The following is a 72,089-nucleotide window of genomic DNA, read 5'->3' on the forward strand; positions in this document are numbered from 1 at the left end:
GTTAACCAGAGACATTGCTTATCTCAAGGACAGGTTTTTGTTCTGGATAAGGTTATGAATGAACTTAAAGTGAGCTGTTTGGTCGACTTATCCTTCAAACTTTGGGCATGTTTTCTGTACAGAAGAGTGAATCATATTACCCAATGTAATTTTCATTTTACAACTCAAATAGTTAATTGAATGTGTGATCAAATAGCTTACATCCCATACACATAATAGGATATGCTGGATGTGCTGGATCAGGTGCTATTTTATATCTGTGATGAATAATAAGGATGGAAGCCATGTTGTTAATTTATACTAAATTTGCAGTAATTACTGTGATCATTACTCATACTATTCATGCAGCAATATACTGCCAGTATATTAGGCTGATATTTTATGTTACATTGTAGTATATTTGATTTAATATATCTAATATAATTTTTAAAAAATCTGTATTGCTTCTTCAGTCCAGATTTTTTAGGGGGCTTACTGCAAGTGCTCAAGAAAAATCGGGCTACATAAGATATGTGAACTACACATAGGTAATTTGGATAATCTGAATGGGGCACCCAGAAAATCAACTTAAGTAGCTGCATAAACCAACTCTGAATATGATTAACTTTCTCAGTGTAAATAATGACATAATTTAGTTTTGGACTAAAGTCGCAACTCTAACATGTAGTTCACATCATGGTAAGTCTAGACTTCTTGGAGACATTGAAAATCACCTGAATGACAAAAACCTTCGAAAATAGATTTTATAATAAAATCTAGAGAGCAGTGGTGTCAGCTCAATCCAGTCAGTGGACTCCACTTCCCACCTGCACCGTGGCCTACAAACATGGCCATCACGGACTCCATGTCCCAGTACACACACACACACACACACACACACACACACACACACACACACACACACACACACACACACACACACACACACACACACACACACACACACACACACACACACACACACACACACACACACACACACCATCCTTCTGATCATGCACACTTGGACTCAATCATCTCATTAACTCACTAACAGAAGTTAAGGACATTCAAAACAATAACTCACCGTCAAGTATATGCACCATTCCTTAGTGTTTGTGATGATACCAAGCCTTCAATCTCTGCCTGATTACCCTGTGTTTAGATTTGGTGCCTATTTCGCTTGTTGTCTCACCTCTGATATTTTGTTTGCTGTTTGCTTGACCTCTGCCTGTTCCTGAGTCGTGTTCTGTGTTTTTTTGGATTTTACTGCCCTTTTCTTCAGTAATCACTGGTTTACTGCAATTGCATCTGTTGGAGGCTTCTTTACATGACAAGTGGCCTTCATACCACATGAGAGAGACAGGATGACAAAGACCTGAGATTGAATGTGGATAAAGGTTTTTTGTCTGGTCACCCAAGACATCATTGTGAGCCTCTGGATCGATTTCATGAGAAGGACACATGTAATGAGGGTAGAAAAGACCATCAAACCTCAAAAATGGCCAATATATAGTATGGCATTCTGTCTCCCAGATGCACTAAGGCATGTCTTTCTCGTCACACACACGTAAGCATATCAGCAGGGAAACACTTAAAGGATGAAAAGATAGACTGTGTATTGTGTATAAATGTTTGTCATCAACTTTAGCTTTTAATTCAGTAAAATGAAAATGGCTACTTTTGCTCTTATATGGTACCTAAGTAGCAAACCTACGTATGTAGCTGCAAATTGTAAGCCACTTTTACTGCCTGAAGAGCTAGCTAACATTACCATGGTCATGAATTAAGTGAACTGGTACTATTCCTTACACAATAGTAGACAATTATTATACCTGTTGAGTCACCTAAATCAGTTATCCTTGTTGACAATAAGCACACAGGACAGTTAATACACAAGACAATAAACACATCGGACAATAGATACACAGAACATGGAGTTCAATTGTAAACATGGACTGTAGTTATTTTGTAATATAGCAGCATACGTATAACAGCAATACTGGCATCAAAAACAAGTTCCATAGTATAAAGTGACTGATGTGGCTACTGTATGTAAAGTGCAGTGTCCAGTAGTACTGAGTCATTCTGGGTTAGTGTGTGTGCAGTGGTATGAGTCTTACTGGGTTAGATGTTTGACTAAGCCCAGGTGAGCGTTGCGAGGTAGCAAGGTGTTGAGTAATCTGACTGCCTCAAGGAAGAAACTGTTGCGGAGTCTGCTGGTGGTGGCACGGATGCTCCTGTACCTTCTGCCAGATGAAAAGGGTAAGGGGGTCATCTGCTATACTGATGGCTTTGCAGATGCAGCAGTTGTTGAATGAAGTGTCGATGGAGGGTAGAGAGATCCCAATGATCTTTTTCGCTGTTCTCATCATCCGCTGTAGGGTCTTGCTGGCAGAGGCTGTGCAGTTCCCGTACCACACAGTGAGACAGCTGGTCAGGGCACTCTCTATCATCCCTCTGTAGAAGATGATACTAGTAGTGTAACGCCAACTCTGAGGAAGCTGCTGCGATAGGTAAAGTTAATTAACACTTGCTGAGGTACTGTTTTCCAGTGAATACATTTTTGGGAACTCCCTGCCTAAATATCACAAACTCAGCCAGGCATTTTCAGCAGCATTAACGCTAAACAGTGATGAACACTAACTTATTGTTGGTCACTTGGTTTCCTCGCCTCAGGACTCCAACTGTGCTGTCCCAGTCAAAAGCTCAAAGCAACAGCCATTCACTTTGAGGTGAGTTCAGAGGTGGATGATGATGTTGGCAGCACAGTCCGCAAAGTGATTGGACAATAATTTAACACATTGTGTTGGTCACTTGTGTGAATTTTTTTCTTTTTCATTTTTTAGCACATTTATTGGATAATTTAACAAAACATGTGTTGAAATAGTCCATCCATCCATCCATCCATTTTCTGTACTGCTTATCCTTACTGGGTCATAGGGAATCTGGAGCCTATCCCAGGGGGTATGGGGCACAAGGTAAGGGACACCCTGGACGGGGTGCCAATCCATTGCAGGTCACAGTCACACACATTTACACACTATGGACACTTTTGGATGTGCCAATCAGCCTATAATGCATGTATTTGGACTGGGGGAGGAAACTGAAGTACCCAGAGGAAACACCCGAAGCACGGGAAGAACATGCAAACTCCGCACACACAGGGCCATGGCCACTGTGCCCCCTGTGTTGAAAAAGTAATAACACTAAAGTATGTAGGATCCTTTCTGAGAGTGTACATGGTAAAAAATTAACATGTGAAAATAAAACTATCATGTGACATACAGAAAAATTAAAATCTTGTGAAATGTCAACATGTCAAACATATGGAGTGACTAAAAACTACATGTAAATGTGAATTATGTAATTATTCATATGGAAGTTCATATGTCTTCCCACTAAGTGGCTGCAACACTGACCAAGATAAAGAGGTTGCTATGAATGAAATAATGAATGAAACCAAAAAAAAATCAGTGCCTTGAAATAAACTCAAATCTTTATCTCAGTGACTTTTTCAGTGCCAATATCCACTGCTCAGTAGCACCAAAAATCCTTTCTCGTGGATGATTGCACAGACTATAAACCGGAGGTCTAGAACTTTAGTGGTGGGAGCCGAAACAATTTATGTGGGTTATACTGAGGCCCACGTTTGAAAGTCTCTCACAGACAAACTACATATTGATTGAATGTTCAGAACAAAGTGAAAGATAGGGTCATGTAGGACCAAAACACTTCACAAAATAAATTACTAGCCTATATTTTCACTTTCTGAAATGAAACAATTTATTTAGCTGGTACCTATCTGAAGCTTGTTGTGGTCACAGATTTTTTTTTTTTTTTTTTAGGAATTCTATAATTAGCTAGTGTATTCATACTTCAGTTTTAGAAAACAGAGGAAAACAGCAGATGTAGGTAATCTTTAAAAGGCCTAAGCACATTGATTTCAATTTAACAGATGGAGGTTTCCTTATGGAAGGCTTTTCCCGACAGTGACTCACATACCAATGTAATGCCAACCTCTCTGTGTGCCAAATTGTTATGGCTAGACGACTAGGTCAGAGCATCTCCAAAATGGTAGGTCTTGTGGGGTGTTCCAGCAATTTCTAAAATACTCAAACCAGACCGTCCAGTAGCAACAACCACGCCACAGTCAGAATCACTAAGATCACATTTTCCCTTAATATGCAATAGAGACTATTCTCATGTCTTCTTTAATATAGATAGATACCTCCAGAATAAGCCAATTAACTCTTCAATGAGCATCATGCAGACTTGATCAATCAAATTGTCCTTTGTATTTCCAAACGCCAGAACAATTTTTTATTCTGACAGACCTGTGAATGTTATAATAGATAAATAAGAAGCACTCATTGTTAGATCTAGAAAAGTATATCCAAGCTGCCTGGGAAAAAAAATACACCATATAGCCAAAAGTATGTGAACACTTGACCATCACACTCATATGTGCTTCTTCCCCAAACTCTTACTACAAAGTTGGAAGCAAACAGTTGTATAGAATGTCTTTGGATGCTTAGAATTACAATTTCCTTTAGTCGAACTACAGGGCCCAAACTTGTTCCAGCATGACAATGCCCCTGTGCACAAATTGAGCTCCATGAGGACATGGTTTGCCAAGGTTGGAGTGGAAGAACTCGAGTGGCCTGCACAGAGTCCTGAACTCAACTCCATTGAAAACCTTTGGGGCACTGACTGTGCCCCAGACCTTCTCACCTAACATCAGTGCCTGACCTCACTAATACTCTTGTGGCTGAATGAACACAAATCCCCACAGCCATGCTCCAAACTCTAGTGGAAAGCCTTCCCAGAAGAGTGGAGGTTATTATAACAGCAAAGGGATTTAAAGACACATAAGGGTGTGATGGTCAGGTCAAACATTTGGCCATATTGTGTATATAGCATACGTATATGCTATACCTCTGGTGCATGGTGTGTGTAAATTCCACTTTTTCTCTGATGTAAATACAACATAGTGTGCGTTTCTCCAGAGGTGGTATAAAAAACTTTACACATTTGGCAGCGTGCTGACTGAGGGAGGTTTGAAGCAGAGCAGGCATTGGAAATGAGACCCTGCTGCTTGTACACCCTACCAAACATCACACACACTGACAAAGAATAACTTTATGATTTGACAGCAATTACATAATCATGCAACATCTTTTGCCTTCTCATATAACAAAAATGTGTATTGCACATGCACATAGTTTACTCTATTCATGATTTACCCAAGAAACTATTATTATGGAAATGTAGCCTTTTATGTTTTCCTTCTGAATGTCAGAGACTTGTAAAGTAATAGTCATCCATGCTTTCAACTGCACAGAGATCAACAAAAGCAAGCTGTCAGCAGCTTATTCACACACATCTATGCTGTCATTAGTTGTAGTACCGTAGCAATCGCTGCATTGTATATTTAAGATCTCATGTCTCTGGTGTTATTTTCTCATGTGTCCATTTGGACATGTTGTATTGCGTTTGAGTGCATTCAGTCTTTCTCTGCAGCCATGAGTGATTAGTAATGGGTAAACGTCCACCGGTTTGAGCATGCACAATGAAAGTTAAAACCTCACAACGGCATTTGCTAGAGTTTCCATGGCTACCGGATCAAGATGAATGAGAAACGAGCCCAGATGAGAAAATAAATCTAGTGAAAATCAGTGATTTTCTATAGAATGATAAGTGGACTCCTCTATGTATGATGTAAATATCCAATTACATGCATACATATTATGGTGCATAGTGTTTACATTAATGGCACTAAAGTCCTTCAAGACTATTTCTCCCCTTCATAGAGTTTTTCTGTTTGTTAGCTGAAATTGTTCAAATAAATATTATATTAACACAGTAAGCATGCTTAGTCGCCTGGTATTACCAATACCAGTAGCAATAACATAAAACCCTGAAACCCTCTCTAGTGAATTCTTGAACACATCTTGCCAGTGCTCTCAGCTTTTATGCTCTGATATTCTTCTGTCTTTGCAGCTGTCATTATTTTGAGTGTGTCCACAGAGCCTGAGCCTTTATAGCTCTTTGAGATTTTGCTAGAGAAAAGGAGAACTTTTGGGAAATAAGATGGCCTTGAAACTCTTCTATTCTGCTGATGCTGTTTGGTAAATAAATAGACATCTCCATCAACATTCACCTCCAAGATAGATACCATGCCCACTCTCTATCTTTCAAAGCATCCTCCTTGTCTTTCCTTCTGTAAATGCATATTTACACAAGAGAACACCGTAGACCCCATTTTGAGAGGACCATTCTACATCCAATATTGATATTTATGCTTAGTAATTTATGACAATGAATGCATATTTTTGCAATGTGCAGTGAGAGGCAGGATGCAAGAGCAGAAATTCTCTATGATCTTTATAGAAGAAAACACTTCACAACAATAGAAAAAAAAACAGCAAGACCAAAAAAAATAAAAAATCAGGGAGTAACACAGAACAGATGAAAACAATCAGGTAACATACCAATGACAGGGTGGAGGGGGTGGGGGTGTTCACCGGGAAACTGTGATAATGATGCCCTCAAGGGTCTATAGTGCAGCCATTGTTGATCACTGCTTATTTTGAGGCATTTTGGCTTTAGTGTTTTCTTGAATGAGATAATTAAAGGGGATAGGTTTCTGAGTGAATGATTGGAAGATCCTACATATGCCACTGTTCACTAAGCAAGAAATTTCAGACTCAATTTCCTAGCTCAGTTGTAATTTGCTTTAAATAAAAGTGTCTGCTGAATGAATAAATGTACAGTAAATGAAAAATCACATAATTGGTATACTAGAAATCTTCAGGTGCTGTCCTTGGTGAAGGCAGTTGTAGTTAGAATCAAGATGCTCACATTGTCAGTTACATCCATGCATCCATTTTCTATACCACTTATCCTATAGGGTTGCGGGGAACCTGGAGCCTAACCCAGGGAGCACAGGGCAAAAGGCGGGGTACAAATCCATCACAGGGCTCAATCACATACACATTCACATACCCATTCATACACTACGGACACTTTTTACATGCCAATCAGCATACCATGCATGTCTCCCCCACAGCACGGGAAGAACCCCAAACCCGGTGGTGTGAAGCGAGCATGCTATTACATGAAGAAACCCACAAGACATTGATGTGTTATTACTGTTTGACAAATTGGTCAAAAGCTGCATATTAAGATTAAAGATGCTAATAGTGAAACAAGAAAATTATATTTCTGCATGTGATATTTCTGCATGTGACAAAAAAAACCCTGATATATATTGAAAAAAATGTTTTTGTTTTAAATTTGTGTGTATCTCTGGCAGATTTTCCCTCCAATTCGCCAGTGTATTTTCCCTCACCTTGTGTCCTGAGTTCTCTGGAATCCAGGGTCCCCTGCGATCCTGTGTAGAATAAGTGGTATGGAAAATGGATGGATGGATAATACACAGGAAATACAGTTCATTTAGATGGCTTGAAAGGGCTTTGCAAGTGGTCTTACAGTGATCATATCAGATGTAAGTCATTGCTATTTATCTTTAAGAGTCTTTTGTATTCACATCATTGCTATTCAACTTTAAGAGCTCTTGTAGACATCAACTATGAAATACCACTTTTGTGAGTGTAGTGCAAGAACCAGAAATTTGGCAGTATACTTTTAGTGTTCAGTTTCAGTGCTCAGTCCATTTTTGAAATTTTAACAATTTATCATATTAACTTTTTTTTACTCTTTGACATCTTTTTATACCAGTGCTCTTTATTTTGCATTTTAGGTCTTATAAAAGCTGTTTTCTTGACCAACTTGACAGTTGACTTCTTAACGAAAATGGTTTCAACTTGTTATTCCTTAAAACAGTCAACTCATACTTTTGTAAGTCAAGCATTCAAATGAAAACAACAAAATCATCAATGAGTTTACTGATGAAGATAACTGCTGATATCATTTCCACTTAATTTTTACACTTTAAATTACGCTTGCTGTAATATGCAGGTTTTTAAAATAAACGCACCAATTAATATACTTAACATAATTAGTTTATTAATTAGTACCATTTCTTTTCCCACAGGAATCAAGGGGGTGCAAACTTTTGCGCTTTTTGAATTTGAATGTGTTCACTGGGGAGCAGCACCAAGGCAAATTCCTATATATTTCTGATAAATTAAAATGAATTTAGACACACAGTAAATATCTGTTGCCACTTTCTTAATCTCTCAGAACTCACCGTACACCCACATGTGCTTATGAAACAGCAGATACTCTGTGTAGGTATATTCATTCTTCATTCTTCACACCCATTAATCCTAAAATTTCAGGGAAGAAATAGCATAATCCTACAGAAAATTACATTTCACTGTCAACAACTCAACCTCTGTACGAAACAGAAACTGAGCCATAAATATGGATGGAGGCTTTTAGTATGTATTATGCATTGACATTGCATTAATGTAAGCTGTGTAAAATCCCTCACTGTGCCCTCTCAGGGTAAGAAGGTGTCAAGTTTTGAGGTGGATTTGATTGGTGGATTTTTCTTCCCTCACTTTAAAATTTAAAATGGTCCTCTTTTCCTGCCTTTTGCTTTATGGGCAACACGATCAATTAGACATGTTGATTTATAACAAATTAGTTAACATTTTGCATTTAATTAACTAGAATTATAATGTGTAAGGATTTAAAGTTCCTTAAAAGTTTGTGTATTTTCTATATCTTTGAAATAATTTTCTATATTTCTGCATAAACATGACCTAAAACATCATCAGATTTTCACTCAAGTCCTAAAAGTTGATGTAAATGAGACAAAAATATTATACTTGGTCAATCATTTATTGAGGAACATGATCCAATATTACATATCTGTGAGTGGCAAAAGTATGTGAACCTTTGCTTTCAGTATCTGGTGTGACCCCCTTTGGTGTGACCCCCTTGTACTCTTGAAGTGATCTTTGTTGATCAACCATTCCTGGGGAGGGTAATAGTGGTCTTGAATTTCTTCCATTTGTACACAATCTGTCTGACTGTGGATTCGTGGAGTCCAAACTCTTTAGAGATGGTTTTCTAACATTTTCCAGCCTGATGAGCATCAATAACTCTTTTTCTGAGGTCCTCAAAAATCTCCATTGTTAATGCCATGATACACATCCACAAGCATGTGTTGTGAAGATCAGACTCTGCTAAATCCCTGTTCTTTAAATAAAACAGGGTGCTCACTCACACTGATTGAATGGGATTGTCATCCCATTGATTGAAAATACCTAACTCTAATTTCACCTTCAAATTAAACTGCTAATAATAGAGGTTCACATACTTTTGCCACTCATAGATATGTAATATTTGATCAAGTAAATGACCAAATATAATACTTTTGTCTTATTTGTTTAATTAGGTTCTCGTTGTCTACTCGTCAACTTGTGTGAAAATCTGATGATGTTTTAGGTTGTATTTATGCAGGTATATAGAATTCTATATATTTCTATATTTATATATATATAAATTCTAACTTTCAAGCACCACTGTAGATGTTGGTTTAGATACAGTTTATGAATGTGTAATATTGTGTGTGAAAATTAGTCAAGCTGAAGTTTATTAAAGTAAATTAAGTCCAGTGGGGTTTTCTTTCCTGGGTATAAACAGACTGTGTTATTTCCTGTTGACACAATAAATCAGTCAGAATATATGCACTATAACCAGCTCTGAACCTTACCAATGGAGTGGCCTTGATATTCCAGGCTCAAAAGAAGAGAGCACATTAAGCCAATGAGTAAAAAATACCACAGGCTCTGTCCATCAACAGAGACACAAATTGGCACATCTTACTCCACTGACTGCATCACTTTTTCCATGGAACAGTATTGAACATTGACTCCTGTCTAGATATTTCTCTTTCTTTGTTCTCTCTCTGTTTTCTTTATACAAATGCTTTCCAATTTCCTCGGTTTCTTTTCAGTTCTAATGGCTAATGTAAGGGTTGTGATATGAAAATAAGGATGTGGGAGGATGTTCAACTCTCCTTGTGTATATACTGTCCATTATCCATTAGACTCTAAAATCGTGAATCACATAGAACACCTACACACATTAATTGAAGAAATAATTAATCAGTAACACAAAGATGCCATTTTATCTGCTTCCTCTGGCTATGGCTCTAGCCTAATATTCTTATAACTGTTGTCTAAACCTGTGAAATTTAGTTTGAGTTTATTAGGAAACATATAGCTCTCTCTCTCTCTCTCTCTCTCTCTCTCTCTCTCTCTCTCTCGTTTCTGGACCTTAGTGCCTGTCATGTGAATGTAATCCCCTCATTACACAAACCCTTTTTATTTAATCATTCTTCCTGCTACAGACAGACTTCTGGGTTCACAAAGGGGTTAATTATCTATTAGAATGAAGACTGGCTTAGGATGTTATCCATTTGTGCCTCCGATTATGTGGATAAAAACCCTATTTAACAATAATAGTAATAGTAAGTAAGACAATAAATTCAAATAATCTCATTTTTTTGGCATTTCACTAGTATCTTGAAGTCAAGACCAAAGCAGATAATAATCCATCCTTGTACTGTAAGTCAACAACAGTTTAATTATGCAGCTGCCTACAACATTGTCTGCTGCACACAGCCCTGCATTTAGGTAATATGAAAATAGACAACCAGAGCAAAAAATTGTGTGCAGCTATTAAAATTTCCCAAGAGACAAGAGTGAAGGTCACTCATTCCGATTTAGATCTTGTCAGTCCCAGTTTCCTGAATATCATTGGAATCTCATGCACAATGATGAATCTGTGTCAGATGACTGTATTGCAACACGGTATGAACATAAACTGTGCACTCTTACACTTTTCCATGTGCTATTTCAGCTTCTGCCCATAAGGAAGCCTGTAAAAATAAGTGATATTATTTTAGGACAAGGTCTTAGGGACATGCATTATTCAAAGGTGATATATATATATATATATATATATATATATATATATATATATATATATATATATATATATATATATATATATATATATATATATAGTAATATTCACAGGTCTCTTACACCTCAACTTAAGGTGCCAGGACGGTCAGTTGCAGCTAGAAATTGACAAGAATCTGAAAACGAAAGTACATTTATTAGGTGCACAATTATTTGAGACTGTGAAAGTAGGCAAAACCAGCCCACTTAAAAATATGTTTAATGCTGCAGTGTTGTGCCAACAAAATTCCCTATAGTAAAGAAGCTTTCAAAGTAGTAAAATTAAATGTTTCTAAATATACATAGTGAGAGCTACAGTATATAGAGCAGTAAACAGTAAAAAAAAAAAAATAGAAAAAAAACAACAACTGCTAAATCAAATCAATATTTGATGTGAACGCCCTTTGCTCTTAAAACTACATCAATTCCCTAAAGTTCACAGAGTTTTATAAGGAAATCAGCTGGTAGGTTGTTCTATATATCTTCCAGAACAGCCTCAATGTTGGTTTCATCTGAAACATTGTCAATTATTCTTTGCTCTTGTCTAATGACATTCAATTGCAGACGATATAAAATTAAAAACGAAGAAGAAAATGTGGTGCCTAAGACTTAAGCCCAGTCTTGCCCCTAAGTGAGTGTGTGTGTGCGTGTGCATGCGTGCGTGTGTGTGTGTCCCATGATGCACTGGTGTCCCATCCAGGGTGTAATGGAACCTCTCACCCAGTGTTTCTATGATAGTATCTAGATTCACTGTCACCTTGCCATGATGAATCAATTAATAAATAAAGGACACAAATTTAATCCATAAAAATATGGTAACTATTCCCAAACCTCATTAAGAACTGTAGATATTGCCTTGTTTTCCTTGTATAAGTAATCTGAAATAAATGCTGCTTCTGAATTAATTGGACTCCAGTATGAACGCCTTTTTCCATTTCAGATACATTGCTAATCTTTGAAATAGAATGTCATTACATGATGAAGAAAAGCTAGTTCATACTTTTGTTACCTCTAAGTTGGACTATTGTAATACCTTGCTTTCTGGATGTTCCACTAGGTGCACAAACAAGCTCCAGTTAGTCCAGAATTCAGCAGCCAGAGTCTTTATTAGAACCAGAAAAATTTATTACATTATCTTATCCACACTGCATTTTCTCCCAGTAAAATTTCTCATTATTTTAAGGCACTTAATGGTCTTGACCCACAAATTTTGGTCTGTTATGATTTGCCATGCATGCAGACTCTTTATTAATACCTAGAGTAATGAAGAATACATAATTGAGTAAAGTTTTTCCTACAAACGCACTTCCAAAAATCAAGTCCCAAAAGCAGTTATGCCAAAGTCTCAAACTTGATGATTACCACCTACAATAATACCTGATAATTCCACCCGCACACTGTAGACTTGTGCCTTCTAATAGCTGCTGCTGTAATCATAAAGACTGTTCTCATACCAGAATTCCTAGTGAAAATTTTTTTCAACACACTTAGTACTGTGTGCTGTTACTCTTCGTCAGCTGTGATTTATTATCCCACTGTCTGGTGTCACCCAGAAGAGGATAGGTTCCCTTTTGAGGCTGGTTCCTCTCAAGATTTCTTCTTCATGTTCTCTGAGGGAATTTTCCTTGCCACTGTTGCATCTTGCTTTCTCATTACCGATCTAAATCTATATCCAAATTTCTGTAAAACTACTTTGTGACCATGTTTATTGTTCAGATAATATATAAACAAAATGGAATTTAATTAAATTAATACCATAATTGTCCCATCTGACTTCAACTCTTCTACATCATTAGCTGAAATGCACCCAGACCATGACAGAGCTGTCACTGTGCTTCGCAATAAACTTGCATATGTGCAGTCTTATACTTCTCACCAACTCTTCTGACATACTGGTGCCTTTGTGAACCAGAAATCTCAAATCCAGACTTATCTCTGTATAAAACTTTCTGCTACTGCTTGTTAGTGAAATAATTCTGCCTTGCCTTTCTGGAAATTAATGGTTTTATAGTCACAACCAGTTTTCATGATTATTTCTTGAAGATGTCTGCTTGCCCTGGACATATTTCTTTCTGTCCCTTACTCTTAAGACCTGTTGGTGGGTCTAGACTTACATAACTTACTCTTGTAACTACATATCCTTCCTAATAAGTTTATTGTAGTTACTCAGTGGTGGGTATTTCAATGCACCTATCTTCAATTTATCCAGTTTCTTTGAATTTCCTTAATAGTATGAAAATCACACTGTGAACAGTGCATTTATATCTGTTAAAGTGTTTTCAAGACTCTCCCCATGGCAGTCCAGTATCTGTAATTACCTTCTAAAATTGTATTAACTAAAAAGATAAATAGATAAACTGGATTAATACATGTGCAATGCCCTCCACTAATATTGCCACCCTTGGTAAATATGAGCAAAGAAGGCTGTGAAAAATTGTGTTTATTGTTTAACCTTCTGATATTTTGTTTAAAAAAATTCACAAAATCCCCTGCTCTCATGGATATCACACAATTGCAAACAAAACACAGGTTTATAAAAATAAAAAAAAAATCTTTTTAAATATAGGTGTGCAGTAGTTATTGGCACCAGGGGTATACATATGAGGTAACACATAGGCCAAATTCCCTTAGTCATTCATAACAATGGGTAAGACCAAGGAATATATCTGTGATGTGTGGCAAAAGGTTGTTCAGCTTCACTAAAAGGGAGGTGGCTATAAGAAAATAGGACAAGCAATGGAAATGCCTATTTCCACCATCAGGGCAATAATTAAGAAGTTCCAGTCAACTGTAAATGTTATGAATCAACCTGGAATTGGATGTGTCTATATTGTCTCAATGCACTGTGAAGAGGATGGTTCGAGTGGCCAAAAAAACTCCAAGGATGGAGAAAATCTCAAAGCTAGAAAATTGCAGAAGTTGGTTGTGTCTTGGGGTCAGAAAGTCTCCCAAACTATAATCTGAAGTCACCTACATCACTACAGGTTGTTTGGAAGGGTTTCAAGAAAAAAGCCTCTTCTTTCATCCAAAAACAAACTCAAGCATCTTCAGTTTGCCAGACACTACTGGAACTTCAAATGGGATCAGGTTCTATGGTCAGATGTAACCAAAATAGAGTTTTTTGACAATAAACACCAGAGGTGCTTTTGGTGCACACAGAGAAGTAGCCATATGGAAAGGTACCTCATGCCCACGGTTAAATATGGTCAACACAACACAAAAATGGTTTACTGACAACAAAATCAAGGTCCTGCCATGGCCATCCCAGTCCCCTGACTTGAACCCCATAGAAAACCTTTGGGATGAACTGAAGAGGAGAGTCCACCAGCCTGGATCTCAAAATTTTAAGGATCTGGAGAGATTCTGTAAGGAAGAATGATCTCAGATCCCTTGCCATGTATTCTCCAACCTCATCAAGCATTATAGGAGAAGACTCAGAGCTGTTATCTTGGCAAAAGGAGGTAGCTCATTGACCAAAAGGGTGGCAATAATTGTTGCACACTTATATATATATATATGTATGTATTTTTGTGTTGTTGTGTTTTTTTTTTAATCAAAAGATCAAAAGGTTAAACAATACAGACGAATTTTCACAGCCTTCTTTGCTCATATTTACCAATGGTGTTAATATTAGTTGAGGGCACTGTATATATTTTATTGATTTATATATTTTGTTTATTTAAACATGCAGGGTTGTGGGTGCATGGCGCCTTACAACTGCATCATTTCAACAGGCTGAGCTTTCCATTATTCATCTTGTAGGGTATGTATGATTAATAGATTATCAAAAACACTACAAACCATTTCACACAAAGATCTGTTAGCAGCTATGAACCTTGACTCAAGTTCAGATAACGAAAGGTTTATCTTAATGTGTTATTTCTAACACTTTATCGATTCTACAGTAACCGCTCATTCACAGAGACTTTTATGACGAACACTCCACATAATCTAAGACTAATAATAAACACAAGTTTCGTGTACAAAGATAGTTAAATGGATGTTCTTTTGTTATTGTTGTTGTTTTTGAATTAAAATCTTGGATGTTGGGCTGACATTTTGTTTGATTTTCAGTCTCTTCTCATAAGTATGAGCATGACTCATGAACAGTTCAATATTACAGTGATGTATCTGATCATTTAATTCACCAAAATTCCAGCAAGATTGATGAATAATGTAGACATGCAATTTAATGAAATTTTAGTGAAAGACAAGCTTTCTGTGCAATCTTCACAAGCATGCACCTGTGGTTTATGTCTCACCCTTTCTTCAGTACATAATCTCATCTGTATGCTATAGGCTTGTACCTAAGAATGTCTGCAGTAATCATAAAAACGTCTGAGTTACGCATGTAACCCTGATCCCTGAGAAGGGAACGAAACATTGCATGAGCTTAACGCTGTGAGAAGAGCCTTTGCGCGTGACCGGTATCTGAAGTCTCTGTAAAATCATGCCTATTTTAAAGGCCTGCCGTTGTGAGGTGATGTGGCATTTTGTGCGTCGAGTGAATATAAAAGAGCACCTGTATACCACGTCATAAGCTTATTTTTATCTGAAGCAAAGACACAATTTACAGGCATACCCCAGTATGACGAAGCTAGGCAATGTCTCGTTCCCTTCTCAGGGAACAAGGTTACATGCATAACAGACATTTCCTTTCAAAGGGAACTCAACAATGTCTGAGCTTCACATTGTGGGAACAAGTATACCTGTATACACATCTGAGCCTGAGGGTCACTACAAGACCCTCAAGCCTAGGTAAGAATCCATGTGCAAATTGTAATACCAAATGAATGTATGCAGCATAGACCACCCCGTCTACCAGGACAGAGCAGCATTTGGAGGATGCAGGTATTGATCCCGCTACCTCCCGCATGGTAAGCGAGCACTCTACCATCTGAGATAATCCCCCTTCCTTACCAATAAACTCTCCGCATTACCAGACAGGGTGTAAGATGAATGCCTGAGTAGATAAATGGATGAACCTTTACAGGCATCCCTACAAAGGTACTGAGGGATAGTTTCTGAAACTGAAAACAGAGCAGCATTTGGAGGATGCAGGCATCAATCCCGCTACCTCTCGCATGCTAAGCAAGCGCTCTACCTTCTGAGCTAATCCCCCTTCTTTAAAGCTGAGATCGCCGCATTACCAGACAGGGTGTAAAATGATTGGATGAGTTGATTAATATATGAACCTTTATAGGCATTCCTACAAAGGGATAGTTTCTGAAACTGAAAACAGAGCAGCATTTGGAGGATGCGGGCATCGATCCCGCTACCTCTCACATGCTAAGCGAGCGCTCTACCATCTGAGCTAATCCCCCTTCATTAAAAGCTAGATCTCCACATTACCAGACAGGGTGTAAAATGATTGGGTGAGTAGATTAATATATGAACCTTTACAGGCATCACTACAAAGGTACATGGGAATAGTTTCTGAAACTGAAAACAGAGCAGCATTTGGAGGATGCGGGCATCAATCCCGCTACCTCTCGCATGCTAAGCGAGCGCTCTACCATCTGAGCTAATCCCCCTTCATTAAATGCTAAATCTCCACATTACCAGACAGGGTGTAAAATGATTGGATGAGTTGATTAATATATGAACCTTTACAGGCATTCCTACAAAGGGATAGTTTCTGAAACTGAAAACAGAGCAGCATTTGGAGGATGCGGGCATCGATCCCGCTACCTCTCGCATGCTAAGCGAGCGCTCTACCATCTGAGCTAATCCCCCTTCATTAAAAGCTAGATCTCCACATTACCAGACAGGGTGTAAAATGATTGGATGAGTTGATTAATATATGAACCTTTACAGGCATTCCTACAAAGGGATAGTTTCTGAAACTGAAAACAGAGCAGCATTTGGAGGATGCGGGCATCAATCCCGCTACCTCTCACATGCTAAGCGAGCGCTCTACCATCTGAGCTAATCCCCCTTCATTAAAAGCTAGATCTCCACATTACCAGACAGGGTGTAAAATGATTGGGTGAGTAGATTAATATATGAACCTTTACAGGCATCACTACAAAGGTACATGGGAATAGTTTCTGAAACTGAAAACAGAGCAGCATTTGGAGGATGCGGGCATCGATCCCGCTACCTCTCGCATGCTAAGCGAGCGCTCTACCATCTGAGCTAATCCCCCTCCTTTTCACACTAAAATTTTTCACACTAACAACAGAGCAGAAATTGGATGATGGGGGCATTGATCCCACTATATCTCACATGCTTAGCAAGCAGTCTACCATCCAAGCTAATCCCACTGCACAAAAGCGAGGACCTCCTTATTACTAGACAGGGTGTAAGATTGGCTGTGTAGATAAATGTATGAATGTGTACAGCTGTTCCTAATAAGGAACTCAGGGACAGTTTTTGACTCTGCCAAGTTTTTTTGAGCCGGCCAGTAAGGTGCTACCAGCAGCAGACATAGACAATCTTGGTGAACTCTCGCTATAACTTGTGGGAGCAGAGTGATCAGGGACTCTTGACAACGTGTGTACCTTGGTGTCCAGCCCTAATGGTGCGGGAGGAATGAGGGCAATCCACAGCGGGCAGTGTGTTGTTTACTCAGAGGCGAAGACATCCACTTCCGCTTGGCCGAACCTCCATCATATGTACTCTCCCATTTATGGATGGAGCCCTCCAATCCCCGGGCCTCAGCCCCTGCCTCAGCAGGATGTCTGCACCCACATACTGGTTGCCCGGAATGCACATTGCACTTACTGACAAAAACTTTCCCTCTGCCCAGAGAAGAATTAGTTGCCCCTGCCTAAACAGGGGGCGCAAACGTAACCCTCCCTGGTAATCGATATATGAGACCACTGCTGTATTGTCTGTCACAACTAATACACGGCAAACTCTCAGCTGAGTGAGAAATAATGTCCGTGCTAGGAATACGGCCCACATTTCTAGGTGATTGATATGCCACTCTAGATGAGGGCCACTCCAGAGACCGTGAGCTGGACAACTGTCTAAGACCGTACTCTAGCCTATGAGGGAGGTGTCTGCCATTGCCGTCTTCCGATAAAGAGACGCCTCTAGAGTGTTACCTGAGGCTAGAAACTGGTGACACATCCAAACCTTTTTTTTTAGTGTAGATGGTTATGTATATGGCCAAATCACAGTTACACAGAAAACAACTAGTATTAAAGACGTCTTTAGCTTGTCCTTCTAGGGGAAATCTTATATGTAAACCCCTACAATAGAATGTCTTCTTAGTTGGGACTTCATATCATATGTCTACAAAGGAAAAAATGTGTTCTTTTCTGTAGTTAAAAAGAAACTGTGTCTTTACACAATCACAAGTGCACATTACAGGTTTAAGGTGATGATTAGATTTGGCAACTATACTCTGCACCTTATAAATTAACTGCCAGGAATGTTCTACTTGTGTGTGTACATGATTAGTAAGCTGTATAATAAAACTCCATAGCCTCCATAAGATGAACAGGGTTTCTCAAAACACCAACATATTCCTTAAACTTGTATGATTAAAAAGACAAACACTGCCTATTACGATTTATTCCCCTATTTGCTTTTTCTGTTTATTATTCCTCATTCTGTTTATTTGACACCTGCTACCTGTTAGGTCTGCCTTGGTCTCTTGTGTGTATTGTGTGTGGCACCTGAGAGCTTTTTAAAAGATGTGTGTGTAGCCTCTGGTCAAAAACTGTCTCTTGAGAAGAGCAATAGGGACCCATAAGGGTTTTCATGGAATGCCAGGGAGACTGATGTGGACACTTGTTCCGAAATGTGATTTACTCTTGCCTGCTGAGTGAGAGAATCTGGGTAAATAAGTGGCATGGAAACTATCGTCATAGAAACTGTTGTCCTGCAACAGTGCTGAAGGGGGTCAACAATGCTACAAAGCAAAAAAGGCAAAAGGCAAACCTAGAGAAGTCCAGAATAGTTAATGAAATCATTTCACAGGTTTTTAATGAGCAAAATTGTCATGTTTGGTGAGACGGGTAGTGACCCTTTTTCTGGTCTTCCAGCTGTAGCCAGTGTCTTCTTTCTCTAAAAAAAAAAACCCCAAAAGATATAGAATATTCTCATTAGGCTTGTGTCTGAACAATGTATTGCACACATAGTCATCTTCTGGCTTTTTCTCAAAAAGATCACACTGGGCCAAAGGTGTTGAGTGCTGTTAAAGCAGAGATTCCCAACCACCAGGCCATGGTTTAGTACCAAGCCAGGAATTATTTGATATATAGGAAAAAAGAATGTAATCATTGATACTTTATTTGTTTAAATCACTGGGATAAAAATACATTTCACAGTGTAATCAAAAGAGCCACGCGGTCTGTAACACTGTAAAGTGTTTTTTTTTTAATACAGTGTAAGTAAGGAATAAAAAACAACAGAGCATGCTGTTACAGGAAAATAATCAATGATGTAATGTGTGACTCAACTCAAAACTGAGTTATTGTTATGACCCAGAAGCTGATTATTTTCCAGTTACTGTATCTGCAATGTATCAGTCTGACACCACATCAAGTTTCCAAGAATTACAAGTTTTTCAGTAATTAAAGATTGACCCATTGTATTTTTTAATAAATTTAAAGTTACATTTAATGCTGTGAAATGTCCACAAAACATCCCCTCATCAGCTTTTCTTTATTTGTTCTTAAAGGTGATAAGGCGAAAAAAATGCAACTTGTCATATTATCAAGAAAGCAAAAAGTCCACTGTCCTAAAGACAGTGTTAAATTGTGTTTAAAAAAGACAGTGTTAAAATGTACAGCTTACCTCTGACAACACTGGAGACTGAAGAAAAATGGTAATTAAATATCTCCTTCAGAAAACCTAACTATTTTAACAATTGCGCATTGCAAAAAAAAACATTTTTGTTGAGCATTCATCATACAATTTCCTGTGTAAGTTGTTTCTATAGAAACAATAACATCTTAACATGAGTGCCTTAATGAACCTTGTAGCCAGCACTATCAGAACTGCTGTTTTGGAAAATTAGTCAACCCCTTCTTACCAATCAGAACCAAATATTCAACAACTCTGTAGGATAAAAAAATATTAAGTAACAAACAGAGACAAGATGCATTTTAATTCTGTCTATCAGGTAAGATCAGTCCTGTGCCCATATAACACTTACGACACTATGCTTCCTACTTTTTCCCACTTACAGCTGAAAGATCAATACAGTTCTAATTTTCTTTTTCCTGCGTGGGATCATTATTACTAAACAAGGCATCAGTATAGTGCAGTACTATAAGAACATTGAAATTTGGTAGTGAGGAATGTTAGCACTCACATGGCAGTGCAGCATGATGGTCACACAGAGCTCTCACAAACAACACGCATTGCTCAAAATGAGGGGGTGTAAAGGATTACATCATCTCTGAGTCTGATAATAAAACCCAAGAATTTAAAAGCCTGAGAAGCCAAGTTTCATCTATGCTTTCATACCTGCCAAATCAAACTACTGCCAATGGTGGCAATAAAGAGAGAATAGATATTAGCACTTTGCCTCACCCTTCTGTCACTGCATTGCATTGCGTATGCTTAAGCTTCTGCATTGTGGTTTTTCATTTGTTTGAATCTCTGTGTGTGCGCGCGTGCGTGCGTGTGTGTGCGCGCGCGCGTGTGTGTGTGTGTTTGTGCGCATGTGTGTGTGTGTGTGTGTGTGCGCATGTGTGTGTGTGTGTGTGTGTGTGCGCATGTGTGTGTGTGTGTGTGTGTGTGTGTGTGTGTGTGCGCATGTGTGTGGGTGTCTATGACATTGAAATCCAGAGCATGCTTTTAAGATTGATGTGTGGGAGGCAGACTCCCTATGGTGCCAGTGTAAGGAGGTGAGTATAGACATCAGCTTTTAATGTTTCTGTTGTACCTTCAAGATCTTTTCTGCCTCCAAATCTCCCCGTCAAACTTCTGTACCTGAAGGAGAGTGGAGCTGAATATAGCTACTCATAGAAAAAAACCCTCTGTCAGAACCCGTTTTTTAAACATGACTCCAAAAATTATTTGGAATAATGGAGATGTTCAGCTGTCATGTTCTAATAGTAACTCAGTAGAACTATGAAGAGGTAACTCTCACTTAGACATGGAGCTTTTATTTTAAACATGGTGGTGAATTAGAACTGTATTCCTTTAAAAAAAAAAAAACATTTACTTCCTCTCTGTCTAGGAACAAAAACATTAACTATACAGTCCCTCCAGGATTTTGGAATCACAGTTATTAAAAGTAAAACGAAAAAGGAAACTCTGCAATATATGAAGGACCTTGCAAATTTTCAAAATTACTCAGATTTTCTCCAGATTTGGGCCAAGACGCATCATGTGCGTCATAACGCGTATATAGACAAAGCCCCTTTGATTCAAATGTATCAAACATGAGTACTGATAAAAAGGTCTCATTTACCAACAAACATAACTGTGAAAGACTGTACAAAACAATTTTGTGCAATTGCAATTTCACCAATTCAATTAGGTGTCCACAAAAAAGCACAAAAAAATCACCACAAATTTTGAAAAATGCCGCAGCAAAATCAAGCATTTTTGGCTGCAACAATCGCAAAAAAAAACCTGCAAAATCGCAAAATCCTGTACAGATTGACTAAAGAGTTAAAGGGTCTATATTCAGAAAATGTCATTTTTCTTGTATTGATTGGGTGGCACAGTGGTATTGCAGCAAGCATAGCTGCATCACAGCTCCAGGTTCCAGGGTTTGATCATGAGGCTTATTGTCTGTGTGGAGTTTCACATGTTCTCCCATGTCTACATGGGTTCCCTTTAGGTTTTCACCCACTCTACAAAAACATGCTGGTGGGTGGATTAGTGACTCTAATTTGCCCCAAGTGTGAATGAATGTCCTATCCAGCATGTATTCCTACCTGGTTTAATACTTGATAGAACCACAATTACAACTGTAATTCTTCTCAAATATGTCTCCTATATCTACAGTATATACAGTAGCTCACAAAAGTGAGTACACCCCTCACGTCTTTTGTAAACATTTGATTATATCTTCTCATGTGACAACACTGAAGAAATGACACTTTGCTACAATGTAAAGTAGTGAGTGTACAGCCTGTACAACAGTGCAAATTTGCTGTCCCCTCAAAATAACTCAACACACAGCCATTAATGTCTAAACCACTGGCAACAAAAGTGAGTACACCCCTAAATGAAAATGTCCAAATTGGGCCCAAAGTGTCAATATTTTGTGTGGCCACCATTATTTTCCAGCACTGTCTTAACCCTCTTGGGCATGGAGTTCACCAGAGCTTCACAGGTTGCCACTGGAGTCCTCTTTCACGCCTCCATGACGACATCACGGAGCTGGTGGATGTTAGAGACCTTGTGCTCCTCCACCTTCCGTTTGAGGATGCCCCACAGATGCTCAATCGGGTTTAGGTCTGGAGACATGCTTGGCCAGTCCTTCACCTTCACCCTCAGCTTCTTTAGCAAGGTTATCATGCTGGAATCCTGCCCTGCAGCCCAGTCTCCGAAGGGAGGGGATCATGCTCTGCTTCAGTATGTCACAGTACATGTTGGCATTCATGGTTCCCTCAATGAACTGTAGCTCCCCAGTGCCGGCAGCACTCATGCAGCCCTAGATCATGACACTCCCACCACCATGCTCGACTGTAGGCAAGACACACTTGTCTTTGTACTCCTCGACTGGTTGCCGCCACACACACTTGACACCATCTGAACCAAATAAGTTTATCTTGGTCTCATCAGACCACAGGACATGGTTCCAGTAATCCATGTCCTTAGTCTGCTTGTCTTCAGCAAACTGTTTGCAGGCTTTCTTGTGCATCATCTTTAGAAGAGGCTTCCTTCTGGGACGAAAGCCATGCAGACCAATTTGATGCAGTGTGCGGCATATGGTCTGAGCACTGACAGACTGTCCCCCCACCCCTTCAACCTCTGCAGCAATGCTGGCAGCACTCATATGTCTATTTCCCAAAGATGACCTCTGCATATGACGCTGAGCACGTGCACATAACTTCTTTGGTCGACCATGGCAAGGCCTGTTCTGAGTGGAACCTGTCCTGTTAAACCGCTGTATGGTCTTGGCCACCGTGCTGCAGCTCAGGGTCTTGGCAATCTTCTTATAGCCTAGGCCATCTTTATGTAGAGCAACAATTCTTTTTTTCAGATCCTCAGAGAGTTCTTTGCCATGAGGTGCCATGTTGAACTTCCAGTGACCAGTATGAGGGAGTGTGAGAGTGATGACACCAAATTTAACACAGCTTCTCCCCATTCACACCTGAGACCTTGTAACACTAACAAGTCACATGACACCGGGGAGGGAAAATGGCTAATTGGGCTCAATTTGGACATTTTCACTTAGGGGTGTACTCACTTTTGTTGCCAGAGATTAATGGTTGTGTGTTGAGTTATTTTGAGGGGACAGAAAATTTACACTGTTATACAAGCTGTACACTCACTACTTTACATTGTAGCAAAGTGACATTTCTGCAGTGTTGTCACATGAAAAGATATAATCAAATATTTACAAAAACGTGAGGGGTGTACTCACTTTTGTGAGATATATATATATATATATATATATGTATATGTGTGTGTGTGTGAAGCGCCCTCGCTCGTGACTGATATCTGAAGTTTGTGTAACATTATGCCTATTTATAGGCCAGCCGTGATCAGATGATGTGGCAATTAAGCGCATCATGTGATATAAAAACAGGACCTGTTTTTAAAAACATGCCCCAATATGACAAAGCTACGCAACGTCTCATTCCCTTCTCAGGGAACAGGGTTACCCCAGATGAGCCCTTTCAAAGGGAACTCAACGTTGTGTGAGCTTCACGCTGTGAGAACGAAAATACTCACTCTGTCATACTAAGCGCATTGCTTGTTCAAAAGATCCGAGCCGAAGGGTCACTCGATAAGGGGGTGGAATGTATATCCAGGCTGTAATATCAAATTAATATGTGCGGTGTAGGCAACTCCACCGCAGCACACACATCCTGTAAGGGTACCCCTTTGGACAAAGCCTTCAAAGAGGGAACCCCCCAGTGGAATGAATCCTTATGTCCAGAGGTGTAGTGAGACCGCATGCCTCATAAGCAATAGAGATTGCTTCCCTATCCAAGTAGAGATGCTTTGACAAAACATCACCTCTACTGTTGCCGACAAAGCAGACAAGCAGCTGCTCCGACTTATGACACTGGCCAGAACGGTGGACATAAGAACTAAGAGCCCTTACTGGACACAGTAGGTGCAATTTCTCTTATTCCAGTGTGAGGAATGGAGGAGAGCAGAAATCCTGCAACACTACTGACTGGGCAGGAAACATAGGCACTTTAGGAATATTATCCTATTTTCCTAGGAATATAAATTTTGTCCTTGGACGAAAGCCACCACTGAAACAGTCTCATGTGCAATAGGCCCAATAGTATGACATTGGCTGCTGCTGCCATAAGCCCCAACAGTCTCTCGTAGAGACTGGAGGGGATGCTCAATGTTGATAGTCTTGACCCTACGCATGTCATGGATAGAAACACCCTTATCGTAGTAGAAGCCTATATAACCCCTGGAAAGGTTGCCCTCTGCACTGGAGAAAGCATACTTTTCTTGAGATTCAACCTGAGCCCCAAGCCCTTCATGTGGGTGAGAACAACATCCTGATGTTCAATCGCCACATCCCTGGATCATGCTAAAATTAACCAGTCATCCAGTTAGTTTAGTACACAGATGCCCTGGAGTCGCACGGGAGCCAGAACGGAATCCATGCACTTTGTGAAAATGTGAGGGGATAAAGCTAGCTTGAAGGGAAGAACCTGACATTGGTACATGTTGCCTCCAAATGCAAACCTCAGGAACTTCCTATGGCTGGGTGACATTTCTATGTGGAAATATGTGCCTTTTAGATCTATTGTCACACACCTGTCCTCGAACTGAATCTGTGTAATGATAAGTTTGAGCATAGCATCTTGAACCTGTATGTTCGAAGAGTACGGTTCAGATAATGTAGATCTAATATTGGCTGCATGCTCCCATTTTTTGCGGACCAGGAAATAATGGTTGTAAAAACTTCCCTACATCAGGGAACAGGGTACATGTTCTATGGCTCCTATGTCTAAGAGGGATTTCTAGTAGTCACCTCTGTGCTGATTACTGTGGTGAGCACATCTCTGAACCTGAACTGGGGGAAGCTCTGAACTGGACCCGGTAACCCTGTTCTACGATAGACAAAACCCATGGACATACATGTGGCAGTAGTTTCCATGCTGCGAGACGGTCTTTTGGTGACGTTAACTCTTCCACATTCTATTTGAGAGAAAGCATCAGATTTCCGTTGCCCTGTGACAGCTCACTGACCAGAGAACACTGAAAACTTGGGACAGCCTTGGCAAGGGAAGGCCTTACACTAGCCCTACAATTTTTATGTTTTTTTGTTATATTAGTAATTAGCTTTGCTATGATGGATCCCCCCTCCCTCACCCCCTTTCCCATCCCATTGAAAACTTTATATAGATTCATGACATATAATCCCAATTATGTCCATTTTAGTTCCAGGTTGTAACACTACAATAATGTGTAAAAAATCAAGGGAAGTGAATACTTATACAACCGATTGTTGTACCTTTCAAGGATCCCCCATTGGTACAAACTACAGTAAACTATTTTCTAATCTTTTATTTTGCTTAAATGGACAGTAGACAACAGATTTAATTACATTGTATTTGTTGAATGCTTATGCCAGTTTAAAAAAAGCTTTTCCTTTTTCAATTATAACTGATTTAGAACTGAATTAACATTTATATTTGATGAAATGCCATTTCTAAAAATGATTTTCACATGATAATTATGAATGATGAGTTCCCATAGATGGTTAACTTTTATCATGCCTACAGATACTCTACATGTAGTGGTGAATAACCCATCACTTCATGTTTAAAATGCAAACTCTCCTAATTGCACTTCATGACAGATGTGAGCTGAATGGGAGTTGTTGCCACTTGTGACTCATGTCACAGCTGAAAGAAAGCTGCCAGGCTCATGTATTGATTTAAGTGCCGTTCTTATAATGAGGATGGCGGGGGCATTGACAAATGGGCAAATGATCAGGCAGAAAGAGCCCAGCTGTCCCTGCTCTCCAGCTTTTATCTGGCACATGGTGAAGATGCTCCACTCCAGCAGTGGCCACAAGAGCCCAAAACCCTCTGACAAGATCCGGCACTTTGTAATGGAGAAGAAATCTTATGCAGAGTCTACAATTAGGGACTGACAGAGCAATAGCTGCCATTTCTTGAAAGCATTTCCATTTAATGCAAATGTTTCACTTCCAGAATAGAGGTTGGTTTGTTCATGGATGGTCGTTCTGTGCACCTCTCAATTGTGTTTAGCTTCATTGGTAAAAGTAAGAGCTGGAACCATTACAATATACAAAGCTTTCACTTTTCATCGTCAGTACTGATTTGTGAGTAATTAAATTGGTTCATAGGGTCACACATTCAATCTCTGCTGGGTCAAGAAGTCTTCCTACATGTCATCCCCACTTGGGAAACAGGTTTGATGTGTAATTGAATTTTGTTAAATGGCAGACACTGCTGAAGTGGGCAAAGGTGAGCATCTATAAAGGGTAAACAGTCTTTCAACCTTTCAGTCGATGCACACCACAGTACACCGAACAGACAACAGTTTAAAATATGAAAGTAGTGTTTTTCCACTTTCAGCTGTCAGCTCCATCTTCAGAAGTTTGTTGTCTTTTAAAGTTGTCTTCCTGCATTGTATCTTTTTTCTTAAAAGGGACCAAGAGCTACAGTGATGTTTTTTTTTGTTGTTGTTGTTGTTGTTTTTGTTATGTTTTGCTTTGTTTTGTTTTGTTTTTTAATTAAGTCATTATTTGAAGTCAGGCACTAATATCAGGATGGCACAATGCAATACTACATTAAATTAATGTGATTCATTACAACTTTTTCTCAAGGGAAGCAACAAATAAGAAGGAAATTTTATGTTTTTACTAGGCTCATATCAACTACATTAACCAAAACCACAATTAAAAATTAAATAAGTAAAAATGGTACCAAGCAATCAATATAAAAAATGGTGAAAGAAAGAAAGGAAAGGAAAGGAAAGGAAAAGCAGAAACAGTGACTACGTTTACATGGACAGCAATAATCTAATTATTGACCTTATTCTGAATGAGACAATATTGTGATTAAGGTGTTTTACACGAGTTCTTTTTAGAATATTCCTTTCATGTTCCCGTTTTACATGTTATAGAACATAGATCGATTAATGGCGCACGTCATTACTTCCCCATGCCACGCCATCTGACGTTCCCTCCAGAATTTAATGTATCAACATACAGTTGTCTTCATTATGGTACCATATACAGTTTTGGGTTTTTTTTTATTTCACTAAAGCTACAAGTGCAGTTTGTCATGCTATTCGTGCAAATAGATGACTGCTGGAAGCCGTGGGCTGCATCCGAAACCGCGTATATAGCAGCTGAGATATATGTATTTCACCTACTATATAGCAGGTAAGTATGCGGTTTGGGACACAGCCGTGCTCTCTTGTTTGCCGTCAAAAGGTTGAGCACTGCCGTGTGTGTATGTGTCCTGTATCAAAATGCGGTGAAAACTCCCACACAACATTAATAGTGTGATTAGGGTGTGTACATGTCTATAATGCACATCAATAATACGACTAAAACAGGAATACTCCACATGTCTTAATTCGATTTGTGTTTACTTCGAGTATGACTTTAATCGGATTAAGGTAATCAAAAATTGCTGTTTGCATGGTAGTTTCTTAAACAGAGAATCGTCTTCATTGGGTTAATATTGGATTATTGTTGTCCATGTAAATGTACTGAGTAAGAGGTAAGAAAAGCCCCTCATTCGTAAAGGGGAATAAAAAAAATATTGTATATATAAATAATATATACCGTAAATAATAATAAAAAAAAGATTGGGCATTTTACATGGTTGGATATTCTCTAAAACCACACACACCGATTGCAGATAGATTTAATTCATTATTACAGATCTTTCATCTGCTGGTGGATCTAATCAGATTTCATGATCCTTCAAGCTAGCAGCACCTTGTTTTATAGCACAATAACCACCAGTAACTTCTTTCAGATATATATACCACAGTGGCTAATGGCCATAAAGACTACAGGTACTTGTTACTGCTGTCTTTAATAAAGAAAACTGTATTTAATATTTCCAGTTCAGTAGGAAATGTGTTGGGTTTTATATTGTTTATGTGACAGTGGTTTAGTATGATGTGTTTCTTGCATGTAAGTGTGGTCTGAATTCAGTCCAGTATCTCACTCACTGCTGCCCTATATATAGTAGTGCTTACATACCGTATATAATGCTCTATATCCAACAGACAATATACTGTGAATATGGACAAGAGAGAGAGAGAGAGATCAATTTCAGATACAATACAGGAAAAACCAAAGGTTAAAAGTTGTATTAGTGTGCTAACATAAGCTTATAATTCATTTGATTATTGTGAATGGCTCATTTGGTTTATAATTACAGAAGCCTGCTATATAAATGTCTGTTCCAGCAAAACAAGTTACTGGTTGCACATGGCCACAGGGTATTATAGGCAATTCTTGGTGATTTGTTTTTTGTTTTTTAAAAACATGGAAATCAGGCAATGCACAAAATCCATTGTAATCAACTAAACTAAATTAAAGAACGATGTTATGAAAGATAATTTTTATAGCTGCTTATTGCTTTTCCCGAAAAAGAAAAACAGAATATTATACAGTCTGTTATTCAGCATGTAATTCTTACAACAGGAAGACTGAAATAGTGGATTATTTAAAAACTGCAGATAATACACTGATACACTGGATGCTGAGGCTGATGTTACAGATTACAGATGATTTTCCATAAATTAAACATAATTAGCACATTTTCTATGCATTCAAATTGGATCCACAGAATGAATCTAATACACTTGAAGTGTAGAGTAAACCTCATCCCAACATTTGGCACATTTTCACAAGTAACACAGCGACAAATTCTTGTTCTGTGGGAGTGGAAATAAAGTTAGCAGAAGGAAATTAACAGATAACCATAATGACAAATGTCATTAACAAAGACCACAGAGCCACAATCACAAATGATAGACAGCAATAGACTGTCCCTTTCTTGCCTTCTAGTCCAGTCCTCCAACTCTGATCTTGTAAGCGCCACAGATGCCGCATTTCTGAATCCTGGCAGGTAGGAATGTGCAATTCCCAGCACTCCTGCCATGGCCACCATGATCTTCTAATACAGGCCGTGTCTGATCCAGGATGCCAGCAGGAAACAGGAGGGCGTGAAAGTCTGCAGCTCTCTGTCACGTTCTCTGTCTCTGCCAGGCTGAGAGTAGAAATATGGGCCTACATCACATACTGCCAGACTGGCAGCCTGTAATTAAGCATAGTGTTTGTTGCTCGTTCAGCCGGCTTTAAGGTGGCAGCTTTCAGGAGAGGGGAGGTCTTTGCGTGGTTACACAATTGTTAAATATAGTCAGGAAACTTAGTTCAGGAAACTTTGTGACAATTCCTGATGGGAAATTCGCATGTTGTTTTGGCATTTGGAAATGCTTCAAAAGGGAACTTAGTAAAAGAAAACTTTAGATTGGTGATTCTCTTAGCGCATATAATATTAAAAGTATTGTTGCCTAAGTTATGTCAAATTCAGCTAGAAGGCAGCTAGGTCTAATCCTTCAAAAATTGTGCATGCACAGATGAATTTATTATATTATCATGGTCTAATCCTTGAAACATCGTTCAAGCACAGATAGCTTAAGTATGTATTTCACCTAAAGTCAGATCAGTTTGTAAATTGATGTAGAAATGCTATAAATGCATGCCTAACAAAATTAAATGTCATCCCCTAGAATAATTTCAACAAGATATGCATATTATTATGTGCACTTTTAAACTATACAAATGTTTTCCTATGCCTAATATAATATACATGTGGATTTGGTGAGAAACAGTTTCATATGGCTGACATAAAAACTTCATTATTTTGTGTTCTCCATTTTATGATCCCCATATATTCTTAGTGCAATTTTCTTGAGCAGAATGTGCCGGAATATTGTCAAGCACACAAACACACAGCAGTGGGTCTCAGATGTTGTCAGTTTCCCTTATATCAGTAAAGCAGAGCTCAAGCACAAGTACTGGAACAAAGTCACACACATGCTGATTTGCAGGGCTCATAAGTGTGGGTTAGTTTAGAGAGAGAGAGAGAGAGAGAGAGAGAGAGAGATGCTTTCAGAAAGAGATTTTTTTGTGGGGAGGCGATTTTTAATCCTAATGAGGGCCTGTTGTGTATTAACTCCTTAAGTGGTGATTGTTAGTTATACAATAGGTTATTTTGTCATACACTTTGACACATCAATTTTCATCCTTGGTGCCTGTCTCCTCTGGGTGATTGAGGAAAATGGGAAGAGAGGTAGTATAAGAAATTACAGACTGCCTCTGAGCAGATTCTACCCCAAAATGTGTTTGGATAAGCTTGTTCCCCAAAAAGGCTGAATTGTCAAAGGGATAATTCACTTCAGTCTCAGCAATATGTGTATAATACCACCTAAAGTGACATTCACTCAGTAATAGCATGGGAGCGGAAGTGGGACATCAAGAACCATCCCTGAACAAATGGGTATGTAACTGTAGTTATCATTCAGAAAGACATGTGTCTTAACAATCCTATCACCTCACCATTTGAGGGTCACACCTGTAACCATATCAGTACTTGAGAATGGAAAGTGACCACATCAAAGGCTATCTGTAATTTACACTCACTGTGAAACTTTATTTACATTATGTGCAGAAAACCTGTTTTGATATACAGTATAAAATGTCTGCGCTGATATTCTGATATTGTTCGGGGTTCACTTTGATTCCGATGAACCCGAAGTGCTTCATGTACTTTGTCACTGCCATTCTGCAATAAAGTTATTCTTCATTGAGATCTTCGACATCCTCATCATTTTTTCTTACAGTAGAGAAAAACCTGAATTTTGCAGTGCATTTCTGTTTTGGGTTTGCTGTGGCACTGAATGTAAATCACCCTTTTCCCACAGAAATATCACATTTCCACAAATACAATACAAAGAGGCATTAAAGGGGAATGAGGGCAGACTCACCACTTTCAATAAATTCTCTTTCTCTCCTCTATTATAATGCAAAATTATAAATCATCAACCCTCAGTCATGAAATGGACCATTTCTGAAAAGAAAATTAACATACCTCATTGAGCAAATGTCTTACGCATATCTTGCATTATGCAAAAAAAAAAAAAAAAAAAAAAAACCTTTGTATCATCATTTTGTAAAACCAAAATGAGTGTCAAGTGAATTGAACAGTAATACTTGTTGTGACCACTCTTAAAACTGTGTCAGTTCTTTCTGGTACACTGTGGTGCAGTTTTGTCTGCATTCACCTTCGGTAATCACTTTTTCTTGATTAGAGCCTATCCAAGGAACACTGTGCATACCATGGAAAGAACACCAATCCATCACAAAGCACCCTGCACACACACATTTACACCTAGGGGCATGCCACCTACTGGCATGTTTTTGGGAGGTGAGAGAACAAGGACACAGCGAGACCATGCAAAGGTCCACACATTAATCAGACATTAATCTAAGTTCAGAATCAAACAATAATCAGACATTAATCTAAGTTCAGAATCAAACCAGGGACACTAGAGCTGTGAAGCAGCAACTCTACCTTCTGCACTACCATGCTGCCCTGAAAAAACATCTAATTTAACATCTAAATTTAGGGTGCCTAACAACTACATGCAGTAGGTCCTTTAGATCTACAATACATTAAAAGTTAAATTTCTATGCCTGTGTTTAATAGAGGAAGTAACTGCTTTATTAGTTAACAAGCCCTTCAGTGGGTATGAGTAATTGGAGGATGGTGAAGGTCATTTATTGTGAATTAGCGATCATATGTTTGTGTTAATCCCACACCACTGGGCATCCTGTTGGAGGGAAAAGTCCCTGTGGAGAGCTGTCAAAATACACCAGCTCTTTAATTTCACAGGGTGGCTGCAGCACCTTAAGGGAAGACCAGCTGAACAGTGCTGTGACCTATAAGGCTGAATGAGCAATTACCATGACCATTCAACTACAACTTATTTGAATATTTCTTTTAGTAATGTATTTTCAGACAGATGCTTTAATTGTTTTAGTGTCATACTGATAACAGTTTTGCTGCCTTCCAAGAGAAGCATACATTTATTGCTGCTTTGGAACTCTAATTATTTTTATAATCATAACAATACAATCATATCATAACATCATATCATAACATTATTATTATAATATATCATTGCATCAGTGCTGTACGCCTTCACTCTTGAGGGAAAAGCATATTTATTCACTATCAAAGATCCTTCTTGTCCTTACAAGTGTGAGGTCTTTCCGACTAGGGAATCAGTTCTCCACAGCTCATTCCCACACTTTGATCTTCTCCTCAGATCTGTCTGAAAACAAGAGAAAACATACCCGACTGCAGGAGAGAGAGAAGGAGGGAGATCATTTACTCCCAATTTCCCACAACACTTTCAGGTTGCAGTGAACTCTCACAAAATCCACAAAGTAATTACCCCCCATATTTAGCACCAGACCTGCAGTCCATGTCAAGGGAATACAAAGACTCTCTTGGCTGAACCTGGAGGACATAGAGGGTTTGTGGTCCATCTGAGATAAATGTTCTGATAATATGCTCAGTCACATTGCACTTCAGATAGCCATAATGAGATGTGACATGGGTAGCAAAATCAATTGACTTTCACATAACAGAGGAACAAGTGAGGCAGCCAAACCTTTAATATTTGAAATAGGGTGGGGTAAAGAAAGAAAGTGATGGGGGTGGTGTGTGGGGGGCGTATGGGTGGTTAGCAGTGCCCTGGGCCCTAGTCAAACAGAGCATGTACTAGTACTACAGTGGGATTTGAAAAGAAATGGATGGATAATGATGCAAAATGGGTTGAGATGAAATTATTGGTGTTTATTATTAGTGCATCTTTCTAAATTCAATCAGGAGGATCAATGTAAATGTAAATTATGAACGTAATCCAGCGCCATCCACTGATTCATATGCATACGCAGCTTCATATAGCAAATTATATAAACAATTTGAAATTATGCATGTTTAATTCATGTTGTTTCTTAAAGAGGATGTTTGATCTAGTTGACCCCTATGTGTTAGTTGATACATGAACTAACAAACATGTACTAATGTACTTAATTAAGGTGGTCATTATTCACACATGAATTCATAAGACTCACGTCGTAGTTAAGGTTAGCTCTTCATTAGTTCCTGATTAGTACATGCCTTAACTCATCATTACTTCATATGTAAAGCTGCAGTATCCAACTTTTTTGGTTAAAAATAAACAATTATTGAGTTAATACATTTTTTAAAATAAGTGTTCAGAATTTTCTCCTTAATTTACAACGGTAAGCTTATAATAATGATTTATAATTTGAGCTGTCAGGTGGGATTTCATGGGAAACGTCAGTTTGACGTCATTTGCATGGCCTTAGATTTCAGCATGCCTTTGCGTGGTTATATCACGTCCATAAACAAAAAGAAGCAGACCACAAAAAACAAGGACAATGCATGAATAAATAAATAAATAAATAAATAAATAAATAAATAAATAAATGTGCAAGGTCAAAACCAAAAACAAGTTTGTAGAAAACTGCTTGAATTTGTGAAAAGCAATTGCAGAAAATTGTTTTGCAGGGTCTTTCACAGTGATGTTTGGTGATAAATGAGAGCCTTTAGCTGTACTCATGTTTGACACACATGAATTGAAGAGGACTTTGGCTGAATGCGTAGTTGTGATGATGTCACATGAGGAGTCTTGGCCCAAATTGGCAAAAAATCAGTGGTAATTCTGAAGCATTGCAAGCTCCTCTGAATATTGCAGCGTTTGCTCAATTTTGCATTAATTTCTGCAATCACAGAATCCCGGAGGGACTGACTTACAATGAATGATGCTTTTGCGATGAGATAATATATAAAGACAAATTAATCAAGGGATGAACTCAGAACAGGTGCAAATATTTGGTGACAGACCAATTATGGGACAGGGGTGGAGACATAATCAAAAGAAAAGTACATAGAATCAGCTCAAGACTGTTTTTCACCATGCCCAGATGTGCATTACAAATTTTGGATTAATCATAATAATAAATTACTATTGTATTTGTAAGTGTGCGCTAATTTTAAGTATTGAAGGAAGTACAAATTAAAATAACCAATATTGAGCTTGACTTTAATGGCCAGTTTATCACGTGGACCTACCACGTATGCACAGTCATTGGGTAATACTGCACCACCTAATACACTGCATCTCATTCACTAAAATATCAGTGGTGGTCCCTTTTCATAGATGGAATAGCTGACAAATGCTCTATAGCAACAGAGAGACCAGAGTTTGTAACTGCATACGTACATCCAAATTACATATGTATAACTTTGTGTTTGCTTACAAGTAAACAAAACAGGGGCTTTGGGAAATGCTTTGCAAATAAAAGTCTTGTAACACATACAAGGCAGTGGGAGTGTAAGTGAAACAAAAGGGTTAAGGCACAAAAGAGCATTTAAAGTGTTCAGTAGTGAATACTAGAACAGAAAATCAGATACCCATTACTGCACCAGAGTAGTCTCTGGTGGATGGCTATTTGAAGTTATTAACTATTGAGTCCTGTTCGTACGCTATCATTTTCTCTATCAAGGCCACTAAAGTGACCTGTCTTCTCTCTATTACATTCTGCGCAGATTCCACTCCTTTCTGTTCCTTTCCAAGCAAACAGCTGCAAAGAACATTCACCATGTGGGAGTTCGCTACAGATGTGAAATAAAACCTCAGAAAGAACAAACTTGTACTCCCCAAGGAAAATGTAAATTTGGACCAACTCTGTATCTGTCCCCTAAATGGTAACTGGAGGTGGTAATATTTTATCACCTGATGTCCAGAGCCAGCTCTTTTGTCTCTGGAGGTCATTCTCTTTGCACCACTTAAAGTTTGAGCAGTTTTCTTGTATTCCACTTCCATCCTTTTACAGGTTCAACCCATTATTACAGTCTTATGTTTCTAAAAGTAGCATGATCCAGAGTTGAAGTGCAATCTGTAGATGGTAAATAAGAATGGTGACAGAACCATTCTCTGGGGGCACTTCTGTGCTGCACATTTATGTTGTCTGAAGTATTTCTGGGAAAAATTATCAACAGATAATCCAGCCAGATCACCAGGATGTCTCTGACCTGCATCAATGTTTCACCCCTAGCAGAGAGGTCTGGATGATGTTAAACAAACTAGATAAGTCAGAGAACATGATTTTTTTTTTCCATTTTCATTGGTCTATCCTTGTGAGAGTGCACTGATAAAAATATGAATATAAATATGTGGTCAGTCAGATTTATGAATATGAATCTGTGGTTAAAGAAAATGTATTACATACATTTTGATACACATCAAAATGTGATTGAATTGCTTATACTAAACTTATAATAGTATTCACTTAATGCAGTTAAAACATAAGTGTCCCAGAACAATGGAACAGTGAGGCTGCTCCAAAATGCTAGTGACCTGGATTTGATCTACTGTTCGACTGAGAGTGTAGTGTTTGATTTTATTCAGGGCTTTGAACATACATGATCAAATCATGTTGGATGCATGAAAAAAAATTAAATCACGTGGAACTGATGTATGCCTTTGAATTAAGTAAATTCAATTAACATTTCATTTCAGTGTAGACTCTGTGACGCAGCTAAAGAATGACACCAATGTGCATGTGCAAAATGTTCAGTTAAGGTCTTGACAGCTTTCATTATGTGGATTTTTAGCACCAGGTTTAAAGTCACTGAGCATGATCACTGAGCAAAATTGGCCTTTTGCATTACTTTCTCCTCTGTCAACTGTGGGTGTCTGTGATATCATGTACACTAAAGAGAGCAGTTAGCACTGAGCATGTTCAGATTCCCTGTAATGTAGGAAAAGCAGTAGGTTGACAAGATGCAATGACTAGCTTTATTTGTCTTGGAGGAGACACTTTTTTGTCTTCACCTTCCCCAGTGGGTAGCTGGGATAGAGAGATTTCTTTGGGGATCCATAAAGTTGATATATAGATATGCCTGCAAAGCCGTGATGGACAGATTGGTGTGTCTTTGAACATGGTCCAACCATTTACATTTTCATGATGCTTTGCCTTTCATGGAAAGGAGTTTATATCCTTGTGACACCAGACCTATCAAAGAACACAATTTTCAAGAAATGACCTCTGGAAGCTAAGAAGTTATACAACATTATACAGACCCAAAAATAAGAAACCCCAGACAATCCACATTTTTGCTCTCTCCATGATATCAACACATTGAAACCTGGCACTTGGTGTTCTTGATGGTATGGTACAGATGTGAGTTGTGAGAGAGCAAAATATGGACTGTCAATTACGGGCAATGGATAGTTTGGGAAAATGCTGACCAATTTAAATGTGTAAGGTCTGTGTATAAAGAAAGTGATGTATGGTAAAGATTCTATCAAGAGGGAAGTCCACCGTTAATCAATGGATGCTACTCTAGATGGGGGTATTGATCAGTCCAGATTACCCCAATACACCAAGCCACATACACTACGCCACACACAATGATCCCATGGAATGTTGATAAAAATCTTTCAGTTGGCAATGAGCAGGAGCCACTCAAGATGAAGGACTGAACCAAGGTCTCCGCTATGGTAACGCAATTGCCTAAGCATCTTGCAAATTACAAGGTTAATAGAGGACATTCACATAATCTACACATTTTCAATTCAATGTAAATTAATATGAATGAATTTGACCTTTTACCTTTTACTGCGATCACAGAAATGAATGCAAAATCAAGGAAACACTGCAATATTCGCAGGAGCTTGCAATTTTTCCAAATCACCTCAGATTTTCCACAGATTTGTGCCAAAATGCGTCATGTGGCATCATCACAACGCGCATTCGGCCAAAGCCCTCACATACATGGAACATGAGTACAGCTAAAAGGTATCATTTACCAACAAACATCACTGCAAAAGACTGAGCAAAACAAATTCATGTAACTGCAATTTCACCAAATTCGAGTAGTTTTCCCCAAAAAAGCACAAAAACTCATTTCATCACAAATTTTGAAAAAGCTGCAGCAAAATCAAACATTTTTGGCCACAACAGTCACAAAAAATATATACTTTCTTTAACTAGGGGTTAAAATTGGGATTTAGTAGGAAAGGGAAACCCACTCCTTTCTTGAGTATCAACAATGTAGGAACTGTACCATTCTGTTTATATGATATAATATGGCATCCTCCACATTGATATAATAAAATTGTGATTAAAACAAATATCTCTGGGTTTTATTGCTTGAGTTGTAATATTGTATGTACTTTATGTATTGTACAATGTAATGTTTCATTTGATTTAACAAGAATGCAAGATATCTCATTTTAATGCAGTTGAATTCTGAGCCACTAGTAAAACCTTAGAATAAAACAAAATAGGTTTTTATCAATTATACTTTATAAAGCAAACTTTGATGACATACTGAGCAATCCTTCTAAAATAATTCAACTTAGATTGATGTTTTTAATTATAGTCCCCACACAAATGCCATTGGAGTACAAATCCAATTCACTAAACCCCCTCTGCACTTCAAATATTTTTTCCTCCATGTATATTTGATGAGTTTCATTTCAGCAGCAGGATGGAGTAGACAGACCGGACCATCATTTCCAGCTCTCTTGCCTGTAGAGCATGCTGAGATTACTTATTCAAATCACCAGAAACTTCTTGTTTCTATTTAATTCTAATCACTTTGAATTATTGTATTAGGGGGATTTTTTTTTCTTTTGAGTGTGGCTTAGAAAGGATTCCAGGAAAAAATGTCATGGTGCAACAACCAGTGAGGTTTATTTCAAGTATACCTCTGTGTACATATTTGTGTATTTGACCATGCATGAAAGCCTCTCATTGTGCAGTATGAGGTGTTTTTTTTTCTCAGCAGAGAACAAAAGCCTGGTTTCCTTGCATCAACATTAACTCAAAGTGACACATAATTCACAAACGGATGGATACATGTGCCATTGTGAAAATGGGATTTAAATTATGCAGGGGCTTCTGAATGTGCTGCACCATGTGGTTTGCTAACATTTACTAGCTGCTGTCAACAACGGCAGGAAGAAATATGGTGGCAACAGGGCAAACATGTGCTAGAAAGGGATCAGGGCTATTGCTATGATGAAGAAGGCATGTATGATCTACAAAAAACCTTTCCTCCTGCACAGCAACTTAGCCTCTAGAAGTAAAATCCATAGCTAAGCAAAACTACTATCTAGTCTGATTAGCAAAGTGACACATGTTCATTAACGAATGTCATCACTGACATCTTTATACCTGTCTACTCGAATTGCTCTCAGATCCTTGTCACAAGATCCAACTCAGATTGTAAGGCTCCTCCAAATATGATCTGCACCAGGAGCAAACCTTTTCTGTTTGTATTTACTGCATCTGAAAATAGCACTGAAGTAGTTTTTGGTACAGTGTGTTGCTTACCTGCTGAAAAAAGTTGCCTTCCTTTCATTCTAACCCATTAATTAGTGGTGTACATTGTGTTCCTGACCATTTCACGTCTCCTGAATTAGAGAGTCTGTCTAGAATGAAGCAAACCCTCATATGTTCACAACTGACAGGAATGTCAGCATTACCAATAGATTTTGCTTGGACCACTTGACTTAATTATCTGTGTGTGCGTGTGTGCGTGCGTGCATGTGTGTGTGTGTGTGTGTGTGTGTGTGTGTGTGTGTGTGTGTGTGTCTGTGTGTCTGCGTGCGTGTGTGTGTGTGTGTGTGTCTGTGTGTGTATGTGTGCGCTTAAATCTGAATTCATGGTCTGTTGAGCTCCAATAAGGACAAAACCCACGTGGCATGCTATTAAACAGTGATGTGGAAGCTCTACATCTAGCATGTGGAGCATGTGTGTGTGTGTGTGTGTGTGTGTGTGTGACTGAGTGTCCATTTGTCTTGCATACTGAGTGTCTTGCAGCCTTTATTGAGCTCCGTATTCCCACATGAATCTGCACATATTCAGCATCGAGCTGCCACTAAAGCATAGCTTTCTTTCTCTCTCTTTCGCTGTCTGGATTCATGCTCTCATCTTTCTCTTCGTTTCTGGAAAGAGAATTAAGAAGAAAGAAACTACAATTGCAATCAAAATTATTTAACCCCCATTGCAAATCAGGTTTATTGTCAAAATTTACAGACAGGTAGACAGGGGGGTCGAATAATTTTGGAACTGGAGAAATCATTATAAGTTGCATTTTCATTTGAATTTGGGGGAAACCACTTGAAGTGTTTGAACTATTGTGTTGAACTATTTCAATTGCTTTTGTTTGATTTGTTCATTTCAAACAGCTGAGAGCCTGTAGATTTTTACAAAAAAAACTGATTGGCTATGGGGGTTGAATCATTTTGATTGCAACTGTATGTTAAAAGGACCTGTGGACAATGGCCATCAGAGCCACAATGAGTCAAAATTAATATTTTGTTCACGGACCAATTGCCTTCAACAATGTCCTTTTTTTTTTTATTTATTTATTTTTTTTATTTACAGCTAGTGCTAATTACCATGTTAATTGCATGCAAATTGAACAAGCACAATAAATACATTAATCGTTTGCTGTTAACTTTTTCTCTTTTTTTTTACTTTGGAGTTGTTTCAATTGGAAGTGCTTTTATGACAGTACATTAAATGTGGCATTCCTTGACAGCTAGAGGCTGATTGAGTCCTGTAAGGCAATGGACTACAAGCTGCTAAATCAGTTCCAAGCAGATACATATCCATTGTGTGGGAGCAGAACGTAGAAAAGTATTGTCTAACCAAACACTGTATAAGAATATAGACACATTTGCATTAGCATTAGATGCTTTATTTTACTTAGTTTAATGACAAGTGAGTCAATGGGTGTGTGATGTGTGCATCTCTGTTGCTTAAAATATACTGGTTGGAAATAAGAGATATGATTAGTTACAAGAGCAGGATCATGTAATAATTAAGCGGGGTCCTTAAATTCAGTTCTACAACAACACTGTTGAATTCTTAGTTGTCAGGTTACAAGGTTTTTATTAATGCACTCAATATGTTATTGTTTCCTTAGTAATCACCTACTCTAGACTTTGTATGATGGCTCTCCACATAGACAGATCTGTGATATGCTGTTCCCTCCACTAATATTGGCACCCTTGATCAAAGAAGGCTGTGAAAAATAGTCTTTAATGTTTAACCTTTTGATATTTTGTTCAAGAAATTCACAAAAATACTCTGCTCTCCTGGATATCAAACAATTGTAAACAAAACAAAGGTTTATAATATATATATATATATATATATATATATATATATATATATATATATATATATATATATATATATATATATCTTTGTTAAATATATGTGTGCCACAATTATTGGCACCCCTATGAATTCATTTGAGAAAAATATATTTGAAGTATATTCCATTATATAGGAAGAGGACATTGTTCAACCATGACAGGGGTATAAATATGAGACAACACATAGTCCAAATTCCCTTAGTCATTCATAACAATTGGTAAGATCAAGGAATATAGCTGTGATTTGCGGCAAAATGTTGTTGAGCTTCACAAAATGGGAAGTGGTTATAAGAAAATAGCACAAGCATTGAAAATGGCCATTTCCACCATCAGGAAAATAATTAAGAAGTTCCAGTCAACTGTAAATGTTACTAATTAATCTGGAATTGGACGTGTCCATATTGTCTCAATGCACTAGGAAAAGGATGGTTCAAGTGGCCAAAAAATCTCCAAGGATGACAGATGGAGAATTGCAGAATTCAGTTGCATCTTGGGGTCAGAAAGTTTCCAAAACTATCCAAAGTCACCAACATCACCACAAGTTGTTTGGAAGGGTTTCAAAAAAAAAGGACTCTTATCCAAAAACAAACTCAATCGTCTTCAATTTGCCAGACACAGCTGGAACTTCAATTGGGTTCTATGGTCAGATGAAAGCAAAATAGACCTTTTTGCCAATAAACACCAGAGGTGGTTTTGGCACACACAGATAGGTAGCCATTTGTAAAAGTACCTCATGCCCACGGTTAAATATGGTGGTGGTTCGTTAAAATTTGGGGCTGTTTTTCTGCCAGAGGACTTGGACATTTTGTTAAGATACATGGCATCATGGACTCTGTCAAATATCAACAGATATTAAATGAAAGTCTAACTGCCTCCGCCAGAAAGCTTAAAATGGGCCGTGGTTGGATTTTCCAGCAGGACAATCATCCAAAAACATGCATCAAAATCAACACAAAAATGGTTTACTGACCACAAAATTAAGGTCTTGACATGGCCATCCCAGTCCCCTGACTTTAACCCATAGAAAACCTGTGGGGTGAACTAAAGAGGAGTGTCCACCAGTATGGTCCTAAAAACTTGAAGGATCTGGAGCGATTCTGTATGGAGGAATGGTCTCAGATCCCTCGCCATGTACAGGTGCATCTCAAAAAATTTGAATATCGTGGCAAATTTTTTTTTCCATAATTGAATTTAAAAAGTAGAACTTCTATATATTTTAGATTCATTACACATAAAGTGAAATATTTCAAGACTTTTTTTTGTTTTCATCTTGATGATTATGGCTTACAGCTCATGTAAATCAAAAATCCACTATCTCAAAATATAAGAATAAAAAATTTATAATAGAGAAATATCGCCCTGAGAAGAGCTCTAATCAGCTAATTAATTCAAAACACCTGCAAAGGTTTCCTGAGCCTTTGATCTCTCGGTCTGGTTCAGTACACACAACCACAATCATAGGGAAGGTGAAAGTAAGTTTTACATTTCATTTGGAAATCAAGGTCCCAGAGTCTGGAGAAAGAGTGGAGAGGCACAGAATCCAAGATGTTTGAAGTCCAGTGTGAAGTTTCCACAGTCAGTGATGATTTGAGGTGCCATGTCATCTGCTGGTGTTGGTCCACTGTGTTTTCTCAAGTCGAGAGTCAATGCAGCGTCTACCAGGAGATTTTAGAGCACTTCATACTTCCAACTACTGACAAGCTTTATGGAGATGCTGATTTCCTTTTCCAGCAGGACTTGGCACCTGCCCACAGTGCCAAAACTACTAGTAACTGGTTTGCCGACTATGGTATTACTGTGCTTGATTGGCCAGCCAACTCGCCTGACGTGAACCCCATAGAGAATCTCTGAGACACACTAGACCCAACAATACAGACGAGCTGAAGGCCGCTATCAAAGCAACCTGGCATGCCAATCCATGCCATTTTTTTTGATAAACCTGTGTTTCATTTGCAATTGTTTGATATCCATGAAACCAGAGAATTTTTGTGAATTTTTTCGAACAAAAGATCAAAAGGTTAAACAATAAAGACAATTTTCACAGCATTCTTTGCTCATATTTACCAAGGGTAACAATATTAGTGGAGGGCACTGTATATGTTTTCTGTGAAGATATGTTATTTAGCTTTTTTGGAAGGAGTCTCCACTGTCAAGGCTTTGTAACAGTCTGAGGTAAAGCTCTAACTATCTTTTCTGATATGGGAAATCGTTCAGTCTTTATGGCGTCACTATAACATCATGACAAGCTGTATTTTTGCTGTCAAGAGAGAGAAAAAGAAGAAACTCTTGAGGGAACAACAGTTAATACCGTAACTATTATAACATAAGTGATGACAGAAGCTAAATTGTTTTTCAGATTTTCACAACACTAAATGTAACTGTGAATGAATAAAAAAAATATGGTGTCCTTTTGTAATAAATAAAAATTTGTTAGTGTTGGAAAATTGCTTTTGTATAAGAGGCATACAATACTGGGGTGTTAACAATAAATCTGCTTTATGTCACATCACATCACCCTCTGATTACTTTTTTTATAACATGTCTCTAAGTGTTCCTTTCTTTATACAAGTGTTCCTTAGTTTATAATTGTCATTGTGTCCTTAAGCAAGACAATAACCAGAGTAAGCTGATATACACGGATCTGGGCAAACATTTAATTAAATTATTTATTGTTATTATTGGAGATACATAATTGTGTATAATAATTATTATATTGTAATCATAATTATATAGTATTTTTTATAATTTCATCCTTCCACATTTTTTATTAATTATAATTAATTAATTTATCATAATTAATCGCTATACACAATTTTCAAATCAAATTCATGCGGGACTATTTTATGGGTGAAAAATCCCTTTTTACTGAAATTCTCACCCATGCATAATCTCTCCATACGCCATTCTACTCACCAAACTGAACCTTGACTTGTGGCATTTTCATAAAATAATCCATCTCTTCTCTTCAGACAGGGCTGCTTTGGAGGCACAGAGCTGAACAGAGAGGGCAGGAAGGAGGTGTTGTTTATATATAGGACCCATGGTAAATTATTCAGCCCTTACTTCACTGTTGACATTTGTGCTTAATGGCGATCCATGTGGGGCTTGCCAGGGTTGGGGGGGGGGGGGGGGGGGGGGGGATTTAGGTTAGCAGGGTCTTTCCAGGTCATTTCTTAGTAGTTTGAAGACTATACTGTCACAGTATTTCCAGTTACTAAGTACACTCTAATGCTGTCACAGAAGAATAACATTAACTTACAATGTACAATGGGACTTGAATTAGATAACAGATTGAGGCATTTTAATCACAGATTAACTCTTAAAAGAACTGGAAAATATAAGCTTACATTTTGTATTGAGATAATTGAAAGAGGTTTTATTACATTTTAATGTGGCCACTGAATTTGTAATTAGTTGAAATGTCTAAACATAGTGCTAAATTATGTAAGATGTCAGAGGAGATCAGTTTGAAATTATGTGCTTATTAGGTAATTAAGTTTTAGGAAAATAATTTTGGAAATTATTGCACTTTACTGAGTGTATTTTAACTCAAAAGTTATATTCCTGAAAAGTACCGTTTGTCATGTCTGGTGATGCTGTCACTAACATTATTGTAGAAACAGTTTCAAACTAGGAAGTGGAATTTTACATAGAGAACATAGATGAGCAGAGTGATACACACAGTGAAATGTCCCAGTGCCGTTATTGGAAATATATAAGTACTCTTGGAATGCTGCTCAGCAAATCAAATTAGTGGGCAATAACTCACTGTTGTAATAAACACGAATATAATAACTATAATACAGTTGGTAATGTTGGAAAAAAAAGTTATATATATATATATATATATATATATATATATATATATATATATATATATATATATATATATATATATATATATATATATATATATATATATATATATATATATATATATATATATATATATATATTATTGCGCAGTCAACTTAACTATATACTGAAGTTTCAAGTTCAAATTTATTTGTCATGTGCACAGAATGTCAGGGACAGTTGTACATTGAAGTGCTTGTTATGAGGCTCAGGTATTCTACAGCTGTGAAATATAAAAATTATACGGTAAGGGTTAGGGGTAGAAATACAAAAATTATACATAAGAAGATAAGGGGGAAGGAGAAGAAGAACAAGAAGGAAAGAGATTATTTACAAATACAATATAAATACAAAATATACAGACTATATTAGGGAAATGGTGTAGGCCGAGTAAGTATGTAGGTAAAGTGCCGATCCTAACTGTAAACCCTGGAATATGACCAGTCATAGTATGTGAACAAGAGTGCAAAAGGTAGGAGAATAAATAGTACCTGTGTGCAGTAGTAGTGTCTGAGCGTTCGTTTTAGACATATTTAATGTATAATAAGCAGATAAAGCAGCAAATGAAAGTAGCATTTAAAATTTTACAATAAATTGGATGTAGTAGTATATGTAGAGTGTAAGAAATATGATCAATATATTGTACAGAGAGATGATTACTCCTCTGTGTCCCTGCAGCAGCAAACAAATGCACCAGATTATCTACAAAATTTGATTCAGAATGAGACACCAACATGCCAACTCAGGTCTTCAACTTCAAGGTTCCTGGCAAATTAGATCTGAACTGAGATTAAAGCATGCTTTAATGGGAAATGAACGTCCACACCCAGTCCTAAAAGCCCTGCCTATATATTTCTTTCTCAAAGGACTAAAGACATCCTCAGACAATCTGTAGGATAACACTTCTGTGTATACTTTTATATTGTGTTATTCTTGTATCTTTTTATTTATTTGTTTGTTTTCTAAACTTCTTTGAATTTAACGTTTATGCACTTATCTAGATTGTTACATAGGTTTGAATTATTCTTTTTTTAGTTATGGAACACTGTAGTACTTGTACAAACCAGCATTAGTCTCAAGTCTTCAAGGTTATGATTCGTTGCATATTCTCAAAATTATTTATAGCATTGCACTTTCTGTGAGTCTGTAAGAGCACTGTGACAGTGGCCCTATTGGAGCAGATCTTTCACACACTGTGTCTCTGCATCTCTGCTTTCTCACCCTTGCAGTTTGCACAGCAATTTCTGCATCTGCACATATTCTTGGTCAAATAGACTCAGGCAGATTAGATCAACTTTAAACTGTAATGTTTGTTTGCTGTCTGTGTATGATATATAAGCCAGTGTTTTTGCAGTGTATATATAGTGCAGAGTCTTTCTGCACTGAATCCCAGAACTCTCTGTATCCTACATTAATTGATATTAAATTATGCAAATCTTCACTTTAATAGAATCTAACACTTTCTAGAACATTTCCTTACAAAATGTGTCCTTCATCTGTGATCATTTCCTCACATGTCAGAATTTCCCTAACTTTGATTTATGAAGGTCTTATTTTTGGATTATTAGCTTTCTGCGTTATTGTCCCTGCATTATGAATCTATAAAACTTGGCCTCTGTACTTTTATTTATTTATTTATCCATCTATCCATTTTCCATAATGCTTATCCTAGACAGGATCATTGGGGAACCTGGAGCCTATTCCAGGGAACTCGGACAGTGCAGGTTTGGGGTGGATTAGCGCCCCCAAGTCCAGAGGCAAATATGCTAACCACTAAGCCCCCTATTTATTTGCTTGTTTGTTTGTTTGTTTGTTTGTTTATGCCAGCGCTGTACAGAGAGCTTCGCAGCAGTATCTGTGTAGTATAATACAATTTCAAAAAACATCTAGTCTAAAAAAATCCAGATTAAATACTAAAACCATTTATCTTCCTTTATAATTCATATTTCAGACTCAGCATCATTAAAACATGACCATTTAAAAAAAAAAAAAAAAAAAAACCAATTTTTTTCATATTAAGAAAATATACTCTGTTTAAAGAAGTACAATTTCTAATTTACTTTCCTTTAATGGCAATCTTTCAGCTCACTGAACCCAGAAAAATAATTTTATTGCTCAAAATGTTATTACTGAGTGCCTCCTCAAGAATGTTATTATTGTTACTGCTCTGCAATCAGGTATTTAGCATCTAATACAAGAGCAAATGATCCATTTCCATTTGTGTAAGAAACGCTAACTACAGGTGTATCTCTGTTTTCTAAACACCAGAAGTATTCTGAAACATTATTTTCTGACTACATGCATCCCACCAGTTACAACAAATAAATGAACAAATGAACAAAACAATGCTGATGGCATTATAAATACAGAATTAGTACATTCACTCTTCCAATCCAGCAATAAAGAACAAAACATATTAAAGAGTACATTTTCTAAATGGTGTCATATGGTAACACTGTACTTAAGAGTATTGTTAATATAGCTAATGACATACACTATATATGACATACACTATAATATAGCTAACCTACATAAGCACTTCCTGATCATTGAACATACATAAACATTTACAGCATAAAGGCTTATTGTAGTAGGCATCAGCTGTCAGAAAGATTGACTTTGTCAACTATGGTGATAAGTTGATATAACACCTGAATCAAGTGACATGAGTTGTATGACAGTTTTGTACTGGTTTATGTAAGATGTCTTGACAGCATACAACTCAGTGTACTTCTATGTACTTCTGATCAAACTTCAGTTTCAGTACACAACCCCAATCATGGGGAAGATGAAAGTAAATTTCGCATTTCATTTGGAAATCAAGGTTCCAGAGTCTGGAGGAAGAGTTGAGAGGCACAGAATCCAAGTTGCTTGAAGTCCAGTGTGAAATTTCCACAGTAATGATTTGGGGTGCCATGTCATCTGCTGGTGCTGGTCCAGTGTGTTTTCTAAAGTTGAGAGTCAATGCAGCCGTCTACAAGGAGATTTTAGAGTACTTCATACTTCCATCTGCTGACAAGCTTTATGAAGATTCTGATTTCCTTTTCCAGTAGGACTTGGCACCTGCCCACAGTGCCAAAAATACTAGTAACTGGTTTGCTGACCGTGGTTTAACTGTGCTTGATTGGCCAGCCAACTCGCCTGACCTGAACCCCATAGAGAATCTATGAGAGACACCAGACCTCAGACCCAGATTTCAATACAGGCAAGCTGAAGGCCGCTATCAAAGCAATCTGGGCTTCCAGAACACCTCAGCAGTGCCACAGGCTGATTGCCTCCATGCCACGCCTCATTGATGCAGTAATTTGTGCAAAAAGATTAAAGACCCGACCAAGTACTGAGTGCACAAATTAACATACTTTTCAGAGGGTCGACATTTCTGTATTATATATTCTTTATTTTATTATTCCAAGACACTGGATTTTTAATTTCCATGAGCTGTAAGCCATAATCATCAAGATTAAAACAAAAAAAGGGTTGAAATTTTTCACGTTATGTGTAATGAATCTATAATACATGAACGTTCCACTTTTTGAATTAAATTACGGAAAAAAATGTACTCTTCCACAGTATTCTATTTTTTTTTTTAGATGCACCTGTATATTCATGTTATTACAGTGTTATGGATTTGCCATAGTTTTCAAACAGAAATATGAAAGGCACTTTACTTAAAAAACAGAGAAAAGAAACATAACTGTTGTTACAGGGCCTGCAATGACTGCTATTAATAAAACTTTTACTATGTAACAGTGTTATGCCGCAACTTGTGCTGACTTCAGAAGACAAAGCAGGCAGTGTATCTTTTGGAAAGACTCACATTTGATCATTTTTGAAAATTTTATTTCCAACTTAATTGTACCAGCAATTTCCCTTCATCACCCTAACCCTAACCCTAAAGTGTTACCCTTTCTACCTAACTAAGTGTTTGGTAACTAAGGTAACTAGGCTAAGTGTATGATGCATTTCAACAATATTGTTTAAGGCAAGCAAATGAATGAAATGCTGGAGTATGACTTTATGACACCCATTCAGTGAGGTCCATTGCATGGAATCTGTTTACTTCTGACACAGAGGCATGGCTCCACATGCTGTACTTCACATAAGCAAATGTTTTCCCAGAAAACATTACATATTCCTCTATAGTAGAGTCTCCTTCACTATTACCCCTTTGATGTTGTAAGAACTTCAGAGCTCTTGTAACAAATGGCAAATGAAAGCCATCAATCTGCTTTGTGATATTTGGCTTAGTCATAAACACACATCTAAAACCATAAGGTCAACAGACATCCATATTGCCTACCATTGCTCTGAATAACCTGTTGTCTTTTCTTTATCTGTGAGTTTTCATAAGCCAATATTGTGTGAGAGAGTGAGTCACTAGATCCATCACTCTTCAAACGTCTATTTTCATATTTACATTGCTTTCAGACTGGCTGAAAAGAGATTCTTTTCATATTTGATGGCTACATGGAAGTGCATTTACAAGCAGAGTTAATACACTCCTCGACTGGCACAGCTCAAGAAAGATGAAGTGTGTGCCAAGGTAAAATATGCTGCATATCCTCCCACCAACAGACTCCTTCTCAGCAGTGGATAATAAGAAATCTGGGCTTGGGTTCCTAAAGGATGCAGGTAAGTGGGTGGAACTTGGGCTGGATCAAATGGCACCCTGCCTACACTGATCATGCTCAGATCTTGCTGTTAGAAGAGACAAAAAAGAAGCAGAGTAATTTTTTTTCCACATTTCAAGATAAATAAGACAGATCTGGTCATGGGAATGCTGGGACACTGTGCCATTAAAATGCCATCAAAGTAGCATGATCTATCAGGAAATCCAGTTGTAATAGCAGTCTCATTTAGTGCCATTCTGGTTGGCTTTGCTGATCTAGCAAAAGGAAGGCATGGTTAATGAAGCTGTAATGTTTAGTCGTGCCCAACATATAGTTCAGATTCTGCTGTACAGGGAATGAAAAGAAAGGGAATGGTTTGGCAATCAGAAACTGTGGTAGGAAACTGCCTTTTGTTTTTTTGTTTTTGCTATATCTCAATTTGCCTACTCTCTCCCTTTTCTTGTAAAGGTTTCTGTGCAGAAATAATTTAGCAAGTATATTTTGTCAGGGCTGAGATGGAATTTTCCACATGATGCCAAAAAGCTATCAATAATATCCTACTGTTTCCCAGACGCATGACTGTTTTTCAAGAGAGCAGTGCAGCTATTGATTTTTCCCCAGGGTGCCAGTGATCATTTGAATTTCAGAGCCTTTTAAATACACCAAGGTTTTCTCACAGTGTGATAAAGCTTTCTATCAATAGATATAGCACAGCATCAGGAAAACATTAATCCGCAATCCTACTATGGTTCAGAACTAGACAATGTAAGAATTTTTTTAATGTAATTCACAAAGGTTGTGTTTATAGTTAAGGTTAAACAATTGTTGATTGCTGTTAATATGTTCATATGTGTAAATTCACAATTTCTTTCAATTATCAATGCACTGACTTTCAGTTAGATAGAAAAAATTATACTGAATAGAAAAGCAGATTTATAGACTTAACACATTATCACTACACAGGACCACTGACCCAATGATCAATTTCTGAAGGTCCTCGAAATGGGGTCCCGGGACCTCTAGACCCCGTGAAGCATACCCAGGGGGTCCATGATGTTGTAATTTGTTACAGTGGTAGAACTTATAACCTATTAAAGTTATTATGCCTACAAATAATGTCAACTGGAATAATAATAAAAACTATAGGTTCTATAGGTTCTAGTAATATTGGTTTTGGCTCCAATACAGTGCATCCGGAAAGTATTCACAGCGCTTCACTTTTCCCACATTTTGTTATTTTACAGCCTTATTCCAAAATAGATTGAATTCATTATTTTCCTCAAAATTCTACAAATAATACCCCATAATGACAATGTGAAAGAAGTTTGTGTGAAATCTTTGCAAATTTATTAAAAATCAAAAACAAAAAAAACACATGTACATAAGTATTCACAGCTTTTGCCATGACACTCAAAATTGAGCTCAGATGCATCCTGTTTCAGATGCATCCTTGAGATGTTTCTACAACTTGATTGGAGTCCACCTGTGGTAAATTCAGTTGATTGGGCATGATTTGTAAAGACACACACCTGTCTATATAAGGTCCCACAGTTAATAATACATGTCAGAGCACAAACCAAGCCATGAAGTCCAAGGACTTGTCTGTAGACCTCAGAGACAGGATTGTATCAAGGCCCAGAGCTGGGGAAGGGTACCGAAACATTTCTGCAGCATTGAAAGTCCCAGTGAGCACACCTCCATCACCCATAAATGGAAGAAGTCTGGAACCAGCAGGACTCTTCCTAGAGCTGGCCACCCGGCCAAACTGAGTGATTGGGGGAGAAGGGCCTTAGTCAGGGAGGTGATGAAAAACCCAATGGTCACTCTGACAGAGCTCCAATGTGTCTCTGTGGAGAGAGGAGAACCTTCCAGAAGAACAACCATCTCTGCAGCACTCCACCAATCAGGCCTGTATGGTAGAGTGGCCAGACGGAAGCCACTCCTCAGTAAAAGGCACATGATAGCCTGCCTGGAGTTTGCCAAAAGGCACCTGAAGGACTCTCAGACCATGAGAAACAAAGATTGAACTCTTTGGCCTGAATGGCAAGCGTCATGTCTGGAGGAAACCAGGCACCAGTCATCACCTGACCAATACCATCCCTACAGTGAAGCATGGTGGTGGAAGCATCATGCTGTGGGGATGTTTTTCAATGGCAGGAACTAGGAGACTAGTCAGGATCGAGGGAAAGATGAATGCAGCAATGTACAGAGACATCCTTGATGAAAAACTGCTCCAGAGCGCTCTAGACCTCAGACTGGAGTGAAGGTTTATCTACCAACAGGACAATGACCCTAAGCACACAGCAAAGATAACAAAAGAGTGGCTACAGGACAACTCTGTGAATGTCCTTGAGTGGCCCAGCCAGAGCCCAGACTTGAACCCGATTGAACATCTCTGGAGAGATCTGAAAATGGCTGTGCACCGACGCTCCCCATCCAACCTGATGGAGCTTGAGAGGTCCTGCAAAGAAGAATGGGAGAAACGGCCCAAAAATATGTGTGCCAAGCTTGTAGCATCATACTCAAAAAGACTGGAGGATGTAATTGGTGCCAAAGATGCTTCAACAAAATATTGAGCAAAGGCTGTGAATACTTATGTACATGTGCTTTTTATTTGTTGTTTTTTATTTTTAATAAATTTGCAAAGATTTCAAACAAACTTCTTTCACATTGTCATTATGGGGTATTGTTTGCAGTATTTTGAGGAAAATAATTAATTTAATCCATTTTTGAATAATGCTGTAACATAACAAAATGTGGAAAAAGTGAAGCGCTGTGAATACTTTCCGGATGTACTGTACATATTATTATACACATTTAAATAATATCCTTAATTTTTTTTTATTAGTTTATTATTAAATTAAATCTGTATTGCACTGGTCCATGATTTTGTTTACAGTTAAATGGGTACCTGCCTGTAAAAAAAAAAAAAATGGAGAACCTCTGTTTTAAGGAGTAAAAAAAAAACCTGTTTAATATTAAAATTGCTATTCAAATAATCATACAGGCAGGTTGTGAGCTGTCATAACCTTACACAATTTGCTTTAAACATCATTCAGTACTTTTAGCATGTGCCTAATTCCCATCAGCCCATCTGTGAGTCTCTGCAAGCTGTGCCTACCCATAAACCTCCTCTCTTTGTCGAGATACAGATACACGAACATGATTCAGTGCTGAAGTATAAACTAGCTTTTAATTGTCAGTAGTTAGTTGGGTTGGTTTGATGTGTTACAAATACTGAGGTTGAAAAAAACACTCATTCACATGTGTTAACCAACGAGAAATAAAGGAATACTTCTTGAATTGTTGGCAGTGCTTGAATCACTCAAACCATCTAATCTACAAATGAATTCAGCATCACAACATTTAACATTCCACATACAAGTGTCTGTCATTGACTTATATGGAGAGATGAAAGCACATGATAAAAAGTCAGCAATGCTTCTCTTAACGCTTCTATAGTCCCCACACTAGTAACACTACCCTATAATTTCTAAACCCTGCCATACAGCAAAAGCAAACTCTAAGAGATATCTGAAAGTGACAAAGAGAGAGATGGCTGTGGATAAGCGCATGTCTGGGTTAAACTGCAGCTGGATCCTCAGAGGCACTGACTCTGAATAGTGTCTCTATTGCTCTGAGTGTAAGACACAAATTGGGAGATAATCAGAGAAAGAGTGGATAGCTTTAATATCTGCAGTATTGTGTCTTGATATTCCCATGTGCTGCTTAAATTCAGTTTGTGCTCCTTCTGAAGCCTGGTGGGAAATAGACTGGCTCGGCAGACCAAAGCAAAGAGTGTTGCAGCTGATGGAGTGAAGAAAAAAATCAAGTACTCATAGTGTGTCTCAGAATAATGGAGTGAAACTGTGATCAGGATATTGTCAGAGAACATTCAAAAGGACTAAATGCTTCATATCAGGGGTGTCTGTGCAATCTTCCGTATGGCTGCGGGTTTTCATTACAGCCAAGCAGAGGCCAGACCTGACTGCTGATTGAAGGCCAAGATCATCTGATGGAAACAGGTCCAGCTCCAACTTCATCGGAATGACTCTTTATAGATATGATTGGAAAACCCTGCTTCATGTGGTGTATTTAATTTAATCAATTAACCCACCTAATAAAAGCTATATCTATAGCCTTTATGGAATCCGCTGTTTCCTAGGTTTGATTTTAATCTTTGATTTAAATCTGAGGGGATAGTATGAAATAAAGAATGCTGAACATTGTTTCTTTCAGTGCAATTTCAACAGACAGATAAATAGCTAATCATTTTAGGTTAGCAGAATTTGTACTGAACATTATGGTTATAGGTACCCTCACAAAACATACTTTTTTCTAGATAACGATCTAGAAAAAAATGGAAAGATTAAACGTTCAACATCTCATGCATTTTTTTCAGGATGTTCTAGAAATGTTTTATGTAAAGAATCATGCAGCAGGATTATGCATTGATGACCGCTCCAGTGTTGATTATTTTTCCTATACCACATGTAAATATTTATGTATTTACAGTTACATTTAGGAAATAGAATATCTTCACTGTCATTGTAGAAATACTACGAAATTGAACTGCAGGTTCCTTACTGGATGCTGTTGGTATAGATTAACAAATCAACAATGCGGTCATTAACAGTGTTAAGAGTTGGTTTATAAATATATTAGCATAATAGCAGATATTTCTGTACGGCAATGCAAACAGTGTAAACAATATTGAAGTATGAGCAGCATTAGCTGCATTTTTATAATTGTAGTGCAATAAGTTTAGGTGTACAATGCAGTATTTGTAACAACACTAGGAGGTTGAGAAGAAAAGAGTTTTCAAAGTGCAAGTATGAGAAAGAATATACATTGTGTGCAATATGAACGTTTGCAAACATTAGTTTCCATGTTACATTATTACATGGTCATTCCCTCACTTTCTCTTGACATTATACTGTAAAGACAGATAAAATGCAACTTGTTACTGAGAAACTGTAATACAATGCCCTCTGTCCTGAAGACTTTTCCATAGCAGATGTTTTCTTTGTTAAATATCTTTTATTTAAAACTCAGTCTATTATTGCTACACTAGAAACAATAATATATTAGCACGTTGTTAACTGTAGAAACACTAACTCAATGTTAGTTTGTGTCTAACCAGTAATATTGTGTGAGCAATGTTTTAACAACATAGTGAAGCAATTCAGTATTAAATCAGATAGTTTCAAAACATTACAGGAATTTCTTTTTGTAACCATACATCATATCCTGTTTAGAACCTGTTGATTTTTTTTCTTTTTTACTAAATGCCCTGATTATTTTCTCCGTTACCTAAATGTAAACATACCAGTACTTTCTGTGGTTCATTAGGGTCCAGTTCCCGCAAGCTGCAGTCATTACCATCACCTACATTTACTACATCCTTTCATTTCATGCTAGAGAGACTCATTCATCCTGCTGAAATAAATAACTAATGAGCTACTTCCCCTTCAGCTCAAAAGATATATGTCTGCAAATCTGAGAAAGAACTATTTTGTTTTATGTACTCTTCTGATATAAAGAGAAAAAAAAATATGGCTTAATTTTTTTTTTTTTTTTTTTTTGTACTTTAAGTTAACCAAATAGAAACCCCAGAATAGTGGATTATTGTAAAGCTGTTTATGTGCAGGATTTACTTAACATCTACAAAATACATTTTGTAAAAAAAAATATTGCAATAGGTAAAATTAGACTGGGGCCAAATTACAGTATACTGTATCTCTCTCAGTTAAAAATAAATAAATAAAATTAAAAAAAAAAAAAAAAAAAAGGCAGCACACTGAAATTCTTCATGTCCTGATCACTGAAAACCTTCACTAATGTCAGCTGAAGCCTGCTTTCTCTCTGTCTGGTGTCTATTCTCAGAAACAATTATTAATGTAATGCTTAGGCAGAGATAAAGGACAATATGTGCAGTTACCATTTACATCAGAGCAACAAATTAACTTCATACTTCCTGAATAGGCCAATTAAAGCTTCTCTGAGTTTGTATTTAGCCAGTCGTTCACGCCTCTATACAGAATAGTGCATTAATGAACTGTAAACAATGTACTGTCCTCTGAGGCTGTGTTCAGACATTAGCCCATAATGTCAAAGAACAACTTACAATATTGTACTTTTACAGTGAAAAGCAGATCTTAGATCAATACTGCCTCTGTTTCTAGTGCTTTTCCAATATTGGGAATGCAGTTTTAGATTAGAAATAATCTGTAAAATTAAATTCAAAAGAAAATATCATTTTCTTCCATCTCCCAGGAGCTGATGTAGATGTGTTAGCAGAGTTAACTCCCACATCTTTCAAAGATAAAAAATAGACAGTTTCATTTTTTGGCATCCACATCTGTTAGCAAATGGCAGATCATTTTTGATTTTTGTTGAATCAAGTACAAAAACACCACCAATGGTCATAGGAAAATTAATGACATGAAGGAGCAACACTGTGGCTGATTTCTGTCTACCCAAACTGGGTAGAAAGAAACGGTGTTTTTGTTATCTAAACAAACGGCAAATGTATATATGTATGTCCATCCATCCATCCATTTTCTATACAGCTTATCCAACACTGGGTTGTGGGGGAGCCCGGAGCCTATCCCAGGGAACTCAGGGCACAAGGTGGGGGACACCCTGGATGCAGTGCCAACCAGTGCAGGGCAAAATTGCACACACTACGGACAGTTTGGAAATCAGAGGAAACCAGAGTAAATGGAGGAAACCCCTGAAGCATGGGAGACCATGAAACTCCATGCACACAGAGTGGAGGCAGGGTTCAAACCCCTAAACCTGAGGTGTGAGGCAAACTTGCAAGCCACTAAGCCATCATCCCCTCATAAATATATTATCATTGTTATTAGTATTTTGTTTCATTTATAATGTTGTTATACTTCTGTAATAGGTGAAATTTGACTTTGGGATGAATAAAATGATCTATCTATCTATTAGTACCCTTCAGTTCAATTATCCTGCCTAATATACTTCAATTATATTTTTCTCATATGAATTCATTGGGGTGCACAACTATAATAATTGTTGCACAACTATATTTGAGAAAGATATTTTTTATAAACCTGTGTTTGTGTTTGCAATTGTTTGATATCCATGAAAGGAGAGTATTTTTGTGATTTTTTTTTTTTTAACAGAAGATCAAAAGGCTAAACGATAAAGACAATTTTTCACAGCCTTCTTTGCTCATATTTACCAAGGGTAACAATATTAGTGGAGGGCGCTTTATCTATCTATCAATCTGTAGATTCATGCAGACTAACAGTGACAGTCATCTCAGGTGATTATACAGATAAGACAGTGTGAAATAATGCATTGCTCAATTCCATTCATTTTTATTGTTGAGATATTGATAGATATTAGATTTTAGGCCTCCTTTTTAATTTCATGACCAGCCATGTCTCCACTGGTGTCTCCAAATGGAAGCATTTTATATCCCTGAATGGCCTTCAGTGCATCACATTTCAGCTACTCTTTATTCCATCTTCTTATGTGTCAGAACACTCACATGGAACATCATGAATGCTTTTCTTGTGGTTCCCTTTTTATCTCTGCTGTGAGATCCTGAACATGATCTTGAGAGTAGAAATGACTGGGATATTACATTTCACAGGCTCAAATTGTATTTGATAATTGTAGACTACACCAGTATGTGTCTGAGGAATGATACTGCATGACTACATTGTTGTGACTGGAGCATTGTTAGATCTGTGTAGCACTGAATGAACTGTATAAATGGACCAACTCATGTCACGTGGTGTCACTAGAAGATGGGGGTTTTATTCAACAAAAAGGTGGCTCATGAATGCACAACCATTCAATTTAGTGCTATAATAAAAAGAATTCTAAAACATTTTTAACTACTCTACAGGCACTAAATGTTCACTTGTTCAGAATAGACAATTTAAGTTAAAAATAAAATAAAATAAAAAAAAGTAATTTCACATTGATTGGCTTAGAGCTCATTTAATCCATATATTGTAAGGTATAATTCTTTGATGTAGACTAAGTTATGTAATTGGCAGATGATGGCCAATTACGATAATTACTCAACTAATTGCCCAGAATCCAAGAGCGAGAAAATTGTAGAGCTAGTGAGTGGGCTTTTTTTTTTGCAGCATATCAGTCTATAAAACACAGCACAATTACTGATCCTACTTGATTATTTTAGGATTGCAAATCTTTTAAAAGCAACACAAATTAATATCTCAAACATGCACTTACTGAATTTTGGCCAAGGTTAAAAGAGGAATTCATAACCCAGTGGTCTTTTTTTGGTGTGGAGAAACAGACTGATTTCTCAGTGCAGCTGTGTGACCTTTTCTGGCTGAATTTACACTGTTCCTTCAGTCATCATGGACAGCTTGACACGTTCCAATGGCCATAAATGTCACTCAGCGTATTCAAAAGTTTTCATATTTGCAGTGCTGCACTGCAATAGCAGAGGTTGTGGAGTCAGGCTGACATATCTGCTCCTCTCTCAGTGGTTCAGCAGTCATCCAGAAACAGAAAGAGATGGAAAGAGAGAATAAGGAAAGAATAGAGAGATAGAATCAGTGTGAGTAAGTGGGGGAGAGAAAGAAAAGTGTGCGTGTGTGTGTGTGTGTGAGAGAGAGAGAGAGAGAGAGAGAGCGAGAGAGAGAGAGAGAGAGAGAGAGAGAGAGAGAGAGAGAGAGAGGGAGGGAGGGAGGGAGGGAGAAATAGAGAGTTTTGGATAAATAGTTCACAATAGGGTTGTCACGATACCATAAACATATCTTATAATACTACACCAGCTGAAGTATCACAATACCAAGTAGTATCCAGCTACCATGCAATATTGTGTTAATTCATAATTGAAACCCTGCATTCAAGAGAGCATTCAAGGGTTATTCACATCCTGAAGAAACCCATTCTGGATCCCTCTGACATCGGCAACTACCAACCGGTATCACTTCTCTCTTTTCTTTCTAAAATCTTCAAATGCACAGTCTACAATCAATTGTCTCCCTACCTCTCACAGAACAACCTCCAAGATCCTAACCAATCCGGCTTCAAAGTGGCACATTCCATAGAGATTGCCTTTTTGATTGTCACTGAGAAGATACATGCTGCTAGATCAGCCAAACTGTCATCAGTTCTCATCCTCCTCGACATTTCCGCAGCGTTTGACATAGTAAAACACAAGACTCTCTTGTCCACCCTCACGAGTCTTGAAATTCATGGTGCAGCATGGCAGTGGTTTGCTTCCTACCTGGAAGGTCACTCATACCAGGTGACATAGAGGGGATCCCCATCTTCTCCTCGCAGACTCTCCACTGGTGTCCCATAAGGCTCAGTACTTGGTCCTCTTCTGTTCTCCCTTTATACTTGATCTCTTGGTGAGGTCATATCCTCACATGGGTTCTCATACCACTGTCTGACAGACATCTTATCATGCATGGCAGCTCATCAGCTGAAACTTAACAATAGCAAAACTGAACTGCTGTTCATCCCAAGTGATTCATCACCATGTCAGGATCTTGTGAACTCCCTGGAAAACTCTCAGATCCCACCTTCGGTTACTGCACGCAACCTTCAGTTAACCATGGGCAATCAACTGTCCTTTTCCTCTTACACTGCTAATCTGACACACTCATGTCAATTTCACCTTTACAACATCAGAAGGATTTGTCCATTTCTATCCATACAGGCCACTCAGGTGCTAGTTCAGTCTCTTGTAATTTCGAGACTACTGCAATTTATTCCTGGAAGGTCTGCCTCTGAGCATCATTCAACCTCTGCAACTGATCCAGAATGCAGCTGCTCGACTTGTTTTCAACCTTCCTAGATTCTCCCACACCATCCCATTGCTACACTCTCTCTACTGGCTTCCTGTAGCTGCCCACACCAGATTTAAAACACTGGTGCTTGCCTACAAAGCCAAAAATGGACCAGCAGCCACTTACCTCAAATCACTTATCACACTCCACACTGCATCACGCTCCTTCCGATCCTGTAGCACTGCTAGACTGGTCCCACCATCTCTCAAGGTACAAGGAAGGCATGTATCAAGACTCTGTTCTGGCACCTAGGTGGTGGAATGAACTTCCCCTAGATGTCCGAACAGCTGAGTCACTAGCAGTCTTCAAATGACATCTAAAGACCTACCTCTTCCTAAAGTACTTCAATGAGCACTTTCCATTTAAAAAAAATTGTCTGTGTGTATTTCTTATTATATTACCTCCAAACAGAGTTTTAAGAGTGATGGTATTCTTAACTGTGACCTAGTGAACCAGTAATGGGACGTATTTATTGAGAGGGACTTCAAAGTGTCACCATATTAATTTAGAGGTGAATGACTTACATGAAACCAGGACTAGAATAACATGATACAGGTGGGCATACCAAACAGCACAAGACAACCCATGCAGTGCAGAACGTGACTTTTTATACACAAGTGCTAACGAGCCAAACGTGAATATCAGGTGAAACAAACATTTGACTAGGTGCAGTGACTGAGGGAATCATAGTCTTAGTCTTTCTCCGCTATTTACATGACAGACCCCCCCCCTTCCTTAACGTGTCACTCCCGAAGCATGTAATTAATTCAGGAGGGGGTCCCCCCAGACCAGATGTCCCTAAGAACTTCAGAGTTCCATTGTCTCTCATCCCTTACAGGGTTGGACAGAGGACGCTTGACATGTTCTCTGAGGTTCAAGTGTGGGGCAGTCTCTTCCACACAGCAGAGAGATGACGTGATATCCCTGTCTACTGCGCAGCCAGTGGGATGAACAAAGCTTCAGCCTGAGGGGGGAACGACGCTCTCCGTGAGGTCCGATTGGTGAGCGAAGTTCTCTGCCAGGCCTGAGCGGGGAGCGAAGTTCTCCGCGAGGCCAGAGGGGAAAGCGAAGTTCTCCGCAAGGCCAGAGGGGGGAGCGAAGTTCTCTGCAAGGCACAAGGGGGGAGCAAAGTTCTCCACAAGGCCAGAGGGGGGAGCAATGCTCTTTGCATGAGAGGGGAGCCATGTCCTCTGTGAAGCAGGAAGGGGAAGCGACATATAGTGTGAAGCAGAGAAAAGGAGCTATGTCTTCAATGGAGGATGTAGGCAGAACGATGTGCTTAGCAGAGCAGGATAGCAGAGTGATGCCCTCAGCCAAAAGAATGGCAGAGCGACATCCTCAGCCAAGCAGGATTGCAGCGCAACGTCCTCAACTGAGCAAGAAGGTGGAGCAACGTCCTCAGCAGAGTAGGAAGTTGGAGCAATGTCTGAAGATGAGCTTGACATGGTGACGTCCAAGGTGGAGCAGGGAAGCAAAGTGGAGCTCTTTTCTGCACAGGGAGGTGGAGCAACCTCCTCAGTTGAACAGGGATGCTGAGCTGCATCCTCAGTTGAGCCGGGAGGCTGAGTGACATTCTCCGTTGACTCGGCGGGCTGAACGAGTGAGGGAGGGAGGGTGGGAGATGACTTAAGCCAGGATGGCTGATAAATTGATTTAGAAGCAGATGCAAATGCAGGATACAATTGAAACTTTTAATATGGTGCAAACAAATAACATCAGGCTTGGGGATTAATAGAGTAAATGTAACGGCGTTACATAATCAGAATACAAAAAACTGTTAACTGTAACCTGTTACAGTTACATAAATGCAAGCACCTTTTTCAGACCTTAAAAAAAGTGTCTGGATTTCTAAATTTGAAAAAATGTCTCGGATTCGGCTTTAGTTTCATTATGGTGTGCTTATGGTCTAATATTGCATTATGTGTGCACATGTTTGCATTGCTCTAACCCCTTTCTGTAATTCCCACCTTCTCACACACCAATTGGTTGATTATAAAAGGCTTGTAGCAACTATTGGCCAAATTCCTGCCTCACAACTATTAGCCTACTCTCAGCAAACATGGGAAGGTGAAGCGCTGTTGTGTACGCTGTCGAACAGTTGCTTGACAATAGCAGCAATTGACAGCTGTCCTGAGTGGAAACAATGCCCATGGCCATATATGTCAATGTCAATGTCAATGTCAATTGATGGCAGAAGGTACACTCGTGGCATTTTATTTTATTCCATGGACATTCAAAAGAATGTAGGAGTTTATATATAGTGTGACTTTTTAGTTCATTAAAGCCCGCATTCATTGTAGAACTGTTTTGAATGCTATTAAGACAGACACACCCCACAACACCCCCCATCCCCCCACCCCCAAAAAAAACATGACCTCTTTTTCGAAAACCAGAATATGGTCACCCTAACTTTTGTGATGTTATGTTACTCACATCAGGGACAGTGATCAGTTATTTATTTATTTATTCATTCATTCATTCATTCATTTATTGATTAAAACAAATCCAAACATTGAACATGTTTTAATCTCTAGAATAAGCTCTAAATGAAAGTATTTTAGATCATATTGCTTTTCTCTTGAAATTATTTACATTTGTAATCTTGAAGTAATCCAAAAATAATCAGATTACATTACTTTCATATTGTGATACTTGGATTACGTTACTGATTACATTTTTTAATGTAATTTGTAACTGTAACAGAATAATTTTTTAAAGTAGCTCTCCCAACTCTGCACATAATTAGTAATAAATAACTGAAATTATCCAAGAATTTAGGTTAAATGCAGTGTCCCTAACCTTTGTATATTCTGCAAAGGCAGTTATATGTGCCATTTTAGTGAAAATAGTATGAACTGCTGCACATACAACATTACTTACGGTACTACCGTATTGATGATACTAAGATTTAAAAAATACAGTGGCATTGGTGCTATTTTGAAGCTTTAATATCGCGATACTACCGTAGTACTGGTATACCGTGTAACCTGATTCACAAGGCGTGATGATAGTATGAGCAGCTTTATGTTGGTAAATGACATGCTCAAGGACAAGTGACAGTAACTAAACAAATCCCAGATCAGCACACAGCACCCACCACTGCTAATGACAGGTACACTCAGAAAAAAAAATACTAAACTGTAGCTTTCCTTGTCTCTGTAGTAGCACCCTCAAGCGTACCTTTAGTATGTATCTTAATGTAGTGTGCCTTTAAGGCTTTACTTGAAAAAATAATTACAGCCAGTGTGCAGTATGTACCTTTTTAAAGGTACACTATAATCTACATTTCCAAGTGAAAGCTATATATTAAAGGTATAAATGATTTACCACCCCAGAGACACAAAAAGATACAGTTTAATGCTATTTCATCTCACAGTACAGAGCTGCAAAAAGAAGCCCTTAAACTACTCTTATTCATCTTGACAATATAATTCCAATGCAGTTTTATTGAAAAGGTCATTATTTTCATACATTTCATTACAAAATCTAATTACATTGTCAGACCAAAGTTCAAGACCATGCAATTTATTAACTAGTGCCTTCTAGTGGTCAAAATCTTTATCAGCCTGTATGCTTGCAGGTGCAATGATGACATTCAGCATTATATTGAAACCAGATAACTTTATATCCCATTTAACCATTTCAATTACCCTCATAATTGTTTGTATGTAAAGGTTTTATATTCTGCGTGGGTGTGCATGCATCATACAACTGTACCCTACTCTGTGCTTGTGTAAAATCAGCTTTATCATCTTCTAAATACTGGTTAAAGCCACTGATCTGAGATCAGTGAAACATAGTTTTCACTCTGAAATCATGTTGCATCAACCCTGTTCATGGATGCTTATTGGTCTCTGTGCTGTGTTTACCCTTTGAAGCAGGTGGTCGTATCAAGTAGGACTAACACGCCATGGATTTGGGTATGATCTCTCTGTTTTGGCCATGAGGAAGTTACAGGGAATCAATAGGCTCTTTGTGAGAGAGTAAACTCTGCCTCTCATATGCATAATCAAGCTAGTAAACGGCGAAGGGAAAGGCTGTTAAGGGGCCTGCCTGCTTCCCTGAGCTGTCATAATACCAATAAAATTGGCTCTTTAAAAAAAAATTCTAATTTCTCTATATATGCAAGTAAAAGACAGCTGGAAGTCAGTAGGAAAGATGCATACTTGAATGCTTTCCTAAATGTTTATGAGTAAACAAAGCTAAACTAACTTGAGTGCAGTCAATGACCTGAATGAATATCATATGACCTGAATGTACAGAATTCAATTGAACTGAATGTAATGTCTGAATATATTAAGTGTTTATGAAAGCCCTTTGGAATTATCACGCTGTGAAAGCATAACATTTCTATTGGTAATGCTTTCAACATAACAATGCTTTCTTTAAAGTTTTCATGTTTAAGGCAGCAGTTGGAATATTAGCATTCTGCTACAGTCACAAAGTACATTGAACATGAGGAAAATGCCATCAAAGATGGTCTATGGGGAATGTCGTGTAAGTTCTAGGAAGGTCTAGTGTCTAATGATGTGTCGCTCACAAATGAGTCGGCTCTTTTAGATGAACATTGAGAGCAGACTTGTTTATGTATCCCCTTTTTTCCCTTTTTCTATTACTCTTGCTGTGTAATGTAATCAGAATGCTTTTGCTGACTCTCGTGTGTGTGTGTGTGTGTGTGTGACAAAACCCACGTGGCATGCTATTAAACAGTGATGTGGAAGCTCTACATCTAGCATGTGGAGCGTGTGTGTGTGTGTGTGTGTGTGTGTGTGTGTGTGTGTGTGAGGGTGGTGGGTGGGTGTGTGTGTGTGTGTGTGAAGCAGCATGACAGAGAGGATCTGCTGCACTTCTGCATGCTGGAGATGTACTGTCTGTAGTCAGTACTAGGAGAGGAGATCAATTATCAGGATAAATGGAAATAAATCTTCTTAATGAAGCACATACACAACAGGCACAATAGCATTAATGCAGGAATATTTACTGTATTTGTCACTGCACATTCATAGTGGCTTGCTGAATTTACAATGATTTAAATATCAAATGTAATGTAAGGTAATATTTTGATAATTAGCTGGATAGATAAGATAAGATAGATAAAAACATTATTGATACCACACTGTGGAAGTTCCCTCGTTACAGCAGCTCATTAACACAAAAAACAGATAAGAAAGAATACACATTAAATAAGAATATAATTTTTTTATGTCTAAAAAAATATATATGTAATAGGAATAGATCAATACAAATAATAGTAGTAAAAATAATAATAATGGTAATATGTACACTATGAGCACCTGTTCTTAAATGATATTGTTTATATAGTAGTAACTTACATGGTGTATGCTCCATATAATGTTATAATAAACAGACATAATAAATAAACAAAGGAAAAAGCATATATATGTTAATCTGGTGAAGTTTTCTATAAAGTGACATCCATTCAGAGGTGGATAACTTTTTGGGGGAAAATGTACTTTTAAGAGTAGGTTTAACTGGCCATACTTACACTCTTACTCAAGTTCATTTTTAATCACAGAAATGTACTTTTACTTTGCTATATTCTGCGGCGTTCCAGGTTTTCTATCATATAAACAGAACAGACAGACTTTCAAGGTGAGCTGTGACTTACAGTTCTCCATGTAGTCTGAGATTCAGGATTTTCCCTTCATTTTAATCTGATCCGAAGTACCTAGTAACTTGTTAGTTTTACTTGTACTTGAGTAAAATTTTTGGCTACTCTACCCACCTCTGCATCCATGTAACATTTATGGAAGGAGTCTCCAATATCAGCACTCTGTAACAGTCAGAGCTGAAGTTATTCATTTAGGTTTTCTGACACAGGAAAGTCTTCAGGATGGAATATTACCATTTTATGGTTTCTTCACAACAAGCTGCCTTTTTGGGAGGGAATTCAATGGAACGATTTTTTTTTTAATAACAGTTATAATATGCTATTAAATGTATTTCATTGATGTTCCACAACATTAAATGTAAAGGGATAAAGTATACCTTATGTTATTCTATAATATATCTAAAAATAATAATAATTTTAATTGGCGTTGGATGTGCTGTTATACGAAAATCACCATCTTGTTGATTACGTTCCTATAACAGCATGTCCCATCATATTTTATTCTTTACTTGAAATGTCATCTCATTCTTGAGTTTCCTATATCAGTATGTAGTGAAAGCAATATGATGTGATGCCTTTGGTATACCTAGTTTGGAGAATAAGCAAATATTCATCATGCATGGTATATTTTACAAATGCTTAATCATAAAGGATAGCTTGTGCTAAAATAACACCTTGCATCGGTGCTTTGGGGTTTCATGTAAATCCAATGAAGAAATGTTCTGAGAGCTTTAGCTTGGAAAAAAATTCCCTGGACACAAGGTGCCAGTGCTTAGACACTTAGAATAACAAAATTGTTGGATTTGCTTTCTATCTCCCATATGAACTGTGCTAAGGTCAAACTGTAGTCATATCTACAGCTCTTAGTCCCTGTAGTCATTAAAGCAATGACATCCATGTGCAATTACATTTTCTTGCTTGGTCTCGTAAAGACACAGCTGGCATGCGACATGAATCACTTCTCTGTCCTTTGATGTGTTAATGTAGTTTGGCGTTCAAACAAAGAAGCTTTCTAATGCTCTGTGTCATTTTCACATGTCAGAGAATCTGGTTTTCAGTGAAACGAACATGAATTACATAAATATATAAATATAAATATAAAACCCACAAATTACATAAAGATCTGTCAACGAGACATCGCTACCAACACCACCTCTTCCAACTAACGAAGTGTTGTTTTGAAGGCTAACATGGCAGACATGGCTTAACCAGAGCGTAACTAATGCTTTAAGTAGGACCTGTTTAAATGACTACTCATCTGTGATAGAACCTTCTCCTTGATTTCAAATTACACCTCACTCGAGCATAATTTGTGCAGGAGGCTGAAAAGATATACTATCCTTGAGAAATTGTACCCTACAGTCTGTTGACACTATGCTATTTACAGAATTCTATGGATGGATGGATGGAAATGTGGTGGAAGTCACTATGACTAAATGCTGGAAATCAAAAATTTAATTCATTAAATTGAAACTTTTATACCAATAATATACTTTGACATTTCTATTTTAAAATGACATAGTGGAAGGGGTTGCCACCTCACAATTCTGGGTTCCCTGGTTTGATCATGAGCGTGAGTTATTTTGTGTCATTTATGTGCATGTTCTTCCCTCATTAGTTTCCTCTTGGTTCTCCAGGTCCCTCCCACCTACCACAAAACATGCAGGAGGTGAATTACACTAAATTGCCCCTAGGTGTGAATGTGTGTGAAATAATGAAATGAACATAAGTCTAATCAGTTCAGTTTGTGATCAGATACCGGCTGTCACAAAGAGTGCTAACACAAGAGTTCGGGAACCCTTTCAGCTAGCAGAGCCATAAAAGAAAAAGTTATGATTTTTTCTTTAAAGAGCCAGAGAAAAGTGAACATATTTTTGATTTTTGACATTTTTATATATGTCTTAATTATTATTATAGTTATTTATCTTTACTATTATTGCATAATTATCAAAAGTGGTAATATAATAAAGGCCATTTCACATTTTGCATCTTCTTGACCAATCAGCTTGCACATCACCTAATAGGTGGCACTTAGACATCATTTAACCAACTATGATGGCTTCATCAAATGGTAAATCAATAAAAGATGCAGTAAGAGTAAATTTAACATGACTTACCATTAATGCAACTTCCACAAATGTCAATTTGACTATCTATTCGGTCTGAAGAGAACTATACTTCTCATTTTTTCTTTTAGCCATTTCACCTTTGCTAAAAAACAGGGGGGGGAGGGGACGACAGTGGCTATGTAGTTTTCAACCGATTTATGAATTAGACTGGGAAATTACTGCTTTGCTCCACATCGTGCATTGAAATTTGAGCTTGTTGGGTCACATCATGCTTGGTGTATTCATGACAACGGGCATCAATTATGAATTATGTAATATTTTATACATATGTAATATGTAAAGTTTTAATTGAATCGACACCTTTGCTTTCATGATTCGTAATAGTTTTTATTTAATTTTTCCTGCCTTCGAGCCATTGACAGTCACTGAAAGAGCCATCTATGGCTCTCCAGCCATAGGTTCCTGACCCCTGGCTTACACGATCTGTACAGATGACAGCAAAGTTTTAAAATGTTGAAATTGCCTAATAGAAGAAATTTAGTCAACAGGTCAGAACTGATTGAATTAATCAGTCAAATTATTTCCTCACTGAGGTTAGTGTGAAAGAGATCAGGGGCGTGAGGAGATGGTGTTGTTCAGGGACGTGAAGAGATGACAATGAGACGATCATGTTTAAATGTTTTGAGTATGATTTTTACCTTAGGTGATGAGACAGAGACTAATGTTGATGCTGTTTATAATCAAAGTGAGAACTTATTTCATACTGTAACTTTATAAATCATTAAAATTTGGCATTAATGTTTTTCTATGAGTAGATTAGGTTATAAATTTAGAAGTAGACAGGGCATCTTTCAGTAAAATTAAGATGAAATCTATAAAAGCACTTTTCACTTTTGGATGTAACCAGACTTTAAAATGCTATAAAGTCTGATTGAGATACATGCAACAGAGAAAGATGATTCGGTTCAGAAAATCCTGTAGTTTTTCATAACTATATCATAGAAAATGCCAAAAAAAAAAAAAAAAGAGGGGTTTCCCAGGCTACCACACATATTTAAATTAAGTTACTACTGTGATTTTTAATTTAAACTTAATTAACTTTTTTCTTTTACATCAGAACACTTTGGCAAGCTTCTGATGATTAAGGCAACATTCAAGATATTCTATTGAGTAATATCACTTACTCGTGTGCATGTTACTAAGTTTGGGAAAGGTTGCCATGTCAACAGTGCATTCCTCACAAGATGGCCATGTCACCTTAAAATGTAATGCAACATTAAAGCATTCACGTTAAAGGATCACTGTGAGGACTGTGTGGTTGCAGGTTTTCACTCAGGATTTTCACCAAGCAGACTTGCACCACACTTAATATTATCAGTTCATGTTGCTTCAATCAACTATCAGGTTTGTCTCCTATTTGGCAGCTTCACTGGCTCCGTCAATAAGATTGAAGACCATTGCTGCACTATAAGGAATTAATCAAACCTGAAAGAAATCCGATAATTACCTCCCAAACCATAGTAAATTAAACAGTACACTACTAATTTAACAAGCTAGGTAGGGTATATGAACTATGAGTTTTTGGACATACCCTTTCCTCTTTTGCATGTAAAACCTGAAGTGTTCTGTCGCCGGACAGATCATACCCTACTGGACAGATGAGTGGCAATATGGCCATTGTATATGATCATCAGAGGCTGAGTGTTGGCTGTGGTTTCAGGACAGTGAGTCCTCTAACAGTGAGCACTCATAAAAAAGGTGCTCTCCACCATAAATTACACTCCATTTTCATCTATTGAAACACATTGGAGATGAAGCAATCCCTGGTGTTTATTTAGATAACTATTAAAAATCGTTATCTTGCCATCAGTGTAACACAAAAAAATTTAGGGAAGTGGTAGCTCAGCGGTTAAGATGTTGGCTATTTGATTAGAAGGTCTTGAGTTCAAATCCTAGCATTGCCAAGCTGCCACTGTTGGGCCATTAACCCTCCACTATTCAGTTGTATAAATGAGATCATCGTAAGTTGCTCTGGATAATGGCTTTTGCCAAATGCTGTAATGTAAAATTTATACTGGCAGAGAAATGTAAACATTTGGGATAATGCTTTGTGTAATTAGAAGCTAAACAAGTTTCCTGACTACTGTGTTGAACCCAGTAATGTAGGTTTAATTTCAGCTTTTGAGACTCATGCCATTTGATCTAAACACGGAAACATTATTATTGTGAACACAGTCACATTACTGTCCTTAATTACAAATATAACAATGTTCACTGGCTATCCTGACAGATCGTATTTACGAGTTGAATGCATATCAACAGCACCACAAAGTTGTAATTATGAGTGGGAAACTCTGGATTTTCTTTGAGGAAAAAACCAGGAGGACTTGAATGTACAGTAGGAATCTGACCTGAGCATGTGACAGGCAAGTGTTTATTATTATATAATATAAGAAGTAATCATGTTCCCATCAGGCTCCAATATGCCATGCAACACTGGCTTACCAGGCAATGGTGTTGCTCCATAGAGTTGTATTTGCATTTTCAGAGAACATGAATTTCTTGATGATTGTAAAAGTGTTCCTGTCCCCACTATTGCCTAAGATCATTTTGTAGAACTACCAGGTAAAGCAGTTTATTATTTATTCATTGGTTGATTTATTTATTTGATCTTCAGGACATCCTGACCCTATCCCAGGAACACTGGGTGTTCTCATTCTCAAACTCATTCTCACACTTTTTAGAGTGGCCAATCCACCTACTGGAATGTTTTTGGTAGGTGGGAAGAAACTGGAGAACCTGGACAGTAACCTAAGCTCAAGATCAAACTGGGCATCTTGGTGCAATGAGGCGGCAACTCTACTTGGTGCACCACCACCACACTGTGAAGTGTTACAAATCTGGTACTTATGAATAAATAATAAATTGACAACTGAAGTTGTTAAATTCTGGGTATGCCACCCAATTTATTCAAAATGATGGTGTTCAAAACATTTTCAGTTTTGGGATTCACTTTGCCATTTAATAAGGATTCTCCACATTACATTTGAATTTAGCCATTTTTCTTGTATGGTGTTGTCTTCTTTTATGATGCATCAAATTCCTTATTTGAGAGTGCAAATGTATGTAAGATAGGGCCTAAATACAATTTCAGTTGTCATGTTAACGCCATTCATGCATAAACACATTAAACACATCCATGAGGTTTGAGTAATAAATTTTAAATGTCTTTTTTTGTTTGTTTTCATATAAATAAGGCTGGTAATAAAATGTCTGTCAATAACACTGATGAATAAGGATGTGGGACTGTACATAATTCCGTTCAAATGCTATTGAGCTTTAAATAATGGTACATTTTGTGTATGGACCTATTCAGTAATGAAATACATGTCAAATTTAAATGTGATTTAATAGTTTATTTTGTTAAATTAAAAAAAATCTAAAAGGTGTGCATTATAGCTGACACCTACATGAACACTTTACAGTTGGTTATATGACTGTAAGTCATTCCCTTCAAATGCTATTGAAGTTAGAAACGTGTTTAACAATGTCGTATGTCACTTTAGAGACGGTCCCTTAATTTCCTCATATCCGCGAATATCGAACGATCCAGCCAACTTTTTATTCCAGTGTGTACTTTTAGACTGTGAGGGTTTGTGTATCAGTGGGTGTAATGTTTTTGTGGTAACAATAGGTGGCGGTAAATGACGTTTGCAGGCGGAAGATCAAATCCAAAGAAAGAAGAATTGTTCTTCCGGTGTTGATTCCGTGTCGTGTCCTGCAGCTTTGTATTTTCCAGTATAAACAATGTCTCTCGAAATCGAATCAGCGGAGTAAGTAAAGAAATGTGTGAATTCTCCATTTGCACGTTGCAGCTTTGTGTTATTTGTTCTTGTTATTAAATTAAAGAAGTTCAAGCCCGGTTGTGGAGCCGTTCGGGCCTGACTGTTAGCTTTGTAGCATTAGCATCGTTAATTTACTAGCATGGCTCATAAGGAATGGCTTGTTTTGTGATCTGTGTACACACAGAGAAGAGTAGATCCGTGTTTACGAAGCAGTTTTAATCATTTCATTTGAAGTAATTGTATTTTTTTTATACGTGTTGCTGTTCAGGACTGGGTGTAATTGCAGTTTTGTAGCTAGCGAGCTGGCTAACTAAGCAGAGCGTGAGCTTGTTAGCTACAGTAGCTGCTGTGTGTGAAGACGGCGTGTCTGAAACGTTAGGAATGCTGGGAAAATCCTTATAAATCCGTCCGCACTTACAGTGCATACTCTTAATATGCCAGCTACATGTTCACGCTGCTTATTTTTGTTACTACACTGTCGTTTTCTTGTTTTATTTAACGGGCAATAATTATATCGTTGGCGTTACTATTTGATTTGGGAGCTCTCCGTCGGCTCCAGTTAATTTTTCCGTTTTAAATGCAAGTAAGTTATTGCTTTGTGCACATTAGGATTGTCTGTAAATAACTGTTAAATAAACTTTTTATACTACACTCCTTGGTGCAAAAAAACCTATATAAAGGTATACAACCTTTTGTATACATTTTGTGTACAAAGGTAAGCTCATGATAATGATTCAAATGTTTCATGTAAAATTCAAACTAACACAAGTCTGGGTGTAGAACATTTTAATAATACTAAGCAAAAAAAGTAAAAAGCTGTCCACAAGTTTACCCACAAGGCTTAAACATTTAAAGAACTCAAAAGATAAAGCTATCCCATACAATGTTCCAGCTGTGTGGTTTACATCAGTGCCCTCTGTCTAATATGTTATCGTTTCTATAGTAACAGTTCAATCACAGGGACGCAGAGTTTCTCTAAAGAGATGTTCGGATGTAGCGGTCGTTAAGTTTTCCGACAAGGCTTTAGGACAGAGACCTTACTTTTTGTGCTTTGACCACCTGCTTGTTTTTGTTTGTTGTTTATTAGTTCCAAGAAAGAAAGAAGAGAAAAGTATAATGTCGTTCTTCAGTGAATGTAAATAAGAATTGTTGATAAAATTCCTGTGATGTTGTAGGAAAGTAATCAACCTTGGATCACACCACCTCTTCGTTGATTATTGTCCTGTTACAGTATGCCCCGGCAGTTTTATTCTTTACTACTAAGACAGATATACATACAGTGTGGTGTGTTATGAACATATACAGATTGTGGAAATGAAATGAACAAAGGCAAAAAACAGAGCATATACCACTAATATGACCTATTTGTGGACACAGATACCAAGTTTGCTCAGATTCATTACACAGATACTCTGAGGTTTTATAGTGCGTATCAACAGCTACTTGTGGAAAATCGCAGAAACTGCATGTACTAGAGTTGTTAAATCTCTGTTTTTGAAAATGGAAAAATAAGTAGTATCAGTACAATTCTAAACAAAATTGTGATTTTTTTGGTGAATTTTTTTTCAGCGTGATTCGTCTGATCATGCAGTATTTAAAGGAAAATAGCCTGCACCGCACCCTTGCGACACTGCAGGAGGAAACCACCGTGTCCCTCAATACTGTAGACAGTATTGAGAGTTTTGTGGCAGATATCAACAGCGGTCATTGGGACACGGTGTTGCAGGCTATCCAGTCACTCAAACTGCCAGACAAGACACTGATTGATCTCTATGAACAGGTGAGATCCACTTAGAAATATATATATATATATATATATATATATATATATATATATATATATATATATATATATATATATATATATATAAACTTATACAGGGTGTCGAGAAGTCTTCATACATGGTGGATTATGTTTGCCATCACCACGGT

The 72,089-nt window shown here is 37.8% G+C and overlaps 1 protein-coding gene, 1 long non-coding RNA gene and 4 other non-coding genes across 6 annotated transcripts in view; 1 reads left to right on the forward strand and 5 right to left on the reverse strand.

Moving 5' to 3' along the window:
- Positions 1 to 16,176: 16,176 nt before the first annotated feature.
- On the reverse strand, positions 16,177 to 16,249 carry trnaa-agc (transfer RNA alanine (anticodon AGC)). Its single transcript has one exon. It is a non-coding gene; the product is annotated as a tRNA-Ala (tRNA).
- Positions 16,250 to 16,386: 137 nt separating this feature from the next.
- On the reverse strand, positions 16,387 to 16,459 carry trnaa-agc (transfer RNA alanine (anticodon AGC)). Its single transcript has one exon. It is a non-coding gene; the product is annotated as a tRNA-Ala (tRNA).
- A 129-nt stretch (positions 16,460 to 16,588) lies between these two features.
- On the reverse strand, positions 16,589 to 16,661 carry trnaa-agc (transfer RNA alanine (anticodon AGC)). The gene has a single exon. It is a non-coding gene; the product is annotated as a tRNA-Ala (tRNA).
- Positions 16,662 to 17,000: 339 nt separating this feature from the next.
- trnaa-agc (transfer RNA alanine (anticodon AGC)) lies at positions 17,001 to 17,073 on the reverse strand. Its single transcript has one exon. It is a non-coding gene; the product is annotated as a tRNA-Ala (tRNA).
- Positions 17,074 to 18,858: 1,785 nt separating this feature from the next.
- Positions 18,859 to 20,497, reverse strand: LOC128634892 (uncharacterized). The gene is made up of 3 exons (XR_008397800.1): positions 20,418 to 20,497; positions 20,197 to 20,289; positions 18,859 to 18,944 (listed from the first exon to the last, which is right to left on the reverse strand). It is a non-coding gene; the product is annotated as an uncharacterized LOC128634892 (long non-coding RNA).
- A 49,494-nt stretch (positions 20,498 to 69,991) lies between these two features.
- The window catches only part of smu1a (SMU1 DNA replication regulator and spliceosomal factor a), a 7,335-nt gene continuing 5,237 nt past the window's right edge, over positions 69,992 to 72,089 (forward strand). Inside the window, exons 1-2 of the mRNA XM_017485838.2 lie at positions 69,992 to 70,145; positions 71,727 to 71,937. Of these exons, the coding sequence (XP_017341327.1) occupies positions 70,120 to 70,145; positions 71,727 to 71,937 (237 nt within the window). The 5' untranslated portion in view covers positions 69,992 to 70,119. The remainder of the gene's footprint in view (positions 70,146 to 71,726; positions 71,938 to 72,089) is intronic.

This window comes from Ictalurus punctatus, chromosome 14 (assembly GCF_001660625.3).
Source record: "Ictalurus punctatus breed USDA103 chromosome 14, Coco_2.0, whole genome shotgun sequence".
Lineage (NCBI taxonomy): Eukaryota > Metazoa > Chordata > Actinopteri > Siluriformes > Ictaluridae > Ictalurus > Ictalurus punctatus.